We start from the raw sequence: 72,089 nt of genomic DNA, 5'->3' as shown, positions 1-72,089 counted from the left end.
CTCTGTAGTCTGGTTGTGTTTGTAGAAAATGGGAAAATAAAAGATGAGGAACAGTGGGAAATTAGGATTCAGCACTTTTTGAGGTGGGATTGTGAAAGGCTTATATTTCATGCTATGAAAGCATAACTTAATTTTGTGGACTGTTCTGTGTTTTAGAAAGATGATCCCAGTGACAAGGTGAAGAAGACATTGAAAGTGGAGAACCTAGATGCAGAAAACACTATTCAGAAAAAGACTGAGAGTGTTTAAGTGAGATGAGAAGCTGATTTATGGCAGAGAAAGCAAGAAATAACTGAATGTGAAAATTAATTCTCAGCTATTGAATCAAGGAAAAAAAACAAGAGGAACAATCCAAATTGCCCAAAGGGAACATTTGGGCAACTCACTATACCATTAAGGAAGAGAAGGCATTATTGACTAGGAAGAGGGTTTGTAACTTTTCCAGAGAAAGTTGGATTGTGGGATCTTAGAGTGTCAAAATAATAAAGAAATGAAAAAGAAATAAGATTGGCTTGACTAATATAACAAGTACCATTGTACTGTGAGAGCTGAGATAGAATAAAGATTTTTAAGAGGCTACTAAGGATGTGAAGACATGTTCTAATTGACAATAATTGTAAAGCACATCCTAAGATCTAGGTGACTAATTTTATTAAAAGAACTAAATTTTTTGAAACATCTGTGCCAATTTAGTGCAGAAGGTAGAGACAAATTTTTCATTTTGTTGTCATGAAACATTATCTCCTTGCTTCCTATGAAACAAACTTTGGACTAGTGCAGATTAAGGAAATATACACAATAAGAGAAAAGAAAGATGTAAATTATAAAATACATAGGGAAGATATGAAAATTTTAACCATATAAATTCTTCCAAAGTTTTCCAAGATTTTTATATGCTTAGTATTTGGAAGAGAATAGTTTTCCTAAGAATTAAGTTTATTTAGAGTTAGGTGTATTAAACATGAAAAAGTATGTCTTCTATACAGATTTTCTTACAATGGATTCCTTCATACATCAAACTTAAGATCAATAAAATGTAAGTAAAAATAGATCAAATTTCAAATATTTTATAGGTAATTTTTTGGATATAACTCATATATATATACTATACTTAGATACAGTTAAATCTTTTCCTCATATAAAATTTTAGACCTTTCAAGTCTTATTTGCCTTAATGATAAGAATTATAATGTAATAACTTAGTAAATTGACAAATTATTTCCTCATTAAACATTTCTTAGACCTATTATCCTATTTAATTATATTTACAGAAATTATTTAGTCATCTAGGGAAATATAAAACTATGCAGAAGATGAAGAGCTGACCATCCTTCTCGTTGACTTCCTAGTTTTCTATACTCATGTGAGCATCTGTCATTTCCTGTAAATTCTCAGATGCTTTTGCCAAATATATTGACTACTCCATTGCCATTTGTATCCACAATCAATGTATAACCTCTAATAATTAAATCTCAGTAGACTTTAATGTAGCATTTAACACAAAAGAAAAAACCTGACAATAAACTGAAAAAAAAAAAAAAAAACTTGGCAGATAGTTCTTGGAACACTCTTAAGTACATAAATTGAAATTGAATGGAGTTCCTATAAAATGAACAGCTGCCCTGGTTGGCCATGAAGTTTGACAATGGGAAGCTAAGACCAAAACGTTCAGCTCAACTTGGATGACCTACATTATCTACTCCTGTAGACAATATTAGATTGTTAACAAATGTAATTTTCTCTTTTTTAATTAAAACAATATTTTCTGTATACAATTAAATTAATAATACATGCAGTATATTTTCCAAAATCTATTGAGGGAAAAAAGTGAAAATAATAACTAAAAAAATGTTCTGAAGAATGATTAGCAATCAGCAAAAGAATAAATATTATGATATCCTATACATGAAACAAAAATAAATAAAAGTAGCAAATATTTATTAAGCTCTTACTATATTTTGTGTAGCATGTTATACACTTAAGTCACAGAAATTAAATGAGAATCTGCAAAACCGGTATTTTCACAAGCAGCTTCATCATTTCACATCTTGCCATTATCTACTATGAATATATGCACTTTTTTAGATATTTGCAATCTTCATGAATCTGTCTTCAAAATCCAAACTCATTCAAAGATTATATTTTTACTTGAAAAAATATTAAAAAATATTACTTACATTTGAAATCACTTCTGCTAGATGAATAAATGGCATAGCATTTTTTTCATATTCAAACTGTGTAATTTTATAGATTATAAATGAAATAAACATATTATTATCACTCACAGCTATTCTGTTTAGGTTATTATATATTATTTTAAGGGGAAAAGTATTTTTGCATACTCGTGATTGGTTTGGTTATATACAAGCAATTTTTTAAAATAATGAATATAAAGGCTAACTCAAAGCTAAACTTTTAAGAGAATAAGAAAAGTTCAAGATTATATTCCTGTTCAATTCTATTTCAACACAACATTTAATCTGGAACTTTGGATGTACACCAAAAGTGAACTTCCTCTAATGAGGCAACCTTGGTGAAGTTCTAAAAATATTTCTTTAAATTGTGTATTACATGTTCTATTTTTTTCAACAGTTATTGAAATTTTTTTATTGTTGAAAGTTTGTTTTGATGTGAATGAAGATATGGTTTGCAGATGAGAACACGAGATGTCTTCTGCCTATGAAAAGTATTTTAAAATAAATTTGCTAATCCAAAGTTAAAGAAGTGCATATTAATATTAATAAAATATGGACTACTGGGAATAGCACTATGCTTTAGGTGTTTGAATTCAGACTGTGCTTAGGTACATTTTTTTCCAGGTATTTTATTTTATTTCTTTTTGAATTTTATTTTTTTATACAGCAGGTTCTTATTAGTTTTCCATTTTATACATATCGGTGTGTATATGTCAATCCCAATCTCCCAATTCATACCACCCTGACCACACTGCCCCCCCAGCCCTTGTTTTGCCCCCTTGGTGTCCATATGTTTGTTCTCTACACCTGTGTCTCTATTTCTGGCTTGCAAACAGGCTCATCTGTACCATTTTTCTAGATTCCACATACATGTGTTTATATACGATATTTGTTTTTCTCTTTCTGACTTATTTCACTCTGTATGACAGTCTCTAGGTCCATCCATGTCTCTACAGATGACCCAGTCTCATTCTTTTTTATGGCTGAGTAATATTCCATTGTATATATGTACCACATCTTCTTTATCCATTCGTCTGTCAATGGGCATTTAGGTTGCTTCCATGCCCTGGCTATTGTAAATAGGTGCAATGAACACTGGGGTGCATGTGTCTTTTTTAATTATGGTTTTCTTAGGGTATATGCCCAGTAGTGGGATTGCTGGGTCATATGGTAGTTCTAGTTTTAGTTTTTAAAGGAACCTCCATACTGTTTTCTATGGTGGTTGTATCAATTTACATTCCCACCAACAGTGCAAGAGGGTTCCCTTTTCTCCACACCCTCTCCAGCATTTATTGTTTGTAGATTTTTTGAGAGTGGCCCTTCTGACTGGTGTGAGGTGGTAACTCACTGTAGTTTTGATTTGCATTTCTCTAATGATTAGTGATGTTGAGCATCCTTTCATGTGTTTGTTGGCAGTCTGTATATCCTCTATGGAGAAATGTCTATTTAGCCCTTCTGCCTATTTTTGGATTGGGTTGTTTGTTTTTTTTTAATATTGAGCTGCATGAACTGTTTATATATATTGGAGATTAAGCCTTTGTCCATTGATTCTTTTTTTTTTTTTTTTTCCTGCGGTATGCGGGCCTCTCACTGTTGTGGCCTCTCCCGTTGCGGAGCACAGGCTCCGGACGCGCAGGCTCAGCAGCCATGGCTCACGGGCCCAGCTGCTCTGCGGCATGTGGGATCTTCCCGGACCGGGGCACGAACCCGTGTCCCCTGCATCGGCAGGCGGACTCTCAACCACTGCACCACCAGGGAAGCCCTCCCTCCCTTACATTTTAAAACCACTATTGTTGATTTTTCAAGTCACATTTTCGTGTCCAAAAATTTTAATGTACATTTAAAGATATTTTTAATATTATATTTCCTTCTTTTCCCTTTATCTAATAATCTGTAATGCATTACTAAAACACTAATTAGGTATTATTTTACCTTTTTTCCAGTTTTATTGAAAAATAATTGACATGCATCCCCAAGTTTAAGGCATACAACATGAAGGTTTAGTTTTCATATATTGTGAACTGATTACCACAAATGCTATATGCTTTGATTTTTAAGTTTGAGAAATGTATTTGTCATTGGAGTGTTACACCTTTATTAATTTAGCTTTTACTATATAATGTTGATTGCATTTGGTGAAAATAAAACTTGAAATATGTAATGTTAAAAGACAGTTTAATTTTCAAAAGTAAGAGCTTTTAAAAGAGTTTGATTTCATTAAGCAATGCATGCTTTGTGTAACAAGTGAAATGACTATTGATGGCCACATAAATGCAACCATTAAGGTAGATGATAGCAACAGACCTCTCCTGGTACTTACGGCCACATTCCCTTGGTCCACCAGCTTCAGTGAAGCTGTGTTGTTTATTTGTAGGTAGTTTTTCAAGTTTCTACTCCCAGTGAGTGTTATGAAGACTTTCTAAGCTTCTCTGCCTCAGGTATTTTTGGAAACTCAGAAGACCACTCAGTTTGCATATAGGCACAGCCAGGAAGTGCTAGGAAGTTAGAGCCTCTGAAAGCAAAACTCAACAGTGTGAGTCCCAAAATCAAGAAATAAAAGGTCACTCTCTCCATTCTCCAGGGGAATAATCCTGAGGTATGTTTTACAGAGTCCCTAAGAGGTCCAGTAGCAGGATAAATACCATTTGCCCGCTTTGGTAACCAACTCAGTAATTCCTCCCTCACTGCCTTTTCTCTATGTGCTGTCTTACTCTGCCTACTCCTTTATTTATGCTTCCAAGAATACCTAAATAAAATATCTATGCCATGTTCCTTTTGCAGCTTTTAGGGAACCCAAGTTATGACAATTATGTAGCTTTATACCATCCCACAACATTTTACCTAGAGAAATTGAACCACTAATAACACTCTGTTTGATAAACGGAAGCTCACTGTTACTGAACCATTAATGTTGTGGCTTTGATAGATATCTGCTATGACAACTCCATCACTTATGTAATGTTACAGCCATGAATTCACCCATATAAAGGTCCCCTCACATGTGTAATAAACATCTCCAGCATAGAGATCACATCTTATTCATGGCTATATTCCCATTGGTTACCATAAGTCTTGGTACATAATAGTCCAATCATTATGGAATGATTTATAAATGAGAGGATTAATTTGGTTATAATTTATTTTGTGTTTTTAAGATTAGTTGCCACTAGGTGGATACTGGTAGTGATTAAGGTTAAATTCAGTAAACCCAGCTATGGCCAAATATTAAAAATAGTTATCTATTGTGTGATATACCACACATAATCAGACCACTTATGCTTTATCTGTAAAAAAAAAAAAATTGAAGCAATTAACTTCATTACTAAATAAAGTACATAAGCACAACAAATGGGATCTAATGAAACTTAAAAGATTTTGCACAGCAAAGGAAACTATAAACAAGATGAAAAAACAACCCTCAGAATGGGAGAAAATATTTTCAAAAGAATCAATATATATATATAAGGGAGGGAGTCTTGTATTATGAATTGGGAAAGTGGAGTGACAACCAGAGGAAGATTGGTGCTCTCTATGTTGAGGTCAGGGTTAAGAGGATATCAAGAATTAAAGAAACTCAAAACAGAAATTTGAATTTAGCCCCTATAAATTTGCACCAATCTCCCCAGGAAAGCACTCACTTGCCTAGGGAGTGGGGAAGAAAGACCCCCAGAGTGAAAGAAGCATTCTGTTATGTATTTCACCTTCAAAATAAAGTTAAGTTTACTTTGAAGTAAGCCTTGAAGCCAACTGCATTAGCAATACTTAATTTAGTGGGCTTTATCTTCAAAATATCCTCAGTTTTGTTTAAAACTTCTTCACAAATGTAAAATATCTGTTATTCTATCATAAATGTGTGTGCTTAAAGGGTAAACATTATGCCCAAATGTGAATGAGCTACCCCTAGATCCACCTTTTCTAGATGGTTACCTAGATCCACATTTTCTAGATGTGAAAAAGTGAAAAGAGCCTAAAGTATCCTAAGATTATGTCAAAAAGGAAAACTCAGAAAGAAGTGGTTGAAAACCAATGACTAACATTAAACTTTTCACATGTTTGGCTGAAGTTGACTGTAGAGTCATTGATGATCTGAACCGAGAACTTCAATTGAAAGATGATAAAGAGGAGAGACACTGGGAAGAAAAGATTATCAAGACCTTACATGTTAGCATAGCTCAGACCAAAACCAAGTTTAATTAAGAGGAATAGGTTGCTTCTCTGGCTGCATATTTTATGTACCCTCCACACCTCACTCCATGTAACGGCTAACTTCTCTTCTTTACCAGCCAAACAAAACAATAAATTTATTTCTAATATTAATGCTCTGATTTATATACTACCTTCATTTTTTACGTGATTCCATATAAGGTTTATATCCCTGAAAATTATTATAAAGTTAGGATTTCTTTCTTTGTTTTTTTGAATGATGTATAATAAGTGAGCAGGAGATAGGGGCTAGAACCACCATTGTGGTTCTAAGGTAGGTCTTTTCTACTCTTTTAACTTCACAATGATATAAGGTTTTATGATGTCTTTTACTTTCCCTTGTCCTCTTCACCCCCCAAACACATTATTTAACAGAACTATTTTTTCACGTCTCCTCTAATAAGAGAACATTTATAATGTCAACACCTGTGTACTTATGCTAGGGGTTAAACCAGAATTTAGGGTTAACTTGGAACACTTCCTGTCACCTTAGTGGTGGGGTGACTTTTAGGCAATTTCTTATTCAAAACCTGCATACTGGGTAGTAACTAACGATTTATTTCTGTGTCCCAAGTCCCCAAGGGAGTCTGGAGAACAGTTGAGCTGCTGTTCCTGACATCAGTGGTTTTGGCAATTATAGCATAAGAGAGAGAAATGGTCACAAGTCAAAAACACAGCTTGTTTACACTTTTAAATACAGTTACAATAAAATAATTTACCTATTAATAATAAAGTGGACCTAAAGTTAAAATTATTTTCATAGCTTGATCTTGATATTGGTATTTTCTAAAGGATTGCTTTCCACATAATTCACTAAAGTGTTTTCTTTTAAAGCATACCAAAATACTTTATTATTTAATTTATGTATCTCCCCAGTGAACTTAAGGGGCTTCTGCTAAAATATGGCGATTGATGATCACTACTTTGTGTTGGTAAATATGTAGTTTCAGTGTTAAAAATATAATTTCAAAGACTACATGGGAAAACTGGATTCAAACTTGATATTAAAAGAATAGTTATTTTTTTTTCAAATTTACTTTCTGATTAATTGAAAAATAACATTTAAAAATTAAAGCTAAAACACAGTTTTACTTTAATATATAAGCTTACCCTTGGCCTAGAAATTGGTAAACGCTAGTGCAATATAAAAATCATGTCTTTTTCTGTTGAGTTAGCCTTGGCCTCACAGCAGTAGTTTGCATAAGTAGTTGGAAGTGTACGTTTTTTTTTCCCCTAAATCTGAGGTCACTTTTCAGTCCAACTAACTAAATTTAATGTACAAACCTGTATTTAACTATTACTACCTAAATATATAGCAGAGTTTTCAGTCATCTAACACTAAATATTAACTTCCAAAACAATGGGCATTAGCATCATAGCTTAAAGTCAGAAAGAATAAAAGCATGTTTCTACTTAAGATATTTTAATCAAAATCAAGTAATATCTTTGTTTGAGAAAACCTGGATTTTGACAGCTACTTAACATTATGTTCCATATTTAACTGAAAAACTTCAAATTAATGGACAAAAATATGTAATATCCAAATAGACCTAATAAGAAAATTATGATAATTTAATGTCTTAATTGATACTTTAAAATAATTTTATATAACTGAAATGCTAGGTTTAGAAAAGTCTGCTTTAGAACCAAAGAAAAGCATAGGCAGTTTTATGATTTATTCTAGTCCTATAATAAGCTGAATAGATAATCCTCTATCCAACACTGCACATATGGAGGGCTAGCAGAGCTCTTATAAGTCAGGTTGACTTATTTCAAACAGACTAATCCTGAATGAATGTAATCTATACAGGCACAATTTGTGAAGTTTTTTACTGATATTAGACACTAGAACAGAGTCGTACGTTATGAGTTACCTGTCCAACGTCAATGCCAGTGCCTTCACTGAAGAACTTGACTGAAGAAGTGATTGAAACCAGTATTAGATCTAACCCATCTAAGTTGCTAGGAAGCTCTTGAATGATTGCTGCCTTTGTGTTTTGGGGGCATGGGATGTTGCGTCTCATGATGGGTAATAGACTTATTGCTTGTTCTGTAAGTTATAGACCATACCATATGGTGGGAAGATCCATTATTTTAAGTGCCAGTTGGTGAGCTAAATTACATGCTGATGAATAAACTGTTGAAGGAAAAAAAAATTGTATGAACTACTTATACCTTGAGATGTGGGATTCTACCCACTGATGTATCTCCAATATTTATCTGTCCAAACACTGTATTTATTGCTGTTAATGTTTCGCTTCATCTTTAATTCATTATCTTATTTAACAAGTCTTTGATTTTTCAGAAACTCTATCATTAACCTATTCATTATTTCTACTCTTATAAAAAGCCTGGAGTTTTCACTGATACTCACTGAGCAAACACTTATTGAAAACTTGTATTTCTAGCCCAGTGCAAAGGAGATTCAAAATGTACAAAATAGACTAGCAAGGAATGCATAAGGCATCTGGTAACATGGAGGCTCTCAGGTCTTGCTGTGGTAAAATAAAAACAGCATCTCTTGAGAAACAACAGGCTTCCAGTAGGGGTGAGGATTTTCTTTTTAAACACCCTTCTCCTTTTCTACCTATACTTTAAAATTGACATAATGACCAAAAATATCAGAGATTGAAACTTGGCTTCATAAAAAATAGCATTTGAAAAGAAGTTGTTATAGAGCCTTTATTAAAATTAAGTGGGTGAGCACAGCCTAAACAGTTAAACTCAGAAATTAATAGACAGATATGCTTCTGTATCTTTGTAACAGATGTCTCCAATTAAATCGACGTGACATGAATTGTACTTTCGGTAACTTCAGTGTTGGAGACTCCATCTTTTAAAGATTATTCTACATTGGCATCTTCATATTAACTTGGCATTGCTCCTCTAAATCTCCTTGGCTCAGAAATGTTTTACAATAAACTTCTAAGCCAATGCAGGCAGAATCTTGGCTTTTATAGGACCTGTCTCTGCCCACTTCAGGGTATGTGTTATAATAAGCAGGCACACTGTTTTTTCTTTATTAATAATTTTTTTTAAACATCTTTATTGGGGTATAATTGCTTTACAATGGTGTGTTAGTTTCTGCTTTATAACAAAGTGAATCAGTTATACATATACATATGTTCCCATATGTCTTCCCTCTTGCGTCTCCCTCCCTCCCACTCTCCCTATCCCACCCCTCCAGGCTGTCACAAAGCACCAAGCTAATATCCTTGTGCCTTGCGGCTGCTTCCCCCTAGCTATCTACCTTACTACGTTTGTTAGTGTGTATATGTCCATGACTCTCTCTCGCCCTGTCAAAGCTCACCCTTCCCCCTCCCCATATCCTCAAGTCCGCTCTCCAGTAGGTCTGCGTCTTTATTCCTGTCTTACCCCTAGGTTCTTCATGACATTTTTTTTTCCTTAAATTCCATATATATGTGTTAGCATACGGTATTTGTCTTTTCCTTTCTGACTTACTTCACTCTGTATGACAGACTCTAGGTCTATCCATCTCATTACAATTAGCTCAATTTCATTTCTTTTTAAGGCTGAGTAATATTCCATTGTATATATGTGCCACATCTTCTTTATCCATTCATCCGATGATGGGCGCTTAGGTTGTTTCCATCTCCGGGCTATTGTAAATAGAGCTGCAATGAACATTTTGGTACATGACTCTTTTTGAATTTTGGTTTTCTCAGGGTATATGCCCAGTAGTGGGAATGCTGGGTCATATGGTAATTCTATTTGTAGTTTTTTAAGGAACCTCCATACTGTTCTCCATAGTGGCTGTACCAATTCACATTCCCACCAGCAGTGCAAGAGTGTTCCCTTTTCTCCACACCCTCTCCAGCATTTATTGTTTCTAGATTTTTTGATGATGGCCGTTCTGACTGGTGTGAGATGATATCTCATTGTAGTTTTGATTTGCATTTCTCTAATGATTAATGATGTTGAGCATTCTCTCATGTGTTTGTTGGCATTCTGTATATCTTCTTTGGAGAAATATCTATTTAGGTCTTCTGCCCATTTTTGGATTGGGTTGTTTGTTTTTTTGTTATTGAGCTGCATGAGCTGCTTGTAAATTTTGGAGATTAATCCTTTGTCATTTGCTTCATTTGCAAATATTTTCTCCCATTCTGAGGGTTGTCTTTTGGTCTTGATTATGGTTTCCTTTGCTGTGCAAAAGCTTTGAAGTTTCATTAGGTCCCATTTGTTTATTTTTGTTTTTATTTCCATTACTCTAGGAGGTGGGTCAGAAAGGATCTTGCTGTGATTTATGTCATAGAGTGTTCTGCCTATGTTTTCCTCTAAGAGTTTGATAGTTTCTGGCCTTACATTTAGGTCTTTAACCCACTTTGAGCTTATTTTTGTGTATGGTGTTAGGGAGTGATCTTATCTCATACTTTTACATGTACCTGTCCAGTTTTCCCAGCACCATTTATTGAAGAGGCTGTCCTTTCTCCACTGTACATTCCTGCCACCTTTATCAAAGATAAGGTGTCCATATGTGCATGGGTTTATCTCTGGGCTTTCTATCCTGTTCCATTGATCTATCTTTCTGTTTTTGTGCCAGTACCATACTGTCTTGATTACTGTAGCTTTGTAGTATAGTCTGAAGTCAGGGAGCCTGATTCCTCCAGCTCCTTTTTTCGTTCTCAAGATTGCTTTGGCTATTCGGGGTCTTTTGTGTTTCCATACAAATTGCGAAATTTTTTGTTCTAGTTCTGTGAAAAATGCCAGTGGTAGTTTGATAGGGATTGCATTGAATCTGTAGATTGCTTTGAGTAGTAGAGTCATTTTCACAATGTTGATTCTTCCCATCCAAGAACATGGTATATCTCTCCATCTATTTGTATCATCTTTAATTTCTTTCATCAGTGTCTTATAATTTTCTGCATACAGGTCTTTCGTCTCCTTAGGTAGGTTTATTCCTAGATATTTTATTCTTTTTGTTGCAATGGTAAATGGGAGTGTTTTCTTGATTTCACTTTCAGATTTTTCATCATTAGTATATAGGAATGCCAGAGATTTCTGTGCATTAACTTTGTATCCTGCTACTTTACCAAATTCATTGATTAGCTCTAGTAGTTTTCTGGTAGCATCTTTAGGATTCTCTATGTATAGTATCATGTCATCTGCAAACAGTGACGGCTTTACTTCTTCTTTTCCGATTTGGATTCCTTTTATTTCCTTTTCTTCTCTGATTGCTGTGGCTAAAACTTCCAAAACTATGTTGAATAAGAGTGGTGAGAGTGGGCAACCTTGTCTTGTTCCTGATCTTAGTGGAAATGCTTTCAGTTTTTCACCATTGAGGATGATGGTTGCGGTGGGCTTGTCATATATGGCCTTTATTATGTTGAGGAAAGTTCCCTCTATGCCTACTTTCTGCAGGGTTTTTATCATAAATGGGTGTTGAATTTTGTCGAAAGCTTTCTCTGCATCTATTGAGATGATCATATGGTTTTTCTCCTTCAATTTGTTAATATGGTTTATCACATTGATAGATTTGCGTATATTGAAGAATCCTTGCATTCCTGGAATAAACCCCACTTGATCATGGTGTATGATCCTTTTAATGTGCTGTTGGATTCTGTTTGCTAGTATTTTGTTGAGGATTTTTGCATCTATGTTCATCAGTGATATTGGCCTGTAGTTTTCTTTCTTTGTGACATCCTTGTCTGGTTTTGGTATCAAGGTGATGGTGGCCTCGTAGAAGGAATTTGGGAGTGTTCCTCCCTCTGCTATATTTTGGAAGAGTTTGAGAAGGATAGGTGTTAGCTCTTCTCTAAACGTTTGATAGAATTCACCTGTGAAGCCATCTGGTCCTGGGCTTTTGTTTGTTGGAAGATTTTTAATCACAGTTTCAATTTCAGTGCTTGTGATTGGTCTGTTCATATTTTCTATTTCTTCCTGATTCAGTCTTGGCAGGTTGTGCATTTCTAAGAATTTGTCCATTTCTTCCAGATTGTCCATTTTATTGGCATAGAGTTGCTTGTAGTAATCTCTCATGATTTTTTTTATTTCTGCAGTGTCAGTTGTTACTTCCCCTTTTTCATTTCTAATTCTATTGATTTGAGTCTTCTCCCTTTTTTTCTTGATGAGTCTGGCTAGTGTTTTATCTATTTTGTTTATCTTCTCAAAGAACCAGCTTTTAGTTTTATTGATCTTTGCTATCGTTTCCTTCATTTCTTTTTCATTTATTTCTGATCTGATTTTTATGATTTCTTTCCTTCTGCTAGTTTTAGGGTTTTTTTGTTCTTCTTTCTCTAATTGCTTGAGGTGCAAGGTTAGGTTGTTTATTCGAGATGTTTCCTGCTTCTTAAGGTGGGCTTGTATTGCTATAAACTTCCCCCTTAGAACTGCTTTTGCTGCATCCCATAGGTTTTGGGTCGTTGTGTCTCCATTGTCATTTGTTTCTAGGTATTTTTTGATTTCCTCTTTGATTTCTTCAGTGATCACTTCATTATTAAGTAGTGTATTGTTTAGCCTCCATGTGTTTGTATTTTTTACAGATCTTTTCCTGTAATTGATATCTAGTCTCATGGCGTTGTGGTCAGAAAAGATACTTGATACAATTTCAATTTTCTTAAATTTACCAAGGCTTGATTTGTGACCCAAGATATGATCTATCCTGGAGAATGTTCCATGAGCACTTGAGAAAAATGTGTATTCTGTTGTTTTTGGATGGAGTGTCCTATAAATATCAATTAAGTCCATCTTGTTTAATGTATCATTTAAAGCTTGTGTTTCCTTATTTATTTTCATTTTGGATGATCTGTCCATGGGTGAAAGTGGGGTGTTAAAGTCCCCTACTATGAATGTGTTACTGTCGATCTCCCCTTTTATGGCTGTTAGTATTTGCCTTATGTATTGAGGTGCTCCTATGTTGGGTGCATAAATATTTACAATTGTTATATCTTCTTCTTGGATCGATCCCTTGATCATTATGTAGTGTCCTTCTTTGTCTCTTGTAATAGTCCTTATTTTAAAGTCTATTTTGTCTGATATGAGAATTGCTACTCCAGCTTTCTTTTGGTTTCCATTTGCATGGAATATCTTTTTCCATCCCCTTATTTTCAGTCTGTATGTGTCTCTAGGTCTGAAGTGGGTCTCTTGTAGACAGCATATATAAGGGTCTTGTTTTTGTATCCATTCAGCCAATCTGTGTCTTTTGGTGGGAGCATTTAGTCCATTTACATTTAAGGTAATTATCGATATGTATGTTCCTATTCCCATTTTCTATATTGTTTTGGGTTCATTATTATAGGTCTTTTCCTTCTCTTGTGTTCCTTGTCTAGAGAAGTTCCTTTAGCATTTGTTGTAAAGCTGGTTTGGTGGTGCTGAACTCTCTCAGCTTTTGCTTGTCTGTAAAGGTTTTAATTTCTCCATCAAATCTGAATGAGATCCTTGCTGGGTAGAGTAGTCTTGGTTGCAGGTTTTTCTCCTTCATCACTTTCAGTATGCCCTGCCACTCCCTTCTGGCTTGTAGGGTTTCTGCTGAGAGATCAGCTGTTAACCTTATGGGGATTCCCTTGTGTGTTATTTGTTGTTTTTCCCTTGCTGTTTTAATATGCTTTCTTTGTATTTAATTTTTGACAGTTTGATTAATATGTGTCTTGGCGTATTTCTCCTTGTATTTATCCTGTATGGGACTCTCTGTGCTTCCTGGACTTGATTAACTATTTCCTTTCCCATATTAGGGAAGTTTTCAACTATAATCTCTTCAAATATTTTCTCAGTCCCTTTCTTTTTCTCTTCTTCTTCTGGAACCCCTATAATTCGAATGTTGGTGTGTTTAATGTTGTCCCAGAGGTCTCTGAGACTGTCTTCAGTTCTTTTCATTCTTTTTTCTTTATTCTGCTCTGCAGTAGTTATTTCCACTATTTTATCTTCCAGGTCACTTATCTGTTCTTCTGCCTCAGTTATTCTGTTATTGATCCCATCTAGAGTACTTTTAATTTCATTTATTGCGTTGTTCATCATTGCTTGTTTCATCTTTATTTCTTCTAGGTCCTTGTTAACTGTTTCTTGCATTTTGTCCATTCTACTTCCAAGATTTCGGATCATCAGTACTATCATTATTCTGAATTCTTTTTCAGGTAGACTGCCTATTTCCTCTTCATTTGTTAGGTCTGGTGCATTTTTATCTTGCTCCTTCATCTGCTGTGTGTTTTTCTGTCTTCTCATTTTGCTTATCTTACTGTGTTTGGGGTCTCCTTTTTGCAGGCTGCACGTTCGTAGTTCCCGTTGTTTTTGATGTCTGTCTCCAGTGGCTAAGGTTGTTTCAGTGGGTTGTGTAGGCTTCCTGGTGGAGGGGACTAGTGCCTGTGTTGTGGTGGATGAGGCTGGATCTTGTCTCTTTAGTGGGCAGGTTCACGTCTGGTGGTGGGTTTTGGGGTGTCTGTGGCCTTATTATGATTTTTGGCAGCCTCTCTGCTAATGGGTGGGGTTGTGTTCCTGTTTTGCTAGTTGTTTGGCATAGGTTGTCTAGCACTGTGGCTTGCTGGTCGTTGAGTGAAGCTGGTGTTATGATGGAGGTCTCTGGGAGATTTCCGCCGTTTAATATTATGTGGAGCTGGGAGGTCTCTTGTTGACCAGTGTCCTGAAGTTGGCTCTCCTACCTCAGAGGCAGAGCCCTGACTCCTGGCTGGAGTACCAAGAGCCTTTCATCCACACGGCTCAGAATAAAAGGGAGAAAAAGTAGAGAGAATTAGTAGAAGTATGAGGAAAGAAAGAAGGAAAGGAGGAAAGGAAGGAAGGAAGAAAGAAGCAAAGAAGGAAAGGAGGGAGGGAGGGAGGAAGGAAGGAAGGAAGGAGGGAAAGAAGGAAAAAAGACAGACAGAAAGAAGATACAGTAAAAATAAAATAAAGTATAATATAGTTATTGAATAAAAAATTATTTAGAAAAAAAAAAAGGGACGGATAGAACCTTAGGACAAATGTTGGAAGCAAAGCTATACAGAGAAAATCTTACACAGAAGCATACACATACACCTTCACAAAAAGAGGTAAAGGGGGAAAAATCATAAATCTTGCTCCCAGAGACCACCTCCTCAATTTGGGGTGATTCGTTGTCTAAAGGAGGGAAGGAAGGAAGGAAAGAAAGAAAGAAAGAACGAAGGTAAAGTATAATAAAGTTATTACAATTAAAATTAATTATTGAGAAAAAAAAATTTTTTTTAAAAACCATGGACGGATAGAGCCCTAGGACAAATGGTGGAAGCAAGAGTATACAGGCAAGATCTCACACAGAAGCATACACGTACCCATTCACAAAAAGAGGAAAAGGGAAAAAAATCATAGATCTCGCTCCTAAATTCCACCTCTTCAATTTGGGATCATTCCTTGTCTATTCAGGTATTCCACAGATGCAGGGTACATCAAGTTGATTGTGGAGCTTTAATCCGCTGCTTCTGAGGCTGCTGGGAGAGATTTCCCTTTCTCTTCTTTGTTCTCACAGCTCACAGGAGCTCAGCTTTGGATTTGGCCCTGCCTCTGCGTGTAGGTCGCTGGAGGGCGTCTGTTTTTTGCTCAGACAGGACAGGGTTAAAGGAGCCGCTGATTCGGGGGCTCTGGCTCACTCAGGCCGGGGGTGGGGGGGGGGGAAGGAGGGGCACTGCGTGCGGGGCGGGCCTGCGGCGTCAGAGGCGGCGTGACGTTGCGGCAGAGGCCGGCGTGACGTTGCACCAGCCTGAGGCCCGCTGTGCGTTCTCCCGGGGAAGTTGTCCCTGGTTCCCGGGAACCTGGCAGTGGCGGGCTGCACAGGCTCCGCGGAAGAGGGGTGTGGAGAGTGACCTGTGCTCGCACACAGGCCCCTTGGTGGCGGCAGCAGCAGCCTTAGCGTCTCCCGCCCGTCTCTGGGGTTCGCGCTTTTAGCCGCGGCTCGCGCCCGTCTCTGGGGTTCGCGCTTTTAGCCGCGGCTCGCGCCCGTCTCTGGAGTTCCTTTAAGCAGTGCTCTTAAACCCCTCTCCTCGCGCACCAGGAAACAAAGAGGGAAGAAAAAGTCTCTTGCCTCTTTGGCAGGTGCAGGCTTTTCCCCGAACTCCCTCCCGGCTAGTCGTGGTGCACTAACCCCTTCAGGCTGTGTTCAAGCCGCCAACCCCAGTCCTCTCCCTGCGCTCTGTCCAAAACCGAAACCCGAGCCTCAGCTCGCAGCCCCGCCCGCCCCGGCGGGTGAGCAGACAAGCCTCTCGGGCTGGTGAGTGCCGGTCGGCACCGATCCTCTGTGCGGGAATCTCCCCGCTTTGCCCTCCGCACCCGTCGCTGTGCACTACTCCGCGGTCCCGAAGCTCCCCCCTCCGCCTCCCGCAGTCCCCGCCCGCGGAGGGGCTTCCTAGTGTGTGGAAACTTTTCCTCCTTCACAGCTCCCTCCCACTGGTGCAGGTTCCGTCCTTATTCTTTTGTCTCTGTTTTTTCTTTTTTTCTTTTGCCCTACCCAGGTACGTGGGGAGTTTCTTGCCTTTTGGGAGGTCTGAGGTCTTCTGCCAGCCTTCAGTAGGTGTTCTGTAGGAGTTGTTCCACGTGTAGATGTATTTCTGGTGTATCCGTGGGGAGGAAGGCGATCTCTGCATCTTACTCTTCCGCCATCTTCAAGTCCCCCTCCTTTATTAATAATTTAACATATTCTTTCATGTTAACTAAACCTCAAATTCTACTTTTTTTTTTTTTTGCTGTACGCGGGCCTCTCACTGTTGTGGCCTCACCCATTGTGGAGCACAGGCTCCGGACACGCAGGTTCAGCGACCATGGCTCACGGGCCTAGTTGCTCCGCGGCATGTGGTATCCTCCCGTACCGGGGCACGAACCCGTGTCCCCTGCATCGGCAGGTGGACTCCCAACCACTGCCCCACCAGGGAAGCCCCCTCAATTTCTTAATTCAACTTTTTTCTAGAATGAACACAAGTTTGCTTAAACTTTTTTTTTTTTTTTTACATACTTGAGATGTTGTCTTGTCTTTAAAAGCATAAGAAAAAAGAGAAAGAAGGAGCAAGAGAAGGAACTAGGTAAAATGACTAAAATTAAAAGCATTGAAATTAAATAGTATAGTTTTTTGGAAATTCTCTGCCTGTAATTTCAGGGGGAAAAAGGTCTCTCTTCCAACAGTATATATTATTAAATGTTAATTTTATGTAGTATGTATTCCCTGAGATTTTTCCTTAGTCATGGTAGCAAAGAGAAAAGTTAATGCAAAATGATTGAACTTTTAGCATTTTATTTTCACTTTTTAGTTTCTCTATGCATGCTTAATCTCATTTTATGTTTTTATTCTAAGAAAATTCCATTACTATATAGAACTTGCTAGTGTTTATCTTCATATCAACTTATTTCACACACAGGCCAGTAAGACGTAAATTGAGAAATGTCTACTAGCGTTAAACAACATTTAAATCATGCTTGAATTATCAGACTATCTTTCTGTTTCACTAAGTGAGTATGATCCAATGATACTGGGCTCTTACAAAGAGGGTATCTGGGCATCAAGAATGTGCAGAGTTCTAAGGGTTCAAATGTCTGTGCTGTTGGAGAAGGCTGGAGCTGCCCAAAGCCAATTATTTACTCCTTCTCAGCAAAGAATGCAAAGGGGCATGATGAACAGGTAGTGAACTGCAGTCCTCGCTGTGAACTAAAATAACCGAAGAAGCTTTTAACATTTCCTAAAGCTGAGTCCTATCTCCAAAGTTTCTGATCATTTCTCTTAAATTCATTAGAAAAATATGATACTTGGAATATACTTGGACGTATAATAAATGTATTCATTATTGAGAAGAATGCTAAGGAAATAGTTATTTTTCCTTATAATGCATTGAAATTAAAAGGCAGCTTCTATTTAGTGCTACTTTAGGCAATTTGGTTTCTTAACAAGAAAACTAGAAGGTGAGGACTATCTGAATACATTTATAAACTTGATATCCAGGGTTAATTTTATTTCTCCAGCAAGTTAGTCAGCCTCGGCTTTCCTGAAATTAGTTAAATGCCTATACTTCTGTGAGTTAATGGTTAGTAAGCAGTTTTCAAATTCACTGCTACAGGACAAAAATAAAGGGATAAATTAATAAAGACGGAAATTTAAATCCCTGAGTCCACTTGCAGTATCTATGATACTATTACAAAGATGTGTAACTTGAAATGTACTGAAGATCACGTGCACATAAAAAATTATTTAGCACTTGAAAATTAGACCAAGATTGAGTAACATGGCCTTTTGATACTGTACTGCAGCATTGCTTAACGGGATTATTTAATTTCCTAGAAAGCATTATCTGCTCTTGACTTTTCGATTTATTATTTAATCAAAGATCAGACACTGTGAAATCACATATGAACTGGGAGATTTCTGCCCAGAAGAGTATATATTTCTAACGACTATATATTATTGCTCTTTAAGACATTAACCAGTTCATTATATCTTATAGCAGTCTTATTCTAATATTCTTTTTTTCAAAATGCCTATTAATACCCATTTCCTCAAAATCTCTGTTATTGATCACTTGAAGACATTGTGACACTTGTCCATTCTACCTTTCAATGTGAATCATGTTTTAACTTTTTAAAATTATACTTTGGCAAAATATATAGGCATTATTTCTAAGCTATGTCAAAATGAAAAGAACAGTTCTTAAAAGTTAATGTGATAAACACAGGCGTTCAAAAGAACCTACCCACTTTAATTCACTTCTTTATTAGTATATTGATAAAAGCACTTCAGGTCTATGTGCAAGAATATTTTATTTTACATGTATTTCAAGCACATTTTCAATAGGAATTTTATCATTTTTATATAAAAGCTAACCTTTTAAGTCACAGGGATGAAGAAGGACTCTTGCAGTCCTACCTGATACTCACTTATACACATCTAGGAGAAACAATGCCAGGATCAGGCAAAAAACACTCATTCAGTTAATACATCCACAGCTCTGCTTCATTAGAATTAGAAAATTGACCCAGATTCAGCTGGGAGTCAGAAGCAGGTAGTTCACGGCATGACTCATTTGGGCATGAAAAGGGGTGCATTTTTCTAGGGAAACCTCTATTATATTGAAAGTCATATGCTGAATTAAGCCTTTAAAACTAGCTCCATGTCCTACTTGTAAAAATCTATTGCAATTTTTTCTATTTTTGAAGTGTTTTATGAGATACAACTACTCTTCCTTCTTAAACTCTACTGCTGATCTCTCTTACATTTTTCTATCTTTGTTCTTTACCTACCTCTCTGCACAGCAGTAATCTCTGTGACCCTACGTCTTCCTTCAGTTCCCTGTATTCATGGGGACCATCATGATCATGATTGTCATATCTACCACTACAGAATCAATCTTTGTGCTAGACCCTTTAAATATATTAAAATTGATCTTTGACATGTCACTGAAAGATTCATATACATATATATTACACACATATGTAATATATATATATACTTGTGAGTCTGAGTGTGTGTAAAATATACCTTATAAATGAGATAACATGATCAGAGAGATCAAACAACTTGTTTAAGATAACAGTATCAAATGGCTACTGCAATATAACTCAGAGTAGCTTAACAAATGGGCCTGCTAGGGCTGTGCTTCTCAAATCTTAACTCAGGTATGTTAACCTAGGGATTTTGTTCAAATGCAGATTCTGCTTAAGTAAATTCAGTATGGTTGCATGAGATTCTACATGCCCAACAAGCTCCATTGTAAAGCCACTGCTGCTGGTTCACAGACCACATTTTAAGTTGCAAGATGCAAAGGAAAGATAGATCAGGAAAACTGCCCTATGATTCAAATTTGAATGAGTACACTGTTGTTGCTAGTTACTTAATCTTGGTTGGCAAGTTGTCAAAGGTTTGAAAAGATCATAAGTGTCTTGGAAGGTATACACTAAAGGGTTAACGAAATATACCTAGGTTGTTCACACCCTGAACATTCTAAAGGTCTTCAGGACTGTCCCTTGACCAACTCCTGGGGGACAACCTGTGACCCCTAGGAATATTCTGCCTGATAAGTGTTTGACCTGAAACTGTAGACCACACCAGATAGTTTATGCTAACAGTGTAATTTATTGTGAATATATGTTTCTGTATGCTGGAGCTTTGCACCATGCTCTATCAGTTTAACTTCTGTTGGGGGTGGGGAGGCTGGAAACTCAGTAGCTAAGGTCAGTCACATGGACTATGCATATGTGAGGAATCCCCAGTAAAATCCTGGATAAAACAATCCCTCTGCTGGGCGTATACCCAGAGAAAACCATAATTCAAAAAGACACATGCACCACAATGTTCACTGCAGCACTATTTACAATAGCCAGGTCATGGAAACAACCTAAATGCCCATCAACAGACGAATGGAAAAAGAAGATGTGGTACATATATACAGTGGAATATTACTCAGCCATAAAAAGGAACGAAATTGGGTTATTTGTAGAGATGTGGATGGAACTAGAGACTGTCATACGGAGTGAAGTATGTCAGAAAGAGAAAAGCAAATATCGTATTCCACAGCTTGCACATGGAATCTAGAAAAAATGCTACAGGTGAACCAGTTTGCAAGGCAGAAATAGAGACACAGATGTAGAGAACAAACATATGGACACCAAGGGGGGAAAGCAGGGGGCGGGAGGTGGTGGTGGGATGAATTGGTAGATTGGGATTGACATAAATACACTAATATATATAAAATAGATAACTAATAAGAACCTGCTGTATAAAAAATAAATAAAATTCAAAGAAACCCAAAAAACAAAAACCCTGTATACCAAGGACTAGGTGAGCTTCCCCAATAGACAACAGTTCACACATGTTGTCATACATTGTTGCTATGAGAATTAAATGCTGTGTTAAGACCTCACTAAGAGGAAGCTTGCATCTCGTTTCTCCTGGTCTCCACTCAGCATGTCTTTTTTACATTGCTGATTTTAATCCATATCCTTTCATTGTAATCAGCTAGAACTGTGAAAACAAAACAAAACAGATTTTCTGAGTTATGTGAATCCTTCTAGAGAATCATCAAACCTGAGGGTGGACTTGGGGACCCCAAAACAGAGTGTATATATTTGAAAAAAATTTAAAAATAAAACTGGCTACAACAGACACTGTTGATACCTTGCACCCTATCTCCTGGGCCCACTGTTTTTACCTGAATTTCACCTTTTTCCAGCTCACAGACAGCTTCCCATCTCATGCCCGTGTCTTTCTGCTCCTGGGTTTGTGAATTCCTTCCAGCTAATCAGTGCTGCTCAGTCTCAAGCAGGATCAAAGAGGGAGTTAGAGATGGGAAGTTAATGCTTCTTAGGCACCCCTCAACCAATGAAACATGAGACTAAGTTGGGAAATGCTCCAGTCTTCCTGTCTCCTTATGAAATGATTTGGAAACATGTTCTAGATGTCCCCAGCAAGACTAAGCACATAGTAATAACCACTCATTCATATTTGGCTTTTCTCCATTTCCTGTCTCACTTTCTCCACTTTAATGCTTTCTGAGATCAATTTCTGAATAAATTACCTGTCCCCAAGTCTTTGTTCCCCAGTCTGCTTTTAAAGGAAACCAAAACTAACACAACAGAAATGGGAATTTTGCAATGAGAGTCAGGGGGAATCTCTTTCTCATAAGAAGGGTCAAACCTTGAAGGTCATGAAGACCAAGGAAGTCCACTCTTCCAATGGGGTGTTTTATCTTCTGTTTAATATCTCTATGTGCATGCAATAATTTATACCCTTTACTTACATTAAAAGAATGTGGGCCCTTTACCTCTTTTGATTGTTATGTTTCCATCACTATTGCCTATATGCAAAATGTAGGTTTAAAACAAAATTGAGAGGAGGCACAGAGATTTCCCACATAATCCTGCCCCTACACGTGCATAGCCTCACTCATTATCAACATGCCATGCCACAGTGGTATCCTTGTTGAAAGTGATGAACCTACGTTGACACATCATTATCATCCAAAGTCAATAGTTTACTTTAGAGTCTTTCTTGGTGGTGTATAGCCTGTGGGTTTGGACAAATGTGTAATGACATGCATCCATAATTATAGTGTCACCTATTTTCACTGTCCTAGAAATACTCTGTTCTCCAAATATTGATCCCTCCCTCTCCCCCAACCCTTGGCAAAAACGAATCTTTTTATTGTCTTTATAGTTTTGCCTTTTCCAGAAAGTCATATAGTTCACATCATACAGTATATAGCCTTTACAGATTGGTTTCTTTCACTTAGTAATGTGCATTTAAGTTTCCTCCATGTCTTTCAACACCTTTGGGTAAATACCAAGGAGCATGACTGCTGGGTCACGTGTAGTAAGAATATGTTTAGTTTTGTAATAAACCCTCAAAAGTGTCTTCCCAAGTAGCTGTAGCACTTTGCATCCCCATTAACAAGAAATGAGAGTTCCTGTTAGTCCACATCCTTGCCAAAATTTGTTGTTATCAGTGTTCTGGATTTTGGCCATTCTAATAGGTGTCGACTGGTATCTCAATGTTGTTTTAATTTGCATTTCCTTGATGAGGTACAATGTAGAACATCTTTTCATATGTTTATTTGCCATCTGTGATGAAATGGATGAATCTGAGGGACATTATACTAAGTAAAATAAGCCAGACACAGAAAGACAAATACTAGTTTATCTCACTTATATATGGAATCCAAAAAATTCAAACTCATAAAACCAGAGAGTAGAATGAATGAAGGTTGTCAGAGGTCAGAGAGTGAGGGAAATGAGGAGATGTTCTTCAAAGTGATATAGGATGAATAAACTCAGGAGATCTAATGTACAGTATGGTAACTACAGTTAATAATGCTATATTGCATACTTGAAATGTGCCTTTGTCAGTTTCATTTTATTCTGTGTGATTTCTTCTAGCTATTTACCATTTTCCTGGATGTACTTTATGGTGTTATGGTCTATGATTTTTTTTCTATAATTCCTTATTTTTTTTTTTTACTTCAATTTCTATCTGAGATCAGTTAACTTGCTTTATTGCTTCAATTCTTTCTCTGATTACTTTGATAACTTTTTGTGATAGAGGTTTGTCAGCTTCATTCTGCTTATGCTTGTTTCTTCCTTTTCATATTTTGTGAATAGAATGCATGCATAGACCCTGTATTGATTTATTTCTCATTATACCTGTTAGAATAGATCAGATAAGAGATACTTGGAAGGACTGGTATGGTGTTTCAATTTGTATCATCTTTTATTTAGATTTCTGTTATGGAATACTGTCTTACTAATTTTCCTCCTACCTAAGCACTGGGCAAATATCTCCCATTGCTCACCTTTCCAGAGGTAGTGTGACACAGATTTAGTTTCCTGGGGCTACGAAATCTCTGTATTATCACCTGCCATTTAATGCTTTTTCTCTTCCTTTTACTTCTCTTTACCTCTATGAATATCCTTTCATTTGGAGCCCAGAGTACATGAAATAAAAATGGTACATTACCCTGAATTCTCCTTCAACTTCAAATACTTTCCACTTTATGATTAGACGCTGAGTTACTGTACAGTGTTTCTCTTACTTTAATCATGATCAAACCTTTCTGTAAGATCTTATTATTTTAAGAAAAAGATTTTTGAGGTACACCTCCCAGAATAGTGACAATGACATTTGGTAAAATGAAAATTCTGAATATAGATTGACTATGCATGTGAAATCTCTCAGATTTTTGCTTTGTTTTAGTTGGGATATCATGGTATTTGGCAGGTTTGCTACACAGTTTATGGTTTGGGGCTATAATTCTCTCTCTGAATATGTTTATTTTCTTTTGTTTTTTCTGTCAGTAGATTTTAATAGAGGAGTGAGAAGTAAACTTTTTATTCAGTATCCTACAGTGTCCATGGTTTTGGACACTCATTTCAAGATTGAATAATAATTTTAATTACATATGACTCATTATCTATCCTCCTTTTACTAGTCATTTGTATGTATGATGACAAAGTATAAATGCTCTGAACAGAAAATTATTAAATCGTTTGGTGGTATTCTTATTCTTGTAATTCTATCTTTGAATTTGCCTTCACTTTCTATGTTAGCTATATAAAAGTGAAATAAATCAGTAACTATAATTTTAAAAATAAGTGGTCTGAAAATTTTTGCTAAGATAAATAACTAAAGATTTTGAAATCCTTGAGGTTTTGAATTTGTTAAAAACAAAAAGTTTTAATCTCTGGCAAAAAAAAATGTGTGCCTTTTGCTTAATAATATTCCCTTTTAATTTTAAGATTACTTTATATCTGCTCCATACATTCCTTATTTATATGCATAGCATTAAAGTAAAATTTATTTCAGGGTTATCATATTGAAACCCCTTATCTTTGTGTGCATGTCTATATGATTTATTTTTCTAGAAAAAATAGTTAAGGTAAAGGAGATTAAAAAATAAAATAAGGAAATCTTCCATCAATCTTCATATAAATAAGTGTCATGACTGCTTCAAATTAATCACTACAAAGGACAGAGGGACAATTGATTCATCCAGCTTTGGAATATTTTAAGTAAGCCTTTAAAAAGGCCCTTGCAAGGTACATATTATGTGGATTGATGAAGATGGCTGGAGCTTTCATGAAAGTCATAAGCAAATGCATAGAACAATAAAGTTGAACAAAGAAAGAGGCAAAAAAAAAAAATGATCAGAGACTGACATCCTTGACTGAACATGTTTCACTCATATACTTTTCTTTAAAATATCTAAGCTTGTAGTTAGCTTTTTGTCACTGATTGTAACCATCACAAGTGACATTTCTCAAGTAATAAAATCACCTTTTAAGGTGAGCATTTAAGATACACTTTGAAGTCATTTAAAATACAGATTCTCATGTCTTGTTCTATACTATACAAAAAATCCAGCTAACTTCTGACCACTAAGCTTTTAAAACCATCCATCTATTTGTTGAATCTGTAGGAGATGATGGATGTTAACTAAATTTATTGTGGCAATCATTTTACAATATGTGTAAGTTATTATGCTGTATACCTTAAACCTATACAGTGCTGTATGTCAATTATATCTCAATAACACTAAAAGAAAAAAAATAATAAAACCATTCGCCTAAAGTGTAACCATTCATCTTTAGTGATCTTTATTTTACATCCTGTGCAAACTTCATAAAGATTCTAAGTAAATATTTAAAGGTGGTAATGTTTAGACCAAAACAACTTAAAAGATGTTTCCCAAATGAAGCTGTTTTTTTATGAAATGGGAAATGTAGTTGAGTCTACCTATCAAGGGAATGAGGACCAAAACTCTTCCTTATATTCATGAGGAAGGCAATTTTCCTAATCAAGAGCCCTTTTAGTGTGAATTGGCTTTGTTCTCCTTGTTAATAATGCAGTTAATAAATTGACAGATGAATCTAAAAATCCTTGTTAAGAAATTACTATAATTAAGCAACACAGAAGTGATACAAAAGGAAAGAAGTTGTATAAAGCATGAAACTTGGCCCAGGAGTTTACAGACAAGTTGAGAAACCAAGAGAAGATTTGAAAGATTATCACGGAGTAGAAGACACTTGTATGATATTAATTGTAAAGCCTACTGCCCTTCAGAGGCTAAGAAAGAACATGGATTGTTTTGTGTAGCCAAGCCAAGTTTCAGAAAGTCACTGGGTTAAGATCTAGACTTAAAACTTGAGTAATATGATTTACAAATTGCAGAGAACACCAAGATAGTCACTATCCGAAAATTTAGGGGAAAAAATGTAAATTTAAATTCTGTTTGTCTCATAATAATCTAAAAGTTGTCATTTAGCTTCTTCTAACATAACATGGCATTTCATAGAATATTATACTTCAATAGCACTTCATCAAAATTTCATTTTCAGTAAATTCAGTTTTCTCATTTTTATAAAAGTTGTCCACAGTGCTGAGAAATTTTTTAAAAAACTGGCTTCTAAATGATGCTTGGTCTTGTTACCATTTTTTTAAAAGCCTGATCTTTCTTTAAATAAGTTTTACTGTCATATTATGACAACATATGGAGTATCTTCTATTTGAATTCACTTGCATTTTTTTCTATTAGAAAGTAATGAATCTCACAATATTGCTAAATTTTAAAGCTTAGTTTAAATTTGAGAGCCTTAATATGGATTTGTACAATTTTCTGTTTCAATTTTATATGCCCTGTTATTATTTGGGAGTGGGGAGAGTTAACTCACATGCGATATTAGCATACTCTAGAATGTCGTCAAAGTCAAAGAAAGTTGGTACATGTGCATATTTCTCCTTTATTTTAGACTGTATGCTTATATATTTTTAAATCAAGGGCTAGGTGGTCCCTTGATGCAGATTTACTTCTTCCTATTTAGTGATTTGATGCATTAAGAACACAAAAGTAGATAAAATTAATGACTAATGATAAATATCAAGATAGATTAAAGAGACATATAGCTGACAAGTAGGGCAAACTTCCAAATCTACACTCTTTTGGCTGTTTTCTCACCTAAAAATTGTTTACTATAGTTTGATTGATTGATTATACTTTTCCTTTCAGTTATGTTCCTATTTAGCAATTGCATAAAACTGAGGTGCAACTGCATGACAATTGGAATTATTTCTAAAGCTATTCAGCTATTCATTCTAGGGCAAGCCTATTACACTAGGTCTATCCTATATAGGAGGAAGGCACTTACTCTAAGGTGAATTCAGATAAGTAACAAATGCATGGCTTCAAGGAAGGCAGTAGGGAGTGATGCTTCTCTAATTTTGTTTTCTGGTAGATGCTGAAACAAAGCATTCTTATTACTGGATATGCACAAGGCATAAGTGTTTTGGCATGTGTTCAATACAAGCATTGGCAAAAGTCCTTCTATCTAAATCAAATAACAACAGTTTAATTATTAATTGAAAATAATGTGTTTCCCAGCAAAGACTATTAGTGAGACGTTCCACCTTCTTAGACAGTTAAGAGGACAGCCAAAATATTAGGGTGCTCTAGGTTTCCATCTCAGCCATAGAAATATTGAGAGATTTTTTGAGCTAGAAGTATTCCTATACAGTGAGCAATCTTTAGGAAACTTATGGAGAACCTCAATCTTGTTCTCAGTGCTCTAAAGCAACACTCTGACCACTCACTTTCGCCAGGAATTTACAGAATGCAGTTTTCCTAAACAGTAATATCATCAACAACAAAACTTCTGAGGTAAAAGAGAATGTGAATTTTGGCAAGGGGTGTCATCACCTGAACAAATCTTCACATTTCCTAGTCTCTAGTTTACATACATTCATGTGACAATTTTGAATATCTACACTCGAGATTTTGGCACAAGATAAGTGTCAGGAAATTTTGTGTGGAGGAATAATTTGACATGTAAGTTTTTCAAATTTTTTATTGGAATATAGTTGATTTATAATGTTGTGTTAGTTTCAGGTGTACAGCAAATCGAATCAGTTATACATATACATGTATCCACTCTTTTTTAGATTATTTTCCCATAGAGCCATTACAGAGTATTGAGTAGAGTTCCCTGTGCTATACAGTAGGTCCTTATTAGTTATCTATTCTATATATAGTAATGTGTATATGTCAAAAATTTTTAAAAACATTTTTTAGATCCTGTTTCTAAAAGTTAAACACTGAGGAAGAATGAGATTTTTCTTTTATTATTAAACAATTGTTACAATTAACCAAGGGGATTTTAGAGTCTTAGCTGTAATGATTAAAAAATGCTTGAATGCTGATTACTCACTGATTACCCAGCAACTCAATTATGCTATCCTATTGAACTTTGTCATGACAGAAACTTTCCCAAAATTGCATAAGGACAAAATTGTGAGAAGGAATTTACACAGGTCAATTGATAAAGCCACAGCATAGTTTCCTAGATGTAAATGAGGATAGAGAACAAGATTGAATTAAACTCTGATGGATAATAATAGAAAGTAAATGACATGTCTAAGCGTACTTTGGGATTTTATGTATTTAAAATTATCTAGTTGGGTATTATATTTCTAAGCTAGCTGCCCTTTACTATCCTTAAACAAAATTATCCTTGTTGCCATGACATACGATGGATCTTACCTAGATGAGAGAGTGCTCAAAGTGCTCCTGGGTTTGCCCTCATGAGTTTGACAGAGGTTCATAGAAACCAGTGCTCTCCTAGAAATGTGACCGGCAGGTATGTACTCTTGTTTTAGTGTTATTTCAACTTCTGGGAGTTACTTACCATTTTGAGACTTTTCTTAGAGAACTTTGAAAGAAATTGAGTGACTCTCAAATTGTCTGAAATCAGATAATTTCAAATTTGATGAGGATCCAAAGATAATATGTATGTATGGAAGTTAAGATTTCCCATTCAGAAGTCAAACTGTTAGAGTTCAAACTTTGGTCCCATCGTCTTCCAATGGTAAACTCTTGTGGTTACTTAAATTCCCCTTATATTTCTTTCCTCATCTGTAAGATAAAATAAGAATGATAGTAATAGTACCTACATAATTTGGCAGTTGAAGGCTAATTCAACTAATAGACTTAATTGACTTACAGCAGAACTTGGCAAAAAGCCACTGCACAACTGACATTAATATTATGATATTTTATTTTGCATGATGGGACAACAATTAGTTACTGCTTAATCTTAAATAAGGAACATTAATAATAACAGAAATTAAGATAATATATTTATTAAAGAAGCCCACTGGGAATATGAAGCCTCAATCTCATCATGTTTGTAACTAAATTTGAGGCACCTGAAAGTATACATATCTTTAAATACATTGTTATACAGTCAAGGAGGGAATCCTAGCTATTCCAACAATACCTAGTACATTTGTAAAAACAAGTGATTGGCTACATTCTAAAAATGAACACAGATTTTGAAATCTAGCTGTTGTTATTGAACTTTTCATTATTGCTCAATTATAAAAAAAAGACAAAGAAAACAACCCAAATATATATATTCCTGAATATATATATATATATATAAAATCAGGAAAACACCAAGGTCACTCACCTACTTCTTTAGCCATTCTTCAAACTTACAGTTTTTTATGTGATTCAATGAGAGAAATTGTGTTGAAATTCATGGAACAGTGTCTGACATCTGGTAGATACTTTAGAATGATCACCTCTATTCCAAAGATGTAGCATAAGACATGTAACATTTTGGAACCACTAAGCTAATGGACTTGTCCCAGTTCTAGAGAGTAAATAAACCCCTTTCAGTGATAGTTTTATTTTCCCACTTATTTTTACATATCAAAGTTAATGCCCATCTGCTATGTGGATTCCCATTGATTATGTGAGACATGGTAAAACATAATGGTTAAGAGTGAGCATTCAGGAACCAAACCATCTGAATCCACCAGTATGAATATTTACTGGTTCTGAGGGTAGACTAGTAAGGGTCAGAAGAGTTATGACATAAAGTAACAAATATAGTTCCTGGATCCAATAATCATTAGCAGTTGTCATTACTTTATCATCATCATCATCATCATTAACTATTTAAAGCATCCTTTCTGGACAAAGCAAAGTAGAAGGACTGAAGGACTAATATTCTACTTTTCAAGAAAAGAAAATTGCTATTGCCAAGGAGCATTAATTCTGACACTTGAGTATTCAAAAAAAAACTTTGCTTTATCACGTTTTGCCCATATTTTCTTTATTATTTAGTTCTTTTTTTTTCCTTTACTCAGGGATTTTGGTGCTGGATGGTGGCTCTGCTAGGCTGGTCAAGGTTCATACCACAGGCAGTGGATTTTAGCCAGATGTCTCCTTTTTAAACTAAATCAAATTCACTGCTGTGGTTGATATGAAGGCTTCTGTCCATTGGCAAATGGCATTGTATCCACAGGCCTCTTATTAGAGCTTGGGAAAAGAAGTAGTGATTACTAGTGTTTGTGGCCAAATTTTGTTCATGCCTGCCAATTGGATTTGTTTGGGTACCAGGAAATTATGGAGTGTATGATTTGAATTAGGATATTAAACCTTAGGAGCCAGTCTTTAGCAAAGATTGTGCTGTAAAATAATATTGGAAAGTACCCCTTTGACCAAGTCAGTGAAATTAGCTTAGTCATGAGAATTCCAAGTGAGTTTTCTAACCTTGAGATGTAGACACAGTGCCAAAAATTATCATCAGGGTACTGAGGATGGATGCTGATCTTTATTTTAATGAGAGGGTTTTAGTGTAACCTAGTCATCTAACTCAAGCCCATCATTTTCAAACTTTAAACATTCTGGATGCTGGTCTCAGAAAATGGAAGATGTTCCCTCAATATTATTATCAGAAACATGTCGTTTCATGTCCGTTCTCCCAGTTCACATTCTTAATTCCTTTTCCTTTTCTCTTCTGATTTTTAAAACATGTTCTTTGTTTGGTTATGACTGGTAACAGCTCTTAATTGTGCTGGATGCCCAGAGTTCCATTTCTGCATAATTTCCATGGCAACCTGCATATGCTATACAGTCTATCAATCTGCAACTCCATTCCTGGTGCCATGGTTCTTCTCGTATTAATCCACACTGCTGACTTTTGTTGTTGTTCTTTTATTATCATCTAGCAATGTAACTACTATCACCTTGTAAATTAATTGCAAGGTCAAAGTGCTTTAATACATAAGAGACACAGAATGTCCTCTCATGTAGTTTCATGCATGAGGAAAAGGATAAGCCCAACAGTTAACCCAAGCATTAATGTTATGTCTGTAGCAATAGGTGGGGTATCAAGACAGCTGTGTGCTCTGGCATGGAGGCGGGAGAGCAGATGTTGAGGAAGGGCCCAATAGTCCTTTTTTTAAGCTATGTGACCTTTGCTAACATCCTAGAACAGCTATCAACCTCTTCCTTAGGTAAAGAGTAATGTTTTATTCAGCCATTAATAGAGTTTCTGCTATGAAACTAAATACCTATCTGCTATTAGCTTCTCTTATTAGGAGTATAGTACAAAAAAATCTCTAACTGATTTGTTTGAGGCAGTGGGTATATTTATTTATTTACTTCTGGTGTCATTAATCCTGTGTTCTATGATTTTAGCAAGATCTCCATGAACATCTTCCTTTCTATTTAGGCCTTGTTGCTGTAAACTTTCTTTTTCAGTCTCACATACCAACTGCAGTCACGTATAGTAACTTGATTATCCAACAGGGTGGCTTATTCCTGCATGGCTTTGTGCTTGGATTCTGATGCCCAGTGCAGCATTCCCAACCTGGAACAGGATAGCTTGAGTAACATCCTCATTATCTATCCTTCATATGAAGAATTTTGGATATTCAAAGCCATGACCTCCTAGATAGTGAGTAAACCATGCAAGCGTGCTACTTGCCAGCAGACACAGAAGCTTCTTCCAGGTCAATCCCAGCTTGATGTAGGCCCCAATGGAAGAAGATCTCATGACATACCCTCTGGCAGAGATGCTGTAAAGAGTTGTATTAGCATCCCTTGCAAAGCATCATCCTCTGACCTGCTTGCTGTGACTTGGATGGTTCCCCTCGTGTTTGGACAAGAGTATGAGTGAGTGGAGGCCCACAGAACAGTTAACTCTGTGTCCCTTATTCATCATGAGGGTACAAATAAAGCACGAAACTATGTTGGACACTATCTCTGTGTTCATTGGTTTGTTTTAATAAGACCACATATCTAGTATATTAGTTTCCTAGAGCTGCCTTAATAAATTACTATAAACTGGGAGGCTTAAAGCAACAGATATTTATTCTCTCACAGTGACACAGATCAGAAATCTGAAACCAAGGTATCAGAAGGCCATGTTAAAGGTCTTAATTCCAGATTAAAAAAAAAAGCAAACAGATTTTTTTAAAGCTATTTTTTGAGAATAACTGGCCAACTAAAGGCACGAAAGGTCAGCATATATTCCCCCATCCTAATTTCCCTCTCTTGATAAAAGGCAGGGCACTCCTAAGCCAGGCATCTACACACAGAATGGATATTGTTGGGAGTAAGTTGGGAGTGAGCCCCCTCCAATCAGGGATTGGGTGCTGCAGAATCCTGACTTCAACTGCTTCTTCATGAAAATGCAAGGTGCAAATCAAATCTCCATACCTAATCTGAGGAAGCAGGACTTGCTCTACAGCAACTTTCCTCCACATCTGGGACTCAGACTTCTAAGAGACTCTTGGTCCCAAATTGCCCACCTCCTCTTGTTGGTGTGCCCTATGTTTTCACTTTGCCTTTGGCAACTCCACTCCTTGCCTGGGGAAGTTAACCTTGTGGGCAACTTCTTGTTTCCAGATGGCTTCAGGCTGCCCATGGGAAACACTAGCAGGAAGGTGAAGAGTGAGAAGAGAGAAAGGGAGTATTTATCCCTTGAATTCTCTCCATGTTAGATAGCAGTAGGTTGACTGTGTCACGTTACTAAAAACAATGGCTCATGTTATCCAGCCCAGTTGGTATAGTTTCTTTCTCACATGGTTCTGGTAACTGTTCCTTCCTCTAACTTTGTCAGGCCAAGGAGTAGTAAGGATCCCCTTGCCTTCCTTGCCCAAGGTTACTGGTCATCCCACTTTGGCTTCACTAAACTCTGCCACAACTTTGTAATTAGTGCCTTTATTAAATATTTGTCAGTTACCCAATGTATGTGTCCCTATTTTTTCCTGCCTGCACTCAGATTGATAAAAATTGCTAGACAAGAAGAAAGGGCTTTCATTTTATTGATTTATTCCTGCTTAAGTAGGAGCTTATTGTGCAGAGTCAACTACATCTACCACCTTCTCTCATTTTGACCACCTTCACCTCCTACCTCTGGAAACCACCAATCTATTCTCTGTATCTATGAGTTCATTTTATTTGGTTTTGTTTTTGTTCTTTAGATTCCACTTATAAGAGAGATTATATGGTATTTTTCTTTCTCTGACTTATTTAATTTAGCATTATGTGCTCAAAATTTGGCAAGATTGTTGTCACAAGTGGCAAGATTTCTGTGGCTGAATAATATTCTCTCGTGTGTATATATATATATGTATATACATCTTTTCCATTCACCCATTGTTGAACACGTAGATTGCTTCCATATCTTGGATATTATAAATAATGCTGCAATGAGTATGGGGGTGCATATATCCTTTCGAGTTAATGTTGTTATTTTCTTTGGATAAATACCCAGGAGTGGAATTGCTAGATCATATGGTAGATCTGTTTTTTTTTTTTTTGCGGTACATGGGCCTCTCACTGTTGCGGCCTCTCCCGTTGCGTAGCACAGGCTCCGGACGCGCAGGCTCAGTGGCCATGGCTCACGGGCCTAGCCGCTCCGCGGCATGTGGGATCTTCCCGGACCGGGGCACGAACCCGTGTCCCCTGCATCGGCAGGCGAACTCTCAACCACTGCGCCACCAGGGAAGCCCAGGTAGATCTGTTTTTAACTTTTTGAGGAAACTCCATACTACTTTCCATAGTGGCTGCACCAATTTACATTTCTACCAAAAGTGCATAAGTATTTCCTTTCCTCCACAGTCTTGGATATACTTCTTTCTTATCTTTTTGATAATAGCCATCTAACAAGTGTGAGGCGATATCTCATTGTGGTTTTGATTTTTCTGATGATTAGTGATGTTGAGCATTTTCATGTACCTGTTGACCATCTGCATAACTTCTTTGGAAAAATGTTCATATCCCCTGTCCATTTTTTAATCAGATTGTTTGGTTTTTATGCTATTGAGTTGCATGAGTTTTTTATATATTTTGAATATCAACTTCTTATCACATAAATGATTTGCAAATATTTTCTTCCATTTGATAGGTTGCCTTTTTATTTTGTTGATGGTTATTCATCATTTTCTTTCACAACTTTGAATACGTCACTCGGAGCCTTCTAGCTTTCATAATGTCTAATGAGAAATCAATGAAAATTCTTATCCACTCTCGTACATCATGAGTCATTTCTCTCGTGTTGCTTTCAAGAGTATCTCTTTGTCTTTGACTTCAGACAGTTTGTGATTTATCTAACTGTGGAACTCTGAGTTTTTCTGACTTGGAATTCATTGAGCTTCTTGGATGTGTAGGTAATGTTTTTCATCAAATTATGTGTTTTCAACCATTATTTCTTCAAATATACTTTATACCCTTCTCTTTCTCTATCTCTCTCCCCTCTCTTTTTGGCACTCCTGTTTTGCATATCCTCATATTCTTGATGATATCCCACAAGTCTCTGAGACTTTGTTTTTCTTCATTCTTTTTTTCTTTCTATTCCTTAGACTGGATAATCTCATTGACCTATCTTCAAGTTGGCTGATTCATTATTTTCTGCCTGTCCAAATTCACTGTTAAGCTCCTCTAGGAAAATTTTTATTAAGTTATTATATTTTTTAATTCCATCATTTTATTTGTTTCTTTTTAATAATTTCTATGTATATTGAGAGTCTCCATTTAGTGAGATATTATTCTCATATTTTCTTTTAGTTCTTTGGACATGGTTATTTCAGTTCTTTAAACATTTTTTGGATGGCTAATTTGAAATCTTTGTCTAATAAGCAAAATCTAAGTTATCTCATTGACAGTTTTACTTATTGCTTTATTTCCCTTATTTATGGGCCATGCTTTCTTTCTTTGTATGTCTTGTACATGTTTGTTGCATTTAAATAATAAAATGTTAAAGCATTTTAAATAATAAAATTTCACAATTCTGAAAATTAAGCTCTTCCCTCTCCCTAGGGTCTATTGGTTTTGCAGTTTGTTGTTGTTGTTTAGTATCTTTTCTGAACCAATTCTGCCAATAATTTATTCTTTGTCGTGTTTGGACACTGACGTCTCTGTTCAGTGAGCTTAGTGGTTAGTGAATGATTGGACAGAGATTTCATTAAGTGCTTGGATCCAATCATTCTGCCAGTTTTTGCTGAGAGGCTTTGTGTGCATTTTGAGTCAAACATCTATTACCCAGACTGGCAGTTGGAAACTGCTTAGCCTTCACTTCCAGCTTTCCCAGAGCCTCCAGGTCAGCCAGAGGTGAGAGCTTAGGCTTCTCATATCTTTCTTGAACATAGGCACTGTGCTTGGAATGTACACCACCATACACCTGTGTGTGAACTTTTATTTATTTAATTTTCTTTTATTCCCAGTAACTTGTCAGAACTTTTCAAAACCCCAGTGGACATCTCATTCAACAGCTTTTTCTTTTCTTTTTTTTTTTTTATTGGAGTATAGCTGCTTTAAAATATTGTGTTAGTTTATACTGTACAACAAAGTGAATCAGCTATACGTTTACATATACTGTACAACAAAGTGAATCAGCTATACGTTTACATATATCCCCTCTTTTTTGGATTTCTTTCTTATTTAGGTCACTACAGAGCACTAAGTATAGTTCCCTGTGCTATACAATAGGTTCTCATTAGTTATCTATTTTGTACATAGTATCAGTAGTGTATATATGTCAATCCCAACAGCTTTTTCTTTTAAACTTCATGGTTTGCCTGTTTTTGTTGTTGCTGGTATCTACCACCTCAGGCTACTATGAAATTTAAAAATTACCTCTAAATATTTTCAACAAGTGTCCTGGGGTAAAGGCTTTTTGCACTGGGCAAGGCCCAAGTTAAGTCACAGAAAGACAGAAGTAAGTGGGGTCTTCCAGTGAGTTACCCACCAGGTCAAATAATGATAATTCTCTGGGAACGAGACTTGTGGCTGCCAGACCATTAGTGTTCAGTGATTGAAGACTATTTGTTTTTAGAGCTATCATGGTACTATAGACAGGAGAATGAGAGTAAAGCAAGTTAAAGCATTTAAAAACTCACCACTTTTACCAAAATAAAGCCTTTTAAAATTTCCTTTCAAAATTTTTTTAATAAACCCTATCTAGACTCCTAAAATAATTTGATTAATTTCTACCATTCCGTAAAATTTGATTCAGATTATTTTTGCCAGTTTTTTCATTGCTTTTATGGAGGAAATCATTTTCAGATGCCCTTCCTTTACTATTTTCACTGATATCACTTCTCTTTCACATTATGGTAGAATTTATTATGAAATGAAAATATGTCATTAGCACTTGCAAATAGGTACTAATTATAAGATAAAAATAAGATTTCACATATATATGTATGTATATATACATGATTTAAGTCTAATTTATAATCAAGACAGTCTTAAACTTGGCATCTTAGGAAATACACTTCAATATTTATAATAAGAAGGAAGCAATCTGTGCAGATGAGTATCTGTTTCACTATTTTTCCCTAAGCAGCATCAAATTTTCTATCTCACCATATTTAAACTAGGGTCAACTTGGGGAATTGTTATTTTCTAAGAAATATATGGCAATTCCTCCCTTTCTCCTTGATCAAACAATATGATAGAATTTTGAAACTTTATTATAGGAATTAGTGAATGACTCATTATGCTAGGACTATCCCAAAATAGAAATTCTCTGCCACTGTACCCACAATATATGGCATCCTTGATATCACAAGCATTATCATGATGACTACTAATAATCAGAGGGAAAACATTGATTCCATTTATGTCAGTAATAGCTGCATAAATAGACATCATTTGTTTAATAAACATTAAACTGTAGGCCCCATGTAGGCAATAGCTGTATCTGTTTTATTCAGCATCAGATGCCCGCACCTGAGCACACTTCCTCATGCATAACGGCTGCTAAATGACATATGGTGAATGACTCTCATGCTCTAATTCTATTCATTAATTCAAACATAATTTGCCTCTTGTGCATAGGACTACACTCCCCTGCTTCTGTAGTTTTACCCATAATAATACTGTACATATCAGTAAAACTTTGCAATTTACAAAAATATTTAAAACACCAAAGTTTCTCACCTGAGACCCTGAAGGGAGCCAGGCTTTATGTTCAGTTTCATTGATAATCACATTTAGATTAATCATAGCATGCTGTAATGATGAGCGCATACATCTACAGCTCAGTGACCATTTTCTTTACCCATAGGCTAGGCTTGGCTTATTTATTGGATGACCTTAGGAAAGTTGCTTCATTTCACTTGGCCTTAGTTTCTATACCTTTTGAACATATAGCAAGTGTCTCTTCACATAATTATGTCAGTTTTGAATGAGATAACCAACATGAATGAACTTCACAAAGTCTAAAGTATGATCTCATTTTTTAGTAATATAGGTATGGGATATAGCTTCTTCTCTTTGAAAACCAACCATTTCTTCACTGATACCTTCTCCATCTTCAGAAATTATAAATTTTAGATTAAATTGCACCATGTGAACTTATCCTCCACATTCATCATTATTATATTCAATGATTATGGGTACTCAAGAGAAAATTTCCATATTCAATTCACTTGTCAAAGCAGCCACCTCTAACTAACTACCCACCACTTCTCTACACTGGTAAAAATAAGGTCTTAAAACCTTGCCTGGACACATTGTTTCACAAACTCACAAGCATTACCTAAAATCATCTCCTTAATAATTATTCCTTAAGCTTCTTTTGGGGTCAGTAGTTTTAAAGTAGGTTGAATCTCAGTAATCTGAGCAGGAGGTGTTACCTATTAAGTAGCTAGCACAATCACTGGAGTTGGTTTTCACCCAATTGTTTAATTATCATTACTGTTTACTCTCAATTAGCGAAAAATGAGGATCTGATGGAATAGAAAATAGGACAGTAGCAGGTACATTTATTTAGAGGGAGAAGAGCAGAAAAAAAAAAAAGAAGCAATGAAATGCATGTTTGGAGAGTTATATTTTGAAGACAGTATTTAAATAGAATCAAACTCAGTATAAAAGTACTTTTACATTCTGAACCAATCATTAAGGCTAAATTTAAGCATCAATTTTCTTTCACTTATTGAATTAAAAGAGATATTTGAATCATAGTACATCTGTAAAACAAATGCTGATGGGGATGATTCAGAAGAGGGAGAAGCCAGAAATCATGGGTAAGAAGCCAGAAAGTATAATTTTCAGGAAAAGTTCTCTAGTAAGAGGATGGGATGTGGTTTGGTCTTTGGTAGGAACATGAACAGACCAACCACTCTCAAAGAAAGGAAAGCAAAATATGTGATTTCAAATGCAATATGCTGACTGACATATCTGGTGTGGAAGCATTAGGAAATTTTCTCTTTTGATTGCTTTAATTTTCTCAGTGAAATGAAAAATCAGGCAATTACCTGAGAAAGGAAGGGGAAGTATTGGAGGTTTAAAAGGAGAAGGAAAAGTATAAAATTCTGAAGGGTGTAGATGCCAAATAAGACCAAAACAGTCTTGTAAGGGATTAGGAGAAGGTTTTGCTTTTCCCAGCTCAGGAATTACATGCTACACTGGCCTGAAGCTGCTAATAGCCATCTTTCCAAACTTGCAGAAAAGTGTAACAGAAAACAAACCAGGACTGAAAAAAACAGCCCAGATACGAAATGAGAAATGTAAAATTCTCATATTACTTTTCAAGGATATGGAATCAGCCAGGCTTGAACACAGAACTCCCCTGAACTTTTCCGTTACATGAGTGAACACATTCCTTTTTTGACTATTTGTTTGAGGTTTTTTGTTTTTGTTTTGTTTTGTTTTTGTCACTTGCAATCAAAAGAGTACTTAATACGTCAGATCACTAAGAAGTAATTTATGAGGTTTTAAAGGATTAATTCTTAAAATGACCAGAGAAGTATATTAGAATGATATGCTAGCAACTTGGTTATTAGGATGGGTTTTGGGGTCAGAAAACTGAATTTGAATTCTGGCTGTTCCACTTAATGAGGTGGGTAACATTTGGATTTACTTAGTCACTCTGATTTTTGCATTTTCATCTGTAAACTGGATATAATGATCATAAGAGCTACCATGTATTAAGTCCCATGCATTATACCTATATTTTATATACATTATCTTAATCACATCTTCCATTCACCACTGAAACAGGTATTGTCTCAGTTTTACACATGAGGAGAGTGAGATTTAGTGAGGTTAATAATCAGCCTAACATTCCACAACTATTCAGATGGTACTGAACTCATGGTTATTTTATATCAAACTTAGAGTGACTGTTAAGTCTCACTTCACTTGGACGATTTTAGTCTATGCCTGTTGTACCTGCATTCCATCTGATTATCACACTCTTTCACTTGCAAAGTCTTAGATTGGACAGCAAATTGTATGATCACTGTTGCAGTGACCAAGTTGACTTGAAGATTAGCTTGCTGGAAGTTCATTGGGATATGCTCTCTGGATCTCCACCAAAGGTGGGAGGAAAGGAAGCAAGATTGGGCAGAGGGAGGAACAAAAGCCAACCCCACAGGGAGCTCTGAAGTTGGAATGGCCCTTTGGAGTTGTTACACTTGGTGCAAAGAGGAGGTCTGGGCTATTATGCTACTGCATCAACCCACTCATTGCACTGGGTCTGGCCCCAAGGTGGGAAGTTGTCTTGGACAAGATAGTGTTCTTTTCTAGAGGACAATTTCTTGAGAAAGCTGACAGCTGAGAGATTTTCTGCTGGACAGCATTCCCAGTAGTTGGAGAAATAAGTCCTTCACAACATCTACTATGGCTGTAAACATCCGTTATGAATGAAGCACTGCCTCCAGACAAGAGTTTCTTTATACCGTTGCTCTGAGGATTAATGAAAGTATACCTACATATCTTTAAAAGCACGTGGCATATATTAATATATGCCTGCATATATCTATATGCATATATTCAATAAATGGCAGCATTATTATTTTATATATCATATAGTACATATTAAAATATAGTATATGTGGTATATAATATAGTATAAAGTTATCACTTCACAACAGAGAATCTGAAATAACAGAAAAATAAGATTTACAAAAATTTTAGAAATTTGTTTAGCTTGAGGGATTGCCAAGAGTAGCCCAGCACAGTGTTCTGTCTATAAATTTTCACAAAAAGCTGAAATCTGATGAGGGCCACATGAGCAGAAAGAATCCATGTATGGGTAAGTTAAAGGAACCCCATATAATGAAGGAGTGTGGGTGAGTGGTAGGGATGTATGGCTATTAAATGTGCTATTGAAATCCACTGGTTCTCATACTCAAAATCTTTTGACACCCTCAGTCTCTTTAAAGACAAAAGGAAGAAAATGTTTTTCTGTAACAAATCGTGGTCTTGTTTAAGAACAAAGCCTAAAATTGGAGTAAACAGGAAGAAGGTCTGTCTGGGAACCCCATCCAACAACTTTACACTGACCATGCCTGCATTCTTACTGCTCTATTGTTAATCTACTCCCAAAATTGTATGGGGATTACCAGGGTCTTAAACTAAGTATATTAGCAGTAAAATTTAGGGTTCCTATTAAGTTAATCTCACATGATTTCAAAAAAGCCATCCCATCCCTCCAGGTTTGGGGGCCTTTAGAACATGCACACCTGTAACCAAGCAGGACCCTATCGGGCCTTCCAGGGATAGGCCCTTCTCCCATAACCTCTCAGTTAGTTCCTCTCTGAAGTACCTATATAACAGTATTTGATGCACATTTCCTGAGTCGTTTTACAGATGTGAAAGCCCCCCCCACCAGATGGACAATGTTAACTACTTGATGACCATGAACACACAGCCCCAGGCCTCCTGGAGCCTAAGGACTGAGAATGTTAACCCCTATGACACCACCCTGTTACTTCACCATCAGCCAGTCAGAGAATTGTTCGTGAGCTGATCACATACCCTGCAACACCCATCCATCACCTGGCTTTTAAAAATGCTTTGCCGAAACCCTTCAGGGAGCTCGAGGTTTCTTAGATCATAGCCACCCATCTCCTTGCATGGCCCTGCAGTGAACCTTTCTCTGCTCCAAACTCCGATGTTTCAGTTTGTTTGGTCTCATTGCATGTTGGGCACATGAACTTGCACTAACACATCCGGAGCTAGATATTTGGAATTTCCAAGCAAAAATATTTAAAACTTTCTCTAGTCAGCTATATTAGGTAGAAAATGTCTTCATGGATTAGCATCCTAGGCGATGCATCAACTGTTAGTTGACTCTCCCTTGTTCTAGGTGTGGCTGCCACTGCCATTGTATCTTGCACTTTTCTACGTGGACCAAGACCATCAAATGAGTTTTTAGAACATAGGTAACTCTTACAAGTTTGAAAGATTTAATTGAAGTTAGTTCATATACTATATGGGGAAGTTTGAGAGAAATTTAATATTCAATTAGCAAATAATTTGAATACTATTTCATTTTTTATTACTTTAACTTGCATTAATTTTGTGTCTCAATTTTAATCCCTGATTCTCCAAATTTTTCAGTGGTTTCTTTGGATAATAGGTATATTTTGGAATGTACACATGAGTTTTCAAAAGGAAAATAAAATGAAATATGATATTCTTCCTTGAAGTACATGTAAGTCAAATAAAATCAATATGAATTTCTATGTTAGCCCAGATTAATTGGAAAAAGACAAGATATTTTCAAACTTACTTTAAACATAGAGTAGATTTTCCTCTCAGGATAGCTTTTCATGATTTTTGTCCCCGGGAGAGAATGTGCCATGCTATGATTAAACCTCATGAACCCTTGACCCTGGTACATATAAAGACAGCAAGAAGCAGGTCCCAGTTATTAAAGAAATCTTGACATAGACACATTCTTTCTTTTATAGTAAGAAACAAAACAGGTTTTCTTTACTCTGAGGAGAGACTATTAAAGCTGAATATTACAATGTTCTCTAAGGGGGAGAAAAGTTCATTTTCACACTCCAAGGGACGTGCATGTTTCACTCTATAATTTTTTCACATAAATTACACTACATTGAGACTATTATTTGTGATGTTATAAAGAACAATAAAAAGTAAAAGCAAAATAAAACTATTAAGGATATGGACTGTTAAGTATTCTTATAAAAGGAAGAATCAGAAAAATTCCTGCTAGACCAGCTTCCAAATATTACTATTTAAATTATTATATGTAGGTGCCATGTAAAGTTATAAAGGGTAAAAATCAGGAAATTTTTCTGTTACAAATTATTCAAGCATTTATCATGTGTGGAAATAATTTAATTCACTGCAAATGACATGGACTAAAATACAGACTACATTTACTATCAATCTTTATTTGAGGAAGATGAATTTTGTGATGCTATAAAATCATTATTTTATGTATGATTTTGTGTAAATATATGTCATTTAAGAATTAAATATATGTCATTTAAGAATGTTTCTTCCATATTTCCTGTTGTAGTTTTATTTCCAAAGATATGGAAAACCCATACATACAAATAAGAAATGTTGTATTGATTTTGCTGTAACACAACTGTATAGTGACATGTTTGATTTGTTATTTATAGTGATTTATAATGATATTAGTCTTTTTCATGACTTGTGATGATATCACAAAATATTTGTTTGCTTGCCTATATTTTCCTTTTCAGACAGCCTTGGAAAGAGGGAAAGAAAAAAAAAGTGGAAGGAAGGAAAGAAGGAAGGAAAGATGAAGGAAGGAAGGAAGGAAGGAAGGAAGGAAGGAAGGAAGGAAGGAAGGAAGGAAGAAAAACATTAACATTTTGAACAGGTTCAGCTATTACTGAACCTGATAATTTCTAATCTTAAATTGGGGCAAATGGCTAGATCGCAAAGTGATGTCATCATTGGGCATTATGAATGCAAGACTGAACAATTAACAGCCACCCCTCAGACAGAGGACCAGGTGCAGGGTCGACTCTTTCTGGATGTTGTAATCAGAAATAGTGCGGCCATCTTCCATCTGTTTGCCTGCAAAGAGGAGACTCTGCTGGTCGGGGGAATGCCTTCTTTATCCTGGATCTTGGCCTGCACATTCTCAGGCTCACTGGGCTCCACCTCCAGGGTGATGGTCTTGCAGGTCAGGGTCTTCACGAAGATCTGCATACCATCCGTCAGACACAGGGAAAGAAAGAAAGGGAAAAAGAAAGAAAAAAAGAAAGAGAAAGAAGGAAAAAAGGAACGAGGAAAGAAGGAAGGAAAGAAGAGAGAGATGGAGTAAATTATTAAACAGTAAAAATACTGATATTTATGTGATTTTGCCAGTTATAGGTGGCAATTATAAAAATACAATTTCTCTCAAAACCAGTCCAAAACTACTGAGTAGCATCAAACAAGAATCAGACAAAGGGGCAGACAGCTCTTGAGAGATCCTGCTTTCTTGTACATATACACAATATTTAAAAATAAAGAGGTCAACAAAAATCTACAAGGGAAATTGTATTCTTTTCGGAAGCACACTTTATCCTAGCATACTAGCTATCCTTGGCTTCATGTTTCAGAAGTGCTAGTGCCCTGTTATTCAAGGGAATGAATTTGCAGATGACAAAGTAAGAACTGAATGAATACTTTGGCATCCCAAAGTAGTTAGGACAATTTTCAACTATTTAACATAATTTGCTTTTTTCAAATTCATGTTCCTTCTTAACACCCAAAAGCAAAAAGACCTTTGATTCTGCATTTGATTTAATTAGTCTCAATCTGCTGTAAAGGTCATATTTTAGTCTCTCAGTCACATTAAAATGGAAGTAAGTAAAATCATAGGACCCACAAGCAGACAAGAATCTAATGTACTGATATAAAATGATCTTTGTTATTACAAATAAAAAAAAAGTTACTCATCTTCTTAGAGAGTCACAAGAACAAGAATGACCCTTTATATTAAATCATTACACAAAATATCAGTCGACAATATTTTTTGTTATTTTATGCAAGTTTGATCTAGCTCTATTTTGCTGAATTTGCATTATATTTCTTCTTTCACTTCCCTCACTAAATGAAAAGAAAATAAATCATTTCACTATTGAAGCATACACAGAGAAAAATAAACTCGGCTCTTTACTAACCTAGGCATTGCAAAGTCACCAGTTGTTGGATATTTGATTTCTATAACATATCTAAAGTGTTTTTCTTTTTTTCTTTCTTTTTTTCCAACAAAGAAAACCTTTTGGAACTGAGATGTGGTACACTGGAACTAATCTGGGATTACATTTGCTGTTTCTGTAAAAGTATTTTATATTTGACATTCCAATAAACATTTTTGTTTCTGCTTCAAGGTGACTTAATCATTTGAGGCCATTAGCCTTCATAAGAAATGAAGGCATGCCAGCATTTCTGTAATTTTCCGGAGTCCATTTTTGCCACATGCCTGTATTTATTCTTATTACACTCATTAGCTCAGATGATTACCTAGGAGATGAGTTGAATACCTGGGAGAAAGAGAAAATTAATTCAAAACATAATAAAAGTAAAAGAACTAATGAAAACACAAAACTATGTACCATACTAGGAATCCTGTTCCATTATAAAGTCTACTTGTTCCTTTTGGTATGTATGAGTGTTAACATTTTCCAGCAACTGGATGAGAGTGTCTCTTTTATTAGTACTTCTATCCTTTGCATTAGGAAAAAAATATTTTCTCCAAGAAATATTTGGTTCTAGAAATCTATTTTGATATGTATTATAATACATAACAGAAAAATAAAATAATTTACATTCTTATTAAAAGTTTCAGCCTCATTTCTTCACATATAGACACAAATATTAAAATGATAGGCTTATATTTCAAGTTCTTTTTAGTCTCAGAGAAGGTCAAATAAATTATATAAAATATTGTGAAAGAATCATTGCTCATTATAAAAACTATATAAAAATGTGTTATCAAGTCACAAAAGCAGTTCTTTCTCTATTCCTTTTTTCATTTGAAACCTATATGTACAAACTATTATAATACCCCTTGTGGAGTCCAATTAAAGTTCTGCTCCATTACAGACCAGAATCCTTTCACTATTAAGAGATCAAAAGCATTTCTCTCCTTGTGGCAAATGTAAATTTGATTGCCTAATGCTAAAGAAGATTTGCTGGCAAAGGAAATGGATATGTTGGCAAAAACCATAAGAAGACTCTTCTCTTGACAGTGTGATTTGCAAAGCTACTTTTCCATTACCTTTTTCTTTATAATGTTACCAGTATCTTTTCAGTGCAAATGCTTGAATTGAGAAGTTAGCATGAGACCCATCACAGATTATAGGCTGTATTTTGCTAAAGGAAAGATTTAGAATGACATATTCTTTTTTCTATTGACACTCTTTCCAACAGCTTACATAGTGATTGAAAAGGTTTTTACGTCATACCTTTGATAACATTAGATATCTAAGTAGTTTTGTTTAAAAAGCATAGAAAACCAATATTAAGGCTAGTAACATAAATTGTTTGTTTAAACATATTCAGAAAGGTTTATATGCATACTAAAGTACCAAGGTATGATTCTGATGTTCCAAAGTACAGTATTTTGTGTACATATGGAAGTGGGATCAAGGAAGAGATTAGGCAATGTCTAGAAAATTGCCAGTGGGTTAAACACATTGAAATAATTTACCATAAAAAAAAACTATTTATTAATTTCAGTTTAACTATTATAAGAAAGTCATTTTAAAGATACAAATCTCAATTATGAACAGACAAGAGATAATAGCTTATTTTAGAGTGTGTAATAGAGAAATACACAACTGTTTTATGTATGGCTTGTACCATAATGCCTTCTGACCTTGCCACTCATAAGAGTTATTACCCAAACCAGTAATATCATTCTTAACCCTTTACATCTCCTCAGTTTTCCACATAGAAGCAAACACTTCCACATTTTCTGATTTTTTTTGTATTCATTTGATATTTATCTCCATATTCCTAACTGTATAAGAAAGAATTAACTTAATAGGTGTGGGCGTTCAAATCATTCACACTCTCCCAAAATGCCAGTTTTCAGGACTGGCCTTTGGCCAGCTCTTGAAAATTAAGCACTGGGCACTGGAAGTAAGGAAAATAGGGACACTTCTACTTTTACCGTTTGGTTCCTAGAATCTCATGGTCTATCTTATTAGTTAATGACCATTGAGTCAAGAAGGTACATTCTGTATCACAAAGGACATCACTCCAGCTGCATGAATATTACCTTCAAGACTCTGCTTAGCTTCACTTTTAAAAATTATTACAACACTTTCCCAGGCCACCTCTTTTTGGATGATGTGGTATTAGTATGCAATGGCTTGTGTCCATTGTTATACCTCTTTCACCATAAAATAGGCTCCTTACCTGAGGTTACATAATACAGAATTGTGTATCAGAGTATCTGTGAATCCTCAGGTAGTAAGTAGTGCTATCCTATGCACTGGGAGCAAGAAAAACAAACTTTCACCTGAGTCCAATGGCTGACCTTTTAGGAAAAGATCCAGAATAATCAATTTGCAATCAAGGAGTTGGTTGGCCTCTTCAAGGGAGTGTCATATCGAGGCAGCAGCATTGGTTTCTGATGACAGCATAATGGATATTTTGCATCAGCAATAGCTATATAAGCCTCTGTGAGAAGGAGTGCATGCTGTTGAGGTTGTCAGCAGCCACCATGGCTACCTCTAAAATAAGCCAATTGTGCATGTGCAGAGTTGGCCTGAAAGAGATGCTGGCTGACCCTTGCTGAGCCGATCATCCTATTCTCCCAGTTGTTTAAGGTCTACTCTCAGTGGGTGTCTCTGAGTAATACAGATAACAATTCACACACTTTCTACCCAACCCCATGTGTTCATCTACATGATTTTTCTTTTCTAAAATCAAGGAAATCAATTTAATGAAGACCAGTGTCTATTCCACTCTTGAATCTCACTCAAGTCCTGTGACTCTGTCATTGCTCTTTTAGTTCAAAGTACTGGGATTCCTCCCTTGATCTTCCCTTTCTGCTCTTGTTAGATCCTGCATATCATTTTTTGCCTGTTCCTTTCATCTTTCCCACAACTATGTTAGTAGATTATTGACTATATGCTCCTCATTTGTACATCTGAGGTGAAATCTGATTCCAGACATACCCCTAACAAATATAGGCATATTTGAACAAATATTTAAGGGAAGTTATCTAGGAGAAGATTATTTTGGACAAAGGCAACAGCAAGATCAAATACTCTGAGATTATAGCTTTCCTGGATATTTAAGCAACAAGAAGGCTAGCATGGCCAATTAGAGCAACCAAGAAGTTGAGCAGTAAGAGGTAAAGCCAGAGAATAAATGTGGTCTGGTAACTCACTACTCCTGGGACTCCATTCCTCTGGTTCCAAAATCCAGCACAGAATTCTGCTGACCACATTAGTCTAACTAGCTCAGACCAAAGTTGTCATAGAACAGGTAATGTTTTTGTTCTAGCATCTAAATCAGGGGTCTGCAAATGATGGCCCACTAGCAAAGTCTGGCCCAGCCTCCTGTTTTTGTAAATAAATTGCTACTGGAATACAGCCAAGAATGTTCATTTACCAAGTACCTGTTGTGATAAAAACAGCATGACTTACAAATCCTAACATATTTATTATCTGGGCCTCTACAGAAATAGTTTCCTGACACCTTGTCTCGGTGATAGAAAATATGCCATCCTCTTTAATCAGCAAAGACATAAAAGACAGTGTATGATTTTGTAAATTTTCCACTGACCTCAATCTTATGGCTTAGGTCTGAGTTTCTGTTTTAGTAGAGGACTGAACACCTCAGTCCCTACTTTCTCTTCTCAAATGTTAATTGTCATTTGTGAAAGGACACACTTTCTGTCTGTGGCCTTGAATTCTTGGCTAATACCCTCTCCTTTCTAGAGGACTATACTCTCTGTCTTAGAATTTTCTGAGTGCTTATCTGGAATTCAAACTTCTGTTAAACTTTGGCACCTTATGCTTTTATTTTCAAAAGGGCAGTGTCTGCCCTTTCAGTGCTTTCTGTTCTACAGGGTGTAGGGTGATTTGATCTCTGGGTCTTTCCCACTCTGCCTTGTTTTGCTGCAGGTAATTAGACAAGGTCCTAAGCAGACACTGAGTCTGCTTTGTTTAAAGATATTATTCCATTCCTATTAAAAAAAAACAAAAAACCAATAGAGTGTAACTTGGTTTTTGGTACATTCTTGCCAAGTTAATCCAATTGAGAAATCTACATGAAAATGTGCTTTCTGATTACTGTCTTGGCTACTCATGCAGGAGTTTTTTTTAACAATTTTCCATTTTTACTGGCTTACCCAGAAGTACGATCAATGGAAACCACAGCTTCTTTGTTAGTTGTAAAGGCTTTGGAAATCTTAGTGAGAGTTATAATTGACGCACTCATAAACAACAAACTAAGAAAAATTTAGTTGAGTAGTCATTCTAGAGCTGTAAAAGGAGCTTGGTCTCTGTTGTTATTTTTTAATCTGTGACCTGTCCAAGAATTCTATCAAGACCATCATCAATCATCATCATCCTCAACAAAACCAGAAGTTTATTCAGTTTCAGGAAAGGGAAGCTGATAGAAATTGAATCCTTTGAACCCCTGATTTGAGATCATATTGATCTGACTCTAAAGTCTACCTCATAATATTATCAATTTTTATATAGATATTAATATTAATGTGAAACAGGTCTCACAGTTAAAGGAACTAGAGCCTAGAATTGTATTTGTAAGAAACCAAGACAATCTCACTTGATAACTTTACTTTATACAGTAATATTGGCTTCCAGTTGCCATAAGTGCTGCCGCTGCCTGGTTTTGTTTCTTCAAGATAAAACAAAACATTTGCTTAACAAACAGAGTTCTCAGATTACAAGAGAACTCCTCAAATCAAACATATACAGCACAACTGTACTGCAAGATCTGTATGTGCAGGCATTTTCACTGAAATCACCAAATAAAATGTATATTATTACATAAACTGTTCTTTATTAAATTGTTTACTTACAAACAAGCGTCAAGATGTCTCCATAATCTGACACTTAGCTAAGGGAGACTAATACTATTCAGAAATTTATTTTTCTAGTTGCCTAAGTAATTTGGCTGTGATGAACATGAAGAAATCTAAGTTGCTAATTCAAACTTAAAAATAATTCTCTAAACACCAAACCCTTTTGTGTGGGCTGCGAATATGTTAGTAAGTTGTTTTCAGTCTGGCAAAATGATTAATGTTTTGTCTTTAACTGAAACATTTCAATTACAACAAAATATAAAATCTAGGGAAGTCTTTTTTCAATGCCAATATTTTTTGTTTTTAAAAATCCTTATACATACTTTGCTATTTGTTGAGGGAGAGATTTAAGTGATTAGGGAATGATTAACCATGGCAAATGAAAAGTAGTTGTATAAATAGTGTATGCTTGCTTTGTGATGTTTCTAAGGGTTTGTAAAGAAAAGTATAAATTCAATGTTAATATTTTCCCATTTACAGATATGTGCTTAATTATGTGATGTTACATTAAATTAGCTAATATTATACAGAATTAATTATATTCCAGGTATATAACACACATCTTTTTTTCACTTGATTGATGTTTTATTCTTAAAAAATAAAGACAGTTGTCCCTATTTTACCAATGAGTATATTAAGGTTGAGGAATATAAGGGAGATGCCAAAAGTCAAAAAGCACTAGAATCAGACATAAATTAGTCAGACTACAAAGCCTATGCCAATTTTCCTAGACTAGGATAGGTATTAAGTATTTTTATCTGAATTGCTTAAATGTGGGCATCAAAATCCCAAGTGTATAATAATTTTAGTTTCTGTTTCTACATATATGAAACTCATTGAGTGAATTTTCACTGAGAACACAATGGTAGAAGAGAAAGTTGTTTTTTTTCGGTTTCCTTTATAAATTCTGACCTGAATTTATTTTACAAACAGTTTGAATTTGCCAGCATGTTGTAGCTCAATAATTATGTTTTGGTACAGTGACTTTTACCTGCAATCTTCATTCTATAAAAGACATTTCCATTAAAGGAAACAAGTTTTAATGAGTAAGCTACACAGAAATTTTCATCTCACACTTAACAATGAATATTACTGTTCTTATAATTTGCACTTCTCAGTCATAAGACATCCCTTTGTGGTTGTCATAATTGGTCTAATGAATTTCTAAAAATAAATGAAAGTCTAATTTGATCCAGCACCCATGAACAATCCACTTATTCATACAATTCACTGACCTGCTTTGAAGACAAACCATGCCAAAATGAAGTCATGCTTTTCTACTAAGAGTGTTGCCTCAGTGAGAGCTTTTGAATGGCCTGTTCTTAGGTTTATAGTGGGGATTTCCAGTGACAAAGAAACACAATTTGATCTCATAACCCTAGACAACACAGACTTATTTTAAATGACAGAGACTTAAGATTGGAAGAAAATCTGAGTCATTCTACCATCAGAGTTTTCCACCCAGTGGAAAACTTACTGATCATCTTGGATTTGGTCAGTTTAGGGACATGACAGGATACTCTACAGGTGGCAGAGTTAAGCATTCAAATCATTTCTCTAGCTAGGCACAAATCAATACCTCTGAATGTCTAGCATCCCTTATCACATAATTATCCATCCAAAGGTTCCCAAGCAAATGTTCCTTTTTTTTATTTTTTTTACATTGATACTCATTAAAGACCTTTGAAAGAAGGACACTTTTTATTGTGTTAAGACACTAATCTCTGGTTAAGATTGTGTGTGATAGAGAGAGAGAGAAAGAGAAAGAGTCAGAGCGAGAGTGAAAGAAATAGAGAGAGAGAGATAAATGTGTGTGTGTGTTGGGGGGCATTTGTGATACATAATCAAATGATAAGTTTACAAGAGAGATTTATCACAGATCATCTGTATTTTTCATAATTCCTTGAATGGTGGCTGAAGGTAAAGAATGTCCTTGTTCTGTATTTCATCTTTGGCCACCAGTATAATAGCATCAGTTTTCACATTGCTTTTGAACACTAATCATACTAGAGTAAAAGATGAAAATTCATTGAATGTTTTCACTAAGAATAAAATTCTCTTACACTAGCAAGAATTTTGTCAATAATTTTCACTAGTGTCTGTCACCAGCCAGAATTTTGTCAATGATTTTCCAAAATCAGATTCCACAATTTGACCTTCTATATGACACTCACCCACCAAAACCTTCAAGAAGGGATAATGTTAAGATTGAGACATAGGGCATAATGAAAAATTTTAAAAACTGAATGATTTCTTCTTGACAGTTGTAGAAATTGGAAAAAGCCCACATTTTTCTCTTTATCAATTAAAATATGCTTTTAATGACAGTAAGGATTATGAGAATATTATGGACAATTGTGTGTCAAAAAATTTGATAACCTAGATGAAATGGATAAATTCCTAACAGTACATAAATTACCGAATATGACTCAATAAGAAATAGAAAATCTCATAGTCCTATAATAATTACATAGCCTGAACCAATAATCAAAAATTCCCCAACAAAGAAAAGCCCAGGATCTGATGGTCTCACTGGAGAACACTATTAAACTTTTAAAAAAGAATTAACAGAAATCCTTTTCAAATTATTCCAAAAATAGAAGAGGGGAATACACTTCTTAAATGATTATAGAAGGCCAGCACTATCTTGATAATAAAGCTAGACAGAGACTTATAAAAGAAAAAAGGAAATTACAAACCAATATCCATTATGAATATACATACAAAAAGGAAATTAATAAATGATCCCGTTTACAGCATCATCTAAAAGAACAAAACATCTCAGAATAAACTTAACCAAAGAGGTAAACAATTATACACTAAAAACTACAAAACACTGTGAAAGAAGTTAAAGGAAACTTAAATAAATGGAAAGATTGGAAGACTTAATATTGTTATGATTCCAGTACTACCCATAGTGAATAAAACTGAGAGTCCAGAAATAACAATGGAATAAAGTTAATAGTACAGAAATAAACCCATATATTTCTGGACAATTGATTTTCAACAGGGCTCCAAGTATATTCAATGGAGAAAGAATAGTCTCTTCAACAAATCGTGCTGGAACAACTGGATTTCCACAGGCAAAAGAGCAAAGTTGGGCCCTTGTTTCACACTGTAAAAAAAATTAATTCAAAATTGATTAATGACTTAAATATAAGATCAAAACCATAAAACTCTTAGAAGAAAACATAAAGGTAGGTTTTCCCAGTCTTGTATTTGGCATTGGATTGTTTGGTATGGTGCCAAAAGTAGCAGCAACAAAAGATATGACACACAAATTGGACGTCATCAAAATTAAGAATTTTGTGCATCAAAGGACATTATCAAGAAAGTGAAAAAATAACTTACAGAATAAGGGAAGTATATTCAAATCATATATCTAATAGGGCTTTACTATTCAGATTATATAAAGAATACCTACAATGCAACAATAAAAAAAGAAAAGAACTAAAAATTTGGTGAAGGACTTGAATAAACATTTCTCCAAAGAAGATATACAATGGACAATAACCACATGACAAGATGTTTAACATTGTTAGTCATTAGGGAAATGCAAATCAAAACCACAGTGAGATATCCCTTCATATCTACGAGGATGACTATAATTAGAATAAAAAGGGGAAATAAAAAGTGTTGATGAGGGTGTAGAGAAATTTGAACCCTCTGACACTGATTATGGGAATGTAAAGTGGTGCAGCCTATGTAGAAGATAGTTTAGCAGCTTCTAAAGAATTAAACATAGAATGATTATATAACCCAGCAGTTCCTCTCCTAGGTATATACCCCAAATAATTGAAAGCAAAGTTTCAAACTGATACCTGTATGCCAATGTTGATTATCCACAATAGCTAAAAGGTAGAAACAAACCAAATGTCCACCAACAGATAAATGAATAAACAAAATGTGGTATATACATACATTATTCAGCCACAGAAAGAGTTGAAGTTCTGACACATACTATGCCATTGATGAACCTTGAAAACATTATGCTAAGTGAAATGAGCCAGGCACAAATGGGAAAATATTGCTTAATTCCACTTATATGAAGTATGTAGCATAGGCAAATTCACAGAGATAGAAAATAAATTAGAAATTACCAGAGGCTAGAGAAAGAAGAGAATGAAGATGATTGCTTAATGGGATTCTGAGTTGAGAGTTTCTGTTTTGGTGATGAAGATTTTTAGAAATAGCGATGATGGTTGCACAACATTAAAAATGTAATCAAAACCACTAAATTGGACATAAAAATTGTTAAAATGACAAACTTTATTTTATGTATGTTCTACCACAGTAAACAAAGGTAGAAAGATAGAAAAGTAAAGCAGAACAGGTGAGGTTCTGGTCTTAATAAGTCAATATGCTATTCTAACTAATGTTGATTTTATCTTGTTTAATTTATTCTGGTTAATTTAAATTGGAAAACAGCAAAATCAGATTTACATTTTATAAAAATATCCTGGAAACAAAAAAAATCAGAGATTAGAAGAATAAATTAAAAATATTATTCAACTGTATGCTGTCTAAAAGAGACATGTTTTATATTCAAAGACACAAGTACGTTGAAATTAAAAGGATGCAAACAGTAACCAAAAGAGAGCTGGAGTGGCTATACTAATATAGACAAAATAGAATTTAAGATAAAAATTGTTACTAGAGGCAGACATTTTAGAGTGATAAGAGAGTCAGTAAATTTGTTGGCAAAACATATAATTATATGCACCTTACAATAGAGATTTAAAATATATGAAACAAAAATGGAAAGAATTGAAAAGGAAAATAGACAATTCAACAATAGTTGGAGATTTCAATACCCCCTTTTTCAATCATGGTTAGAACAACTAGGCAAAAATTAACAAGATTCAACACTAAAAACCAGCTAGAACTATAAGACGTAAGAATAACCATATCCTAAAGCAGCAGAATACACATTCTTCTCATGTGCACCTGGGACATTCTCTCTCCTAAATTATAAAGTAGGTCATAAAATAAGACTCAATAAATAGAAAGGATTGAAATCATGTTCTTCGACCAAGTGGAATGAAATTACGAACCAATTACAGAAGGAAATTTGGAAAATTCCTGCTATAGTCTGAACGTTTGTGTCCCTGCAAAATTTGTATGTTCAAATTCTAAGCCCCAAAGGTGATGGTAGGTGGAGCCTTTGGGAGGTGCTTAAATTATAAGAGGAAACTTTCATGAATGAGGTTAGTTCCCTATAAAAGAAGATACAGAGAGATCCCTAGCCCTTCCACCATGTTAGAATACAATAAGAAATTGGAACAGAGGCCTTACTTGACTATTCTGGCACACTGATCTCAGACTCCCAGACTCCAAAACTGTGGGAAATAAATTTCTTTTGTTTATAAGTTACCCAGTCTGTGGTATTTTGTTATAGCAGTCCGAATTGAACTAAGACATTCCAAATATGTGGAAATTAAAAACATACTCCTAAATAATCAATGGGTCAAAGCAGAAATCAAAGAAAAATTAGAAAATACTGTGAGATGAATGAAAATGGAATTAAAACATCCTAAAACTTAAGGGATATACCTAAAACAGTGTGTAGAGAAACATTTATAGTGGTAAATGTCTATACTAAGAAAGAAAAATAACTCAAATCAATAATGTAACAATTCTTGTTAAGAAGCTAATAAAAGAAGAATCTCTAACCAAAATGAGCAGAAGGAAGCAAATAATGAAGATTAGAATGGAAATAAATAAAATAGAGAATGAAAAAAAAAGAAAAAAAAAAGCCCCAATGAAATAAAAGATAGTTCTCTGAAAATATTAACAGAAGTGACAAAGCTTTAGCTAGACTGAGCAGGAAATGAAAGGAGACTCAAATTACTTAAATGAAGAATGAAAACGGGAAATATCACTACTGAATTTACAGGCACCACACAGGCAGGTTTATCAGGGAATACTATGAGCAACTGTATGCCAGCAGATTACATGACTAGATGAAATGGACTCCTAGAAAGACAAAAACTAATGAACTGACTCAAGAAGGAATAGAAAATATAAATAAACTAATAACAAATAAAGAAAATGAATTAGTAATCAAGTCACTGCTGCAAAGAAAAACCCCAGCCCAAATGGCTTCATTAGTGAGTTCTATCAAATGTTTAGAAAGAAGTAGTATTAATCCTTCACAAACGATGGCAAAAATTAAAAATAAAAGTAGAGCAAACACTTCTCAACTGATTCTATGGGGCCACTGATACCCTAATTCCAATAGCAGACAAAGATATCATAAAGAAAGAAACTACACACTAAAATACCTTAAGACTACAGACAGACAAAAATTCTCAAACAAACAAACAAACTAGCAAGCTAAATGGAGCAATATATAAAAAAGGATTGATTATCCATTATGACCAAGTAGGATTTATCCCAGGAATACAAACATGGTTTAACATTTAAAAAGTCAACATAATATAATATATCAAGAGAATAAAGGGCAAGAAACACATAAGCATCTCAATAGACACAGGGAAAGCATTTGACAGAATCCAACAGTCAAAAAACTAAAAACAATGTAAATACTCCACAAAATATAACTAGAAGAGACTTGCTAAATCTGATAAAGGACATCTACTAAAACCCAAAGCCAACATAATACTTAATGGCGAAAGACTGAACGCTTTACCTTTAAGTGCAGGACAAATCAAGGACGTTCATTTTCACCACTTCTATGCAACACTGTAGTACAGGTTCTAGCCAAGTCAATTTGGCAAGAAAAATAAATAAAAGTCATCCAGATTGAAAGGAAGAAATAAAACTCTATTAGTGTATGACATGATATTAGACAGAAAATCTTAATGAAGACACACAAAAATGTCTCTTAGAACTAAAATATAAATTCGGTATGATTTCAAGATACAAGATGAATATGCCAAAATAATGTATTTCTGTACTCTTTCAATGAAAAATCCAAAAATGAAATAATGGAAACAATTTCATTTACAACATTAAAAAGAAAAAAGAAATTTAGGAGTGAATTTAACAAAAGAAGAAAAGACTTGTGCATTGAAAAGTAAAAAATATTGTTAAAAGTAGTTAAAGATGACCTAAATAAAAGATGACATCCCATGTTCATGTATCAGAAGATTAATATTGTTAAAATGGCAAAACTCCCAAATTAATCTGTGAATGCAATGCATTCTCTGTCAAAATCCAAGCTTCTTTTTTCAGAAATTAACAATGCTATACTAAGATTAATAAGGAATGCAAGAGATCCACAATAGTCAAAATAATCTTGAAAAAGAACAAAGTTGGAAGCCCCTCAATTCTACTTACTACAGAGCTATATTAATCAAGAAATTGTAGAATTATCATAATGATAGACATATAGTTAACTGAAATATAATTGATAATCCAGAAATAAACTCATTTATTTACATTCAATCATTTTTTTTTTTTTTGGTAAGGTTATCAAAGAAAGGAAAAGAGGGACTTCCCTGGTGGTACAGTGGTTAAGAATCTGCCTGCCAATGCAGGGTACAGGGGTTTGAGCCCTGGTGCAGGAAGATCCCACATGCTGCGGAGCAACTAAGCCTGTGCACCACAACTACTGAGCCTGTGCTCTAGAGCCTGAGAGACACAACTACTGAGCCCACGCACCGCAACTACTGAAACCCGCGAGCCTAGAGCCCTTGCTCCGCAGCAAGAGAAGCCACCGCAATGAGAAACCTGCACACCGCAACAAAGAGTAGCCTCCTCTAGCCACAACTAGAGAAAGCCTGCGTGCAGCAACAAAGACCCAGAACAGCCAAAAAATTAAAAAAAAAAAAAAAAAAAAGAAAAGAAAGGAAAAGAAATCTTTTCAATAAATGGTGCTTGGAGAAGTGAATATCTACATTCACAATAATGAAGTTGGACAGCTACTTTACACCATAAGGTGTAGTTAGGTATAATGATACAATAGAAGTTACATTTTTACAAATTTATGCACAATTTTGATAGCAAATACAATAAATATATTGGCAGCAAGATTTTTAAAAATTATTTTAATTAAGAAAATGTAATAGTTCACTTAAAAGAATTTACAAGACCATAAGAGGATACAAAGTAAAAATCAAAACACCTTTTTACTTCTCTCCCACAGCCTGCCCAGGAGTCAACCACTAAAACCAGCTTCGTGTGTGTAGGTTTGCATATGTGTTCATTTATGGATCCTTCCAAAGAAATTCTGTAAATGTAAAAGAATTTTGGGGGGCTTCCCTGGTGGCGCAGTGGTAGAGAGTCCGCCTGCCTATGCAGGGGACACGGGTTCGTGCCCCAGTTTGGGAGTATCCCACATGCCACGGAGTGGCTAGGCCCGTGAGCCATGGTCACTGAGCCTGCGTGTCCGGAGCCTGTGCTCCACATGGAAGAGGCCTCAACAGTGAGAGGCCCGCGTACTGCAAAAAAGAAAAAAGAATTGTTATATTCAAATGTCTGCACTTAGCATGTAGTATTCTGGAACTTGCTTTCTACTCTCCACCTCCCATCAAATGAACACTGCACATTAACAAACCTTACATACTTATGAAATGTTATAATTTTATGCTATTTAATTATTTTATATCATATATAAATTATGATTCTCCTTGAATGTTGGTGACAAAATTATTCTAACAAGACTTCCTTTGATGTGTGTTTATGTTTCCAAATAAAGTAGTAATACTTTTAAATTTAAAAATGCATTATCATTAATGGTAATAGAAAAATTGTGGTAATAATGTCTTAATAACCTTTTCTAAATCTACTTCTCTTTCAAGGTAACATCCTGCTACCTGCTGCATTGAAAATGTCATTGGTATAACTTGAAATTCTGTATTTTGTGGTTCCTTTATTTTGAGATTTTTTTAAAAATAATTTGATCATTGTCTCTTGCACAAATAAATTAGATTTTCCAAATCCTATAATTTCCATCTTACTTACTTTCACTGAAATGCTTAAACACTCTTAGTCTCTGGGAATTTTCATTTGCTAAATTATTTATTATTTTTTTGTTCTCCTGCTTTCTTTCCTTCTTCATTTTGCAATCTCCAAACTCTCTTAAACTATTTTATTCCCTATAATTATTCCTTCCTTTCTCATTAACACTTCTTATTTTTTAATTTGGGTCAAAATTATGCCTAAAATGGATTTCATTGAATATCAAAAGCCTCAAAGAGTAAAACAAATAAAAATAAGCAAGCTGTTCACCATTTATAGTTCTGATGGAAGGGAAAAGGTCAAAGGAAATGGAAAACATGAAACCAGCACACTTGCAGGCTGAAATTCGTGTAATGACTATGTCAGGTCTCTCGTTTCATTTACATGTGGAAGTTATGTTTTAGTTCCACACAATACTGAGTAGAATCTGCAAACAAAGTACAGATGTGCCAAGTAACAAATATATGATTGTTATGTTTAATTTGCTTGTATATATTCTCTAGTGTTCTTTGTCCCCCAATAATCTTAAATTCAAGTCAAGATTTTGTAAGAACAGTTATGGGTTTTACAGTGTACTAGCTGAGTTAGTCCTAATGTGCTAACAGTGACTTAAATGAAACGTATTTGGATAACCAACATAAAGTATTTACAATGTGTGAAAAGACTAATTACCTAGGTTAACTTGGCTTTATTAAAATGATGGCATTTAAGTCAATGTACACAATGAATTAAAGTTGCTGAATATATATATTCATGACATTGGATGATTTTTTTGGAAAGAAATCTGAACATTTATTAAGCATTTACTGTATGGTTAAAAATTATACCCTCTTCGATCACTGCACACTCTTTTTCCTGTTATTAAATAAGAAAGCTCAGTCAAACTTACAGTGGAGACTTGCCTTTTAAATGATTGTTTTTGTTTTTTTTTCTTTGGTACGTGGGCCTCTCACTGTTGTGGCCTCTTCCGTTGCGGAGCACAAGCTCCGGACGCGCAGGCTCAGCGGCCATGGCTCACGGGCCCAGCTGCTCGGCGGCATGTGGGATCCTCCCGGACCGGGGCACGAACCCGTGTCCCTTGCATCGGCAGGCGGACTCTCAACCACTGTGCCACCAAGGAAGCCCCTAAATGATTGCTTTTAAGAATAGTTGCATTACTTCTCGGCCTTTTGGCTAAGATCATGTGTGAAAAATAGTTGTGTTTTGTTTTTACACTTAACTGCTAGTTTTAAAGTTATTCATTCCTTGAATTAAAAAGAACAAAAAACTGAATGAAATTATAAAATTTTCAGCCAATATTTTCAAACTTTTGGTAGTATGAATTACAAAAAGTATATCACAAATGTGCCTATTATGATTGATCACTGAATGTTACACAGCATCTTTCTATAGGTAATAAGGAGTTTATTGACACAAAGGGAAAGGTTTTTAAAGAGATATTTTAAAGTAAAATCAAGTAACAAAACATGAAACTGGCAAAGAAAATAGATTTATTAGGACCAAAAAGTCCTTAAAGCCTGTCAGAGATATTAAGCTGCCTTTAAACCTGTTTAAAGAGCCCACTGTGATTCTTCAGCTACCCACTTCCAAATCAGTCAGGGGAGAAGAGCTCACCAATACCATTTGAAGAAATACTGCTCTGCCTTCACCACCACATAGACACATTTTATGTATAAATATTGGCGTTACTTTAAATTGCAAATAATTGGAAAATAATTAAATAGCCAATGATTTAAAAGTAACATTTGAATTAAGATCTATTCAAATATTGCAATATTTTCTAGCTATCGAATATGTGTTGAAAAATACTTAATGTCCCTGAAAGTATTTTAAATGGTGTTATATCAATAAGTAAAGGAAACACACAAAATATAAATTCTGAATGAGTCTAGAAAGCCAATAAAAAATGAAAATATTTGCATTGGTTAACTCCCCTCAAAAGTATTGGTGATTTTATTTTTTACTTTTTTAAAATAGAAGCAGCCTGTATTAATATTTATTGTTTTCCTATAAAATTTAATGTATTAATAAAAATGTTTCATTCATTGATAAAACACACTATCTAGATATATTGATGAGCCTAAAGAAAACAAGTACTTCTTTGGAGAGTTTTTTCCTAGGGAAAATATCTTTAAATAGGGAACATTGAGCAATAGATATGTAAAATCTTAGGCTTGATCTGGACTTGAACGTTTTGTCATGTACTTCACCATTTCCCCAGTCATTCACCTAATATTGTAATATAATATAATATATTAATATCTAATATAAAGGAGATAGAATGATCAAAAGAGAAGAATGATCATACCTTCCTTTCCTCCTTTGCACCCACCATTGTTTTTTAGAAATAAAATAGATATTTCTCCCTTCACCCCTATTTATTTATGCATTCAATTATTTATAGTTATATAATATGGACTCATAGATATTGATTTTAAACTCTAGGTGATTTCCAGTATTAGTTTGTTGCTCAAATTGTTTCAGTTTGGGCCATTGGGAGCTCTTTCAGTTGGCTCCATCATCCCTGCATGTCTCTGACCTATCTTCATCCTTGTCTTGATGTTTTCACTTGTTTTGTTTTCTAGCACTATCCTTATTTCAGGTACCACAAGATGTTCCCAGCTTATCATCTATATCTGCTACTTCACTCCTAGAGTCAATCATTTCTCCAGAGTCCTAGTTCCTTTTATTGGAGAATGCAGTTAGGAACCATGTTCTAGGTGCTAAGTTTACACATTGCTATTGGAGTGTTGATGTTTCTAGACCATCTCAGCTGACAGAGCAAGAAAATATATGTGTGTTTACTAGTCCATATATATGTGCATGTCTGTATTTTTATATGTATCCATCAGCATCTATATTAAGCAAAACACGAGTTCATACTGATGGATCCAATTGTAATCAATTACCACATGGAGCATATCACCTTAGTTATCTGTAACCTCCCACTCCAAAACTAAAAAATCTGCCTCCCTCTCTCTGCCAACCATTTACATACTTGTTCAATTCCATTATATTTCTATAATGGTATGAGAATTTTTAACCCATACCCATGTGAAAATAACTTCTTCAACTAGAGTATAGTGTTTATGTACAGTTTTGCTTTAGTATTAAAGACTCCATTCCACTTATTTCCAAAGTTATCTAGATCACCACTCCCCCCCACCCCAACCCCTTTCAGAGATTGTTTTGTACTTCTGTAATGCAGTTAGAATGTTTTTTTTTTGGTCACAGACTGCATTTGCTGCATTTCTTCTTGTGATCTCCTTACCTTCTATATAATTTTTCTAATTGTGTACATTAAGATTTATTTTTTGTTCTGTAAAGTTCTATGGGCCTTGAAAAACTCATAGTGCATGTGTCCAACATTTCAATATCATACAGAATTACTTTACCACCCTAAAAAGTCCCCTGTGCTTCATCTACTTAAAACCACCTTCCCTCTCACCCACCCCTACTGAACCCCTGTCAAACACTAGACTTGTTTACTATCTCTAAAGTGTTTATCTTTTCTAGAATGACATATAAGTATAACCATACAGTATGTAACATTTTCAGACTGGATTATTTCACTAAGTAATACACATTTAAAATTCATCCACATCTTTGAATGACTTGATAGCTCATTCCTTTTTATCACTGAATAGTATTTCTTCGTATGGATGTGCTACAGTTTGTTTATACTAGCTTGCTTGTTAAAGTACATCTTGATTGCTACAAGTTTTGATGGTAATGAATAAAGCCGCTATAAACATATCTTTGTTAAGAAGCAGCCAAACTGTCTTCCAAAGTGAAAGTGCCATTTACATTTCCATCAGAAAGGAATGAGAATTTTAGTTTCTCAGCATCCCTTAGACCTAGGGATTTTTCTTTCTTTCTTTCTTTTTTGGAAGTTCGGGGGACCCAAGGGCCTCTGCAACCAAATATCGTCACATTGGGGATTAATTTCCAATATATGAATTTTGTGGGAACAAAAATATTCAGCCTGTAACAGTATATTTAGACCATTTACATTTAAAGTAACTATTGATATATTTGGATTAATATCCACCATGTGTAACTGGTTTTATTTCCTGTATTTGCCATATATTTCATTTCTGCTCTTTTTCTGACTTTTCTGTTTATAATAATGTTATAAACATCTTAGGTTGGCATGAGCCATGGTGTCAACATGCTTAGCCCCCTCTGTAACTGCTTCCCTTTAGTTCAGTGGACAGAGTTCCCAAGGCAAAAAATACCTTGTGACTTGGCTTGGGGCTGGGTTCCCCACTCTTGTTCTTCCCCCATCGTGAGAGCCAGGCCAAGCCTGTAGGGGTCCCAGGTCCTGCAGGATGAGATCTGTAGTCAAAGGATAGGTGAGGAGCTCTGGGCGTGTCCTGCTCCCACTGCCTCCATCTCATCTCTTCCCCAACTTGCCTCTGTAGTTCCAGAAAACTCTTAGCATCTGGCAAAGGGGTACCCAGTTCTTTCCCTATTGGCTTTGCTGTTCCCCCGCCTCCTTTTTGTGCTTTTCTGTCACCGGTTTAGCCACTGTTTAAGTTGTATATATTGTTCTGAGGCGCCTAAGATTCTTATCTTAATTCTGTTTTTTCTGTTCACGATTAAGCATTATATATTATTCCATTTTATCACCTCATTTAGCATTTATATTCTTTTAAAATTTATTTTAATGGTTTAAGATTTATGCTATACATTTTAAACTAATTTAAGTCTACCTTCAAACGGCACTACATATACCACTTCACTTGTGATGCCAGGGGGGTTATGGGAGTATTCTTAATCTCTCCATCCTACCAGTGTCACATTACTACATTCATTTCACTTACCATAAAGCTACAAATACCAAAGCTATTATTATTATTGCTTCAAACAATTATCCTTCATATAAGTTAAGAATAAGAAACATAAATGTTTTAAATTTACCCTCATTTATTCCTTCTCTAACACCTTTCCTTTTCGTTACATAAATCTGTTTTCTGATGCACCTCATTTTCCTTCCACCTGAAAAATGTCTTTTAATATCTATTTGTGGGTCAGATCTGCTGATGACGGATTCCCTGCATTTTTGTTTCTCTGATAAAGTCTTGATTTCTCCTTTACTATTTTTGATGGATAATTTCACTGAATATAGAATTCTAAGATGGTGCTTTTTTTTCCTGTCAATACTCTAAATGTTTCTCTTCTTTCTGCATCCTTCCATATTTTCTGATAATGTGTGCACTGTAATTTTATCCTTCTTTCTTGCTAAATAAGATTATTGTTGTCTCCTCTGCCTTCTTTGAGGATTTTCTCTCATATTTTGGTTTTCTGCAGTTTGAATATGTTGTGCCTAGGGTTTTGTGAGGGATTTGTTTTGTTCAGTGTTTATCATTCTTAGTATTCTAAGTTAATTTGATATCCTGTTGGTGTCTGACATTAATTTTGGAAAGCCTTCAGTCACTATTACTTCAAATATTTCTTCAGGTCTGTCTTCTCTTTCTTCTCCTTTTGGTATTCCAATTATGCATTTATAACAAATGGTATTGTTTTGGTATTGTTCTACAGGTCTTTTTGGTATTGTTCTACAGGTCTTTCATGTTCTGCTCTGGGTTTTTGTTATTCTTTTCTCTCTTTTTAAAATAATTCTGTTTTCTCTTTGTTTTTCAATTTGGGAAGTTCCTATTGACCTATCTCTTCCCCCCCTCTGGATAAAGCTCTAGCTTATTTCTGGAGTATACTTTTTTTTTTGAAAACGCTCTAGATCTATGTCTCAGTAATTACTCTTCCCTTATCTTTGCCAGAACCATGGGACTCTTCCCAGCCCTTCATAGTGAGAATTTAATAGAGCCCTTGGAGGTAAAGCCATGAAAGCAGGGAGGGGATCCTCTAAGAGTGAAGTCCACTGAGAGTTTCTCAATATCATCAGTAGCACACTCAGTGTCCATCATTTTGTCAAAATTACTATTTAAATGTTCCCACCTGTTCATAGGTCCATCAACTTATTTTCCAGATAACCATATATTGGCTGTGTCTCTCTGGATTTTAGGGTGGTGGTTTGCCCTGCAAACTCAGTTCTCTGATGGGTCTAACATAAATTGTTAAATTTTAGTTTTCCAGCTTTTTTCTTCTTGTGGAGATGGAAATTATGTCTTTTAATCTTTACATATCAGAGCTGAAAACAGAGTCTTCTGCAAATTTAGTTTTGATAATCTATTAATCTTACTATATTCACCATGTCCATTTTGAAAATTCTATTTAACTTCTCATCAAGTTGCTAATCAGCTAAAGAAATATTAACCATGAAATGGATATGAAATTAATTACCCTCCAATGTCTCTGAGATGCCCATCTGCTTAATATTTTTCCCTTTAACTCAGAATAATGAGGAAGAGAAATCAATTTCTATTTCTATAGCAGTTGCCATTAGTTGTCTTGAGTTGGACAATTGCTATGTATTGACTCACCAACTTCCAGCTTCACTTCAATATTAAACACCAGTATGATATATGACTTCTCTATACCCAACCTTAAATGTCAGTACTTTCATTTTTTCCAGTATATTTCTGAATGAAAAGATCCACTTCAACTTTTATTCCTTAATTAGTAACACTGACCCATAACAGATAAGTTATCTCCTAGCACATTTCTTGATCACAATTTCAAATCTAACAGGGCAGAACTCTTTATTATTCCTCTCTAAGCTCTCTTTCTTCCTTCTTCTAAGCATTTTAGCAAGATGACATTTCCATGTGATTGCAACAGCCCCTTATATATATGCATTCCCAACAAAATCTGTGTATCAGGAACTTGTGTTATCTTCTTTATTAGACCCTCAACTATGTCATTTGATGTTGATTGCACTTGGTTCACTCACTTTAATATTACTGTTATTTGGTAGTTTGTATGCCATTGGAGTGCAGCCTAAAGAGAGGATACTTTTCTCTTCTTGCAAATGTACTGCATTAAAAACTATAAACCAGATTCACAGCTTGCTATTTTATTTTTGGAGTGAGGCCGAAATAACAGCACCTTTTTTCCTGCTTAAAATTAGAACCATTTGAGAAATTAGACTCATGTGAAAAGATGCTCAACATCACTAATCATCGGGGAAATGCAAATCGAAACCACAATGAGATACCAACTCACACCTGTCAGAATGGCTATCATCAAAAAGACAACAAATAACAAGCATGATTTACATTCTTAACATGCTGTAGGTATAAACAATATTATTCATAGAATGGAAACACTGATTCAAAACCAAACCTACATAACACAAAGAGTAAGCTTCTCTGGAGCCTAACTCCTAAGTATTCTGGGAATCCTCTACGTGCTATTTAACATGTACTCATAAACAAGTTTATTGTGACTGAAGGTTTCTGCTTTGCTTCCAGTCATCGCAGGTTTTTTTTAAACCCAGAATCTATTGTTTCTTTGCTGGCCTGTATTGCTGTTCCATATGACATTAGTGTCTAGTTGAGGATTGGTTGATGCTCCATTTCCTTCCAGATATTACAGATTTTGCTAAAGACTACCACTGGGTATCACCATCAATATGTGTCAATGTCTCACAGCAGCAGCGTGAGTCAGGATAGAGTCAGGCCAGGCTATGTTATGCTGCAACAACAAACATCTTCAAAATTCCAGTGGCTTAATACAATGGGATCTCTTTCTCACACCACAGTCTGGTACAGGACTTAGGATTCTAGCTCCCCTCCAACTCGTGATGCTGCCTGCCTTCAAAATATGACCTCAGTGGTATCCATGATAGGGGAAGAGAGCATGGGTGGTCATTTCTTGGGTTTAATGACAAAACCTGAACTTACATAAGTCCGGTGGTGTGCTGCAGCCAGTTCACCGTGGTTTGAAAGATTAAATTTGTGCATCTCTTCCCAACTCCAAGCTTATTGATGCCACATTTTTAGCCCACTATCAGCCATGGTGTATTTATACGAGGAAAATCAGCAAATACTATAAACAAGGTTTTCTTTTTCTTTCTTTTTTTCCTTTATTCTTTTTCCAGGAAGCTGGTTTACCAGCATGACACTGCAAAACATCATTTCCACTCTCCTCCTATTGGCCAGAACACAATCACTTGGCCTCACTTTAATTGCAAAGAGATTGAGAAATGTAATGATTTTATGTGTACAGGATGAAGAAATAACATTGGTGAATACCTGGCCAATTTTGCCCTAGTGCCTAAACTGTTAGATCATTGGTGTTGAAATAAGGGAGGAATGCATTACTATTGGTATGTTTCACTTCCTTAAGATGTATGGTTGCCCACGAATTCTACTCATGCCACAATGTCTTACGGAGTTTTATTTAATAAAACAACTCTTTAATTTTCTTCCTATATCTCCAATTCATTAAGAGTTCAATGAAGAAAACATAAACTATTTTCAGTATTTTAAGCAGGAAAAAAAATCCAATAAGAGTAATTAGGCACTTACAAATTAATTGAAAGGGCTACAAAAGCAGAATTCAAGGGACTGTCGATGGAAGATAGATCCATGGTCGTGTGACCATAGCTGATCCAGAGGGAAAGAAGCTATAGTGGCTATCACTGCCATTATAACCTTTACCAAACATTGTAATGTAGCGCCAATCACAGAAAATTTGCATATGTCTCTAAACACCAGCCATAGTGAGAAATAGCTTCCACTTGACTTCAGTGTTAAAATATAAGTGGATATATTAGCAGACCTAATTTGCATCAAACAATGTAGCTATCAGAGGATATGGGCAGTGTAGTTTTAAGTTTTCTACCTTCTTAGATACACTAAAAAATGTAAAAGAAAGTGAGAATGGAAGTAAGTACCATTACACCTTATTCCACATAAGTCTTCTCTCATTCAGTTTTAGGCATCAGTCAGTAATGATATTTTCCCTTCCTTCAAGCATATCAACATAAGAAATAGATTCTTAAGGGTCACCTACTTAGTTCAGCTATTTTAATAGGCTTTAGGCTCACCTGAATGACTGCAGTATTAATTGCATTATTTATTCATCAATGATAAATTCTATTTTTTTCTGTTTGTTTTGTTTTTCTTCCAGTTTTATTGAGATATAATTGACATATAGCACTGTATAAGTTTAAAGTTTACAGCATAATGACTTGACTTACATGCATCGTGAAATGATTATCACAGTAAGCTTAGTGAACATCCATTATCTCATATATAGATACAAAATTAAAGAAATAGAAAACTTTTTGTGTGTGATGAGAACTCTTCTCTTAGGATTTATTCTCTTAACAACTTTCATATATAACATGGAGCAGTGTTAATTATATTTATCATGTTGTAAATAACATTCCCTAGTACTTATTCATCTTATAACTGGAAGTTTGTACCTTTCAACAGCTTTCATGGAATTCTCCCTTCCCCCAACTCCCTCTTCTGGTAAACACAAATCTGACCTCTTTTTCTATGAGTTTGTTTGTTTTTGAAGTGTAATTGACCAACAACACTATGCTAGCTCCTATTACACAACGTAGTGTTTTGCTATTTCTATATATTTCAAACTGATTACTATGATAAGTCTAGTTACAATATGTCACCATACAAATATATTATGTAGTTATGGACTATATTCCCCACACTCTATATTTCACACCTGTGACTTATTTATTTTGCAACTGTAAGTTTGTACCTCTTAATCTCCTTCATCTTTTTCTTTTCTCCCTCTGATTCTCTTTGACAACCACCTATTTGTTCTCTGAATCTATAACTCTGTTTCTGTTTTGTTAGTTTGCTCATTTAGATTCCACATATAAGTGAAATCAAAAGGTATTTATCTTTCTCCATCTGACTTATTTCATTTATCATAATACTGTCTAGGTCCATCCATGTTGTCACAAATGGCAAGATTTAATTATTTTTATGGCTGAGTAATATTCTACTTTACATATATTTGCATATATTATAAATATGTGTGTATATACATATATATTTTTATATATTCTTTATCCACTCATCTATCGATAGGTACTAAGGTTGTTTCCATATCTTGGCTATTGTAAATAACACTGCAATGAACACTGGAGTACATAGGTCTTTTCAAATTAGTGCTTCCCCCCCGCTTCAGGAGTGGAATTGCTGGATTGTATGGTGGTTCTATTTTTAATTTTTTGAGCAATATTCATGCTGTTTCCTATAGTGGCTGCACCAATTTACATTCCCACGAACTGTGTACAAGAGTTCCCTTTCTCCACAACCTTGCCAACATTTGTCATTTGTTGTCTTTTTGATGATAGTCATTCTGACAGGTGTGAAGTGTTATCTCATTGTAGTTTTGATTTGTGTTTCTCTTATGATTAGTGATGCTGAAAATCTTTCATTTGCCTGGTGGCCATCTGTATGTCTTTTTTGGAAAATGTCTATTCATATCCTCTGACCATTTTTTAATCAGGTTGTTCACTTTTTGATGTTGAGTTGTATGAGTTTTGGGTATATTTTTGATATTAACCCCTTAACAGATATATCATTTGCAAATATATTTTCTCATCCAGTAGGTGGTCTTTTTTGTTTCATTGATAGTTTTCTTTGTTGTGCAAAAGCTTTTTAGTTTTATGTAATCTCATTTATTTATTTTTGCATTTGCTTCCCTTGCCTGAGGAAACATACCCAAAATATTACTAATCAATGTAATCGATGTCAGAGAGCATACTACCTATGTTTTCTTCCAGAAGTTTCATGGTTTCAGGTCTTATATTTAAGTCTTTAATCATTTTGAATTTTTTTGCATGGTATTTCAATTTTGTACACATTTGTAATTTATAAATGCATTTATATTTATAGTGTACCTTGCTGCAATATATAATTGTCAGTGGCATTCCAAAATACATGTAATGAAAATGAAATTAAAAAAAAAGATGCTTAGGAAAATATAGATAGAAAAGGATATGACATCAAGGAGGAAAGTTTGTTTTTAGGTATATGACTCATAGATTCTTAAATTGTTGTTAATGTTGAGCTGCAAACTTCACTCTGAGTTTCATGGTAACCAACACAAAAATGCAAAAATGGAAAAATGATCATCTGTACAAGGTACATTAACCATGAAGATTCATCCAGATCTACTACATGATTTTCAGAGCCCAGTGCAAAATAAAAATGCAGATGCAAAAGTTATGTAGTATTTCAAGACAGAAACAGAAAAACGTTAAAACCAAGAGCAGACCTTCTAAGCATGGGACACAGTACTAGTATACAGATCACATGTCTGTGAATCCAAGCTAGCTCTGGGCTCATCTTTTCCTCCACAGAAACAAAGCTTTTCCTAATACTTACAGCTAAGAAAAAACCTCTCACAGCAGTTTCCATCCATAGACATTAACTAATATAGTGACTAATAATAGCAAAAATAGCTAATCTTTCTCAATGATTTACCATATGCCAGAAACAGACAGTTCTAGAGAGCATTCCCCTTTCCTCAGTGGAGATAAAAGTAAGCCCAGGCCAATACATTAGAGCAGAGAGCACAGATATCAGTTAGAGAACAATATTATATGGTACATGTAGCCCTCTGACTGTCTAGTTTCAAAAGCAGGAATCAAAACCTCAGCTACAAGAATGGGAATACAGCCATTGGAATGGGAATACAGATCTCAGATGAACACCCCCTTAGATACAATTTCTATGGGTCAGAAAGTACAGCCCATGGACCAAAATCTGGCACTTTGCTTGTGTTCATATGGCCTGTAAGCTGTGAATAGTCTTTATATTTTTAAGTGATCACATTTTAAGTGGTATTGTAAATATTTATATAACATCCTCCATTTGTCTCTTGGCTTGCAAAGCCTAAATATATATACTATCTCACCCTATATGGAAAAGTTTGCTAACCTCCTGATTTGTTCTATTGAATTATAATTAATCATGTTTTCATGTTTTTACTCTATGTGTATATTGCCATTTTTGCATTTATTCATTTTATGGTATTAACATTTAATACTTTCTACAAGTCCAGTCTATGCAAACTTTTATTATTATTACTACTATTATTATCTGAACTGTCAAAATATGCTGTGTGTCTAGATCATTGACAGATTTTTTTATTCTATTTTGTCTTATTAGTTTTTAAGTCTATATATTAAATATCCTTCTGTCTTTCCAGCACCTAAGACTGTATCTTTCAGATGTAGGCAAAGCTCTGGAATTCAAATGAGGAGACGGTGGTTCACGTACTGGCTCCAAACTTAACACATCAGGTCTTTGGGTAAATCATTTACAGTCACTTGATTCTACACTTTCTTATCAGTAAATATGGAATTGTAGTATAATAGAAAGAAACCCTGAGCTTTGACTTATGAGCTGTGTATCTTAAGAGTTGCTTTGTCTCTCTGGGTCTCATAATACTTTCCTTCAGGTTTATCATGGCAGCCTGTTACATGCTATTACACTCTGTCAAGGCAAGAAAATAGAGCTTATTTAATAAGCTCTCAATTGCTACTATTAAGATCAAAAACAGTAAGAGATGTGAAAGAAGTTTTTAACTTTAAAATAGAAACCATACATATTTCTAATATTAAATAATGCCTCAAAGACCTTCAAAGATGGTAGACGACATCTCTCCAAAAACACAGTCTTCCATTTATTTACTGCTTATAGGAGCCACAGAACCACTATAGTTTGCATGCTTTTGCTAAGAATCAAAGTGTTAGGTTTTGTTCTGTTTTGTTTTTCCTATTGACATTCTACTGTATAAAATCATACACAGCTGAAAAGAGTGTACAGGAATCAGATGCAAACTTTATTGGTAGCCTCGAAACTTTACATCACAGACTCATTACTTGCCTTTAGGCTTAATAAACTGAAATAATAAAAATTCAACCTATCTGGGTGGTATGCTGGCTGAACTTCATTTGCCAATATTATATTTAGTGAACAAGCAGTTAAACTTAGTTGCAGAAATGTACTCTTAGTTTCAAAAGGATACTGAGAACTTTTTTTTTTACTCACTAGTTTCATTTGTGCTGAGGGCAACTTTTTCTCCTGGATACACATCACATGCTTGGGACAATTACCAGGATAAAAATAAGAAAATAAAAACTGTACATATTTTTCTACAGCTGCTCTTTTCAAATGCAGTGATTAGATATGACTGCTAACATAGTTCATAAGATGTGTGTACTTCAAAATTCTGTGCATTGGTGAAAAATTATATACATGACTCATTTAAAGGTGCTAATAATTTTTTTACATTAATTTCATTCATGAAATACATTGTACTTCACTGTGAATAATAATTATAACAATTATAAAAACATAATTAAGGAGAATATACTCATCAACACTAATCATTTATTTACAAATATTAATTAAATAATCAAACCAAGAATTCACTTGACAAAGATTATTCAGCACTTGTTAGGTGGTGAACAGAAAGTTCTGCCTGGGAAGTACAGCAAAGAACACCACAAAATCCAACACTTCCTGGAGCTTACACTTCGTGTTAAGTGTGGTATGAAAGTGAGAAATTCGTGGGAGGCAACCTGGCCCTGCACCCTTGTTTTGAAGTTGAAAGCCCCAAGCCCTACAGAGGTGAAAGGATTGGATCAATTCAAGAGCCATTTAGGAGCCACGTCAGGACTAGTGCCCAGGTCTACCTGATCTCCAGTGTGTGCTCATCTAGTAAGCCAAGTACTTGTAAACTGGAGCACATCATTATATCTGCTTTAACTAGATTTTGCATTTTCACATAGCTGTTTTACAAGCAAAATGCTTTTGGACACATGCGTCAGTGTAATACCTTGCAGTGCTTTAGTTAATGGGGATTCTCTAAAAACGTAAGCCAGGTAATATCACTCTAGTGAAAACCTTCAATGACTCACTTTTTCTCAAGGCAAAAGCTAAAATCCTTTAAATGCCCTATAGAGCCCTGTGTAATCTGCCCTTCTCCCTCCCTTTTATTTCTCTACCATCATCTCTTACTACTCTTCCCTTTCTTATTCTAATCCAGCCACCCTGTCCCTGATTCTCTCAAACATACCAGTCATACACCCACCTCAGGTCCTTTGCACTGATGGCTCCCTCACATGGAGAATTCTTCTCCAAGTTTCTCTTCAGGACCTGCTTCTGCACAGCCTTCAGGAATTTTCTCAGATGTCAGCTCAGTGAGGCCAACCCTGAGAACCTATCTAAAACTCCATCCCATCTCCTCCCCCTCACAATTCCTTATCCTGCTTCCCCTGCAAGGCTTTACCTTTTTTCACACTAACCATAACCACCTAAGCTATTGTTTAATTTACTTATT

General features: G+C 35.2%; 1 pseudogene; it reads right to left on the bottom strand.

Annotated features, from left to right (window-relative positions):
- Positions 1 to 42,258: 42,258 nt before the first annotated feature.
- On the bottom strand, positions 42,259 to 44,537 carry LOC149749283 (ubiquitin-like; annotated as a pseudogene).
- Positions 44,538 to 72,089: the final 27,552 nt, after the last annotated feature.

Source organism: Delphinapterus leucas, chromosome 4 (assembly GCF_059928025.1).
Source record: "Delphinapterus leucas isolate spDelLeu-1000000601 "Yukka" chromosome 4, BTC_Dleu_Yukka2, whole genome shotgun sequence".
In the NCBI taxonomy this organism is placed as follows: domain Eukaryota; kingdom Metazoa; phylum Chordata; class Mammalia; order Artiodactyla; family Monodontidae; genus Delphinapterus; species Delphinapterus leucas.
The sequence above is the reverse complement of the archived record's forward strand: the minus strand, read 5'-3'. Positions and strand labels throughout refer to the sequence as shown.